Here is a 72,089-nt window from a genome sequence, read left to right as displayed (position 1 = left end):
AGGGCCACTGTCATCTATATAAGGCCTACCGGCCGCTGCTGCTGTTGCTTACGGCCATACCACCCTGAACACGCCCGATCTCGTCCGATCTCGGAAGCTAAGCAGGGTCGGGCCTGGTTAGTACTTGGATGGGAGACCGCCTGGGAATACCAGGTGCTGTAAGCTTTTTTCATTTGGCAGACTGACTGAATGAGCAATCGTCATGTTTATGAATGCAGCACTAACTAACAAAATGTCACTGCTGAAAAATGTCACTTGTAACCTTTAGCAGCCTAAGTAGAGTAAAGGAATAAACACACTCCACAGCAGGGCCACTGTCATCTATATAAGGCCTACCGGCCGCTGCTGCTGTTGCTTACGGCCATACCACCCTGAACACGCCCGATCTCGTCCGATCTCGGAAGCTAAGCAGGGTCGGGCCTGGTTAGTACTTGGATGGGAGACCGCCTGGGAATACCAGGTGCTGTAAGCTTTTTTCATTTGGCAGACTGACTGAATGAGCAATCGTCATGTTTATGAATGCAGCACTAACTAACAAAATGTCACTGCTGAAAAATGTCACTTGTAACCTTTAGCAGCCCAGCCTAAGTAGAGTAAAGGAATAAACACACTCCACAGCAGGGCCACTGTCATCTATATAAGGCCTACCGGCCGCTGCTGCTGTTGCTTACGGCCATACCACCCTGAACAAGCCCGATCTCGTCCGATCTCGGAAGCTAAGCAGGGTCGGGCCTGGTTAGTACTTGGATGGGAGACCGCCTGGGAATACCAGGTGCTGTAAGCTTTTTTCATTTGGCAGACTGACTGAATGAGCAATCGTCATGTTTATGAATGCAGCACTAACTAACAACTAAATGTCACTGCTGAAAAATGTCACTTGTAACCTTTAGCAGCCTAAGTAGAGTAAAGGAATAAACACACTCCACAGCAGGGCCACTGTCATCTATATAAGGCCTACCGGCCGCTGCTGCTGTTGCTTACGGTCATACCACCCTGAACACGCCCGATCTCGTCCGATCTCGGAAGCTAAGCAGGGTCGGGCCTGGTTAGTACTTGGATGGGAGACCGCCTGGGAATACCAGGTGCTGTAAGCTTTTTTCATTTGGCAGACTGACTGAATGAGCAATCGTCATGTTTATGAATGCAGCACTAACTAACAAAATGTCACTGCTGAAAAATGTCACTTGTAACCTTTAGCAGCCCAGCCTAAGTAGAGTAAAGGAATAAACACACTCCACAGCAGGGCCACTGTCATCTATATAATGCCTACCGGCCGCTGCTGCTGTTGCTTACGGCCATACCACCCTGAACACGCCCGATCTCGTCCGATCTCGGAAGCTAAGCAGGGTCGGGCCTGGTTAGTACTTGGATGGGAGACCGCCTGGGAATACCAGGTGCTGTAAGCTTTTTTCATTTGGCAGACTGACTGAATGAGCAATCGTCATGTTTATGAATGCAGCACTAACTAACAAAATGTCACTGCTGAAAAATGTCACTTGTAACCTTTAGCAGCCCAGCCTAAGTAGAGTAAAGGAATAAACACACTCCACAGCAGGGCCACTGTCATCTATATAAGGCCTACCGGCCGCTGCTGCTATTGCTTACGGCCATACCACCCTGAACACGCCCGATCTCGTCCGATCTCGGAAGCTAAGCAGGGTCGGGCCTGGTTAGTACTTGGATGGGAGACCGCCTGGGAATACCAGGTGCTGTAAGCTTTTTTCATTTGGCAGACTGACTGAATGAGCAATCGTCATGTTTATGAATGCAGCACTAACTAACAAAATGTCACTGCTGAAAAATGTCACTTGTAACCTTTAGCAGCCCAGCCTAAGTAGAGTAAAGGAATAAACACACTCCACAGCAGGGCCACTGTCATCTATATAAGGCCTACCGGCCGCTGCTGCTGTTGCTTACGGCCATACCACCCTGAACACGCCCGATCTCGTCCGATCTCGGAAGCTAAGCAGGGTCGGGCCTGGTTAGTACTTGGATGGGAGACCGCCTGGGAATACCAGGTGCTGTAAGCTTTTTTCATTTGGCAGACTGACTGAATGAGCAATCGTCATGTTTATGAATGCAGCACTAACTAACAAAATGTCACTGCTGAAAAATGTCACTTGTAACCTTTAGCAGCCTAAGTAGAGTAAAGGAATAAACACACTCCACAGCAGGGCCACTGTCATCTATATAAGGCCTACCGGCCGCTGCTGCTGTTGCTTACGGCCATACCACCCTGAACACGCCTGATCTCGTCCGATCTCGGAAGCTAAGCAGGGTCGGGCCTGGTTAGTACTTGGATGGGAGACCGCCTGGGAATACCAGGTGCTGTAAGCTTTTTTCATTTGGCAGACTGACTGAATGAGCAATCGTCATGTTTATGAATGCAGCACTAACTAACAACAAAATGTCACTGCTGAAAAATGTCACTTGTAACCTTTAGCAGCCTAAGTAGAGTAAAGGAATAAACACACTCCACAGCAGGGCCACTGTCATCTATATAAGGCCTACCGGCCGCTGCTGCTGTTGCTTACGGCCATACCACCCTGAACACGCCCGATCTCGTCCGATCTCGGAAGCTAAGCAGGGTCGGGCCTGGTTAGTACTTGGATGGGAGACCGCCTGGGAATACCAGGTGCTGTAAGCTTTTTTCATTTGGCAGACTGACTGAATGAGCAATCGTCATGTTTATGAATGCAGCACTAACTAACAAAATGTCACTGCTGAAAAATGTCACTTGTAACCTTTAGCAGCCCAGCCTAAGTAGAGTAAAGGAATAAACACACTCCACAGCAGGGCCACTGTCATCTATATAAGGCCTACCGGCCGCTGCTGCTGTTGCTTACGGCCATACCACCCTGAACACGCCCGATCTCGTCCGATCTCGGAAGCTAAGCAGGGTCGGGCCTGGTTAGTACTTGGATGGGAGACCGCCTGGGAATACCAGGTGCTGTAAGCTTTTTTCATTTGGCAGACTGACTGAATGAGCAATCGTCATGTTTATGAATGCAGCACTAACTAACAACTAAATGTCACTGCTGAAAAATGTCACTTGTAACCTTTAGCAGCCTAAGTAGAGTAAAGGAATAAACACACTCCACAGCAGGGCCACTGTCATCTATATAAGGCCTACCGGCCGCTGCTGCTGCTGCTTACGGCCATACCACCCTGAACACGCCCGATCTCGTCCGATCTCGGAAGCTAAGCAGGGTCGGGCCTGGTTAGTACTTGGATGGGAGACCGCCTGGGAATACCAGGTGCTGTAAGCTTTTTTCATTTGGCAGACTGACTGAATGAGCAATCGTCATGTTTATGAATGCAGCACTAACTAACAAAATGTCACTGCTGAAAAATGTCACTTGTAACCTTTAGCAGCCCAGCCTAAGTAGAGTAAAGGAATAAACACACTCCACAGCAGGGCCACTGTCATCTATATAAGGCCTACCGGCCGCTGCTGCTGTTGCTTACGGCCATACCACCCTGAACACGCCCGATCTCGTCCGATCTCGGAAGCTAAGCAGGGTCGGGCCTGGTTAGTACTTGGATGGGAGACCGCCTGGGAATACCAGGTGCTGTAAGCTTTTTTCATTTGGCAGACTGACTGAATGAGCAATCGTCATGTTTATGAATGCAGCACTAACTAACAACTAAATGTCACTGCTGAAAAATGTCACTTGTAACCTTTAGCAGCCTAAGTAGAGTAAAGGAATAAACACACTCCACAGCAGGGCCACTGTCATCTATATAAGGCCTACCGGCCGCTGCTGCTGCTGCTTACGGCCATACCACCCTGAACACGCCCGATCTCGTCCGATCTCGGAAGCTAAGCAGGGTCGGGCCTGGTTAGTACTTGGATGGGAGACCGCCTGGGAATACCAGGTGCTGTAAGCTTTTTTCATTTGGCAGACTGACTGAATGAGCAATCGTCATGTTTATGAATGCAGCACTAACTAACAAAATGTCACTGCTGAAAAATGTCACTTGTAACCTTTAGCAGCCCAGCCTAAGTAGAGTAAAGGAATAAACACACTCCACAGCAGGGCCACTGTCATCTATATAATGCCTACCGGCCGCTGCTGCTGTTGCTTACGGCCATACCACCCTGAACACGCCCGATCTCGTCCGATCTCGGAAGCTAAGCAGGGTCGGGCCTGGTTAGTACTTGGATGGGAGACCGCCTGGGAATACCAGGTGCTGTAAGCTTTTTTCATTTGGCAGACTGACTGAATGAGCAATCGTCATGTTTATGAATGCAGCACTAACTAACAAAATGTCACTGCTGAAAAATGTCACTTGTAACCTTTAGCAGCCCAGCCTAAGTAGAGTAAAGGAATAAACACACTCCACAGCAGGGCCACTGTCATCTATATAACGCCTACCGGCCGCTGCTGCTGTTGCTTACGGCCATACCACCCTGAACACGCCCGATCTCGTCCGATCTCGGAAGCTAAGCAGGGTCGGGCCTGGTTAGTACTTGGATGGGAGACCGCCTGGGAATACCAGGTGCTGTAAGCTTTTTTCATTTGGCAGACTGACTGAATGAGCAATCGTCATGTTTATGAATGCAGCACTAACTAACAACTAAATGTCACTGCTGAAAAATGTCACTTGTAACCTTTAGCAGCCTAAGTAGAGTAAAGGAATAAACACACTCCACAGCAGGGCCACTGTCATCTATATAAGGCCTACCGGCCGCTGCTGCTGCTGCTTACGGCCATACCACCCTGAACACGCCCGATCTCGTCCGATCTCGGAAGCTAAGCAGGGTCGGGCCTGGTTAGTACTTGGATGGGAGACCGCCTGGGAATACCAGGTGCTGTAAGCTTTTTTCATTTGGCAGACTGACTGAATGAGCAATCGTCATGTTTATGAATGCAGCACTAACTAACAAAATGTCACTGCTGAAAAATGTCACTTGTAACCTTTAGCAGCCCAGCCTAAGTAGAGTAAAGGAATAAACACACTCCACAGCAGGGCCACTGTCATCTATATAAGGCCTACCGGCCGCTGCTGCTGTTGCTTACGGCCATACCACCCTGAACACGCCCGATCTCGTCCGATCTCGGAAGCTAAGCAGGGTCGGGCCTGGTTAGTACTTGGATGGGAGACCGCCTGGGAATACCAGGTGCTGTAAGCTTTTTTCATTTGGCAGACTGACTGAATGAGCAATCGTCATGTTTATGAATGCAGCACTAACTAAAAACTAAATGTCACTGCTGAAAAATGTCACTTGTAACCTTTAGCAGCCTAAGTAGAGTAAAGGAATAAACACACTCCACAGCAGGGCCACTGTCATCTATATAAGGCCTACCGGCCGCTGCTGCTGCTGCTTACGGCCATACCACCCTGAACACGCCCGATCTCGTCCGATCTCGGAAGCTAAGCAGGGTCGGGCCTGGTTAGTACTTGGATGGGAGACCGCCTGGGAATACCAGGTGCTGTAAGCTTTTTTCATTTGGCAGACTGACTGAATGAGCAATCGTCATGTTTATGAATGCAGCACTAACTAACAAAATGTCACTGCTGAAAAATGTCACTTGTAACCTTTAGCAGCCCAGCCTAAGTAGAGTAAAGGAATAAACACACTCCACAGCAGGGCCACTGTCATCTATATAATGCCTACCGGCCGCTGCTGCTGTTGCTTACGGCCATACCACCCTGAACACGCCCGATCTCGTCCGATCTCGGAAGCTAAGCAGGGTCGGGCCTGGTTAGTACTTGGATGGGAGACCGCCTGGGAATACCAGGTGCTGTAAGCTTTTTTCATTTGGCAGACTGACTGAATGAGCAATCGTCATGTTTATGAATGCAGCACTAACTAACAAAATGTCACTGCTGAAAAATGTCACTTGTAACCTTTAGCAGCCCAGCCTAAGTAGAGTAAAGGAATAAACACACTCCACAGCAGGGCCACTGTCATCTATATAAGGCCTACCGGCCGCTGCTGCTGTTGCTTACGGCCATACCACCCTGAACACGCCCGATCTCGTCCGATCTCGGAAGCTAAGCAGGGTCGGGCCTGGTTAGTACTTGGATGGGAGACCGCCTGGGAATACCAGGTGCTGTAAGCTTTTTTCATTTGGCAGACTGACTGAATGAGCAATCGTCATGTTTATGAATGCAGCACTAACTAACAACTAAATGTCACTGCTGAAAAATGTCACTTGTAACCTTTAGCAGCCTAAATAGAGTAAAGGAATAAACACACTCCACAGCAGGGCCACTGTCATCTATATAAGGCCTACCGGCCGCTGCTGCTGTTGCTTACGGCCATACCACCCTGAACACGCCCGATCTCGTCCGATCTCGGAAGCTAAGCAGGGTCGGGCCTGGTTAGTACTTGGATGGGAGACCGCCTGGGAATACCAGGTGCTGTAAGCTTTTTTCATTTGGCAGACTGACTGAATGAGCAATCGTCATGTTTATGAATGCAGCACTAACTAACAAAATGTCACTGCTGAAAAATGTCACTTGTAACCTTTAGCAGCCCAGCCTAAGTAGAGTAAAGGAATAAACACACTCCACAGCAGGGCCACTGTCATCTATATAAGGCCTACCGGCCGCTGCTGCTGTTGCTTACGGCCATACCACCCTGAACACGCCCGATCTCGTCCGATCTCGGAAGCTAAGCAGGGTCGGGCCTGGTTAGTACTTGGATGGGAGACCGCCTGGGAATACCAGGTGCTGTAAGCTTTTTTCATTTGGCAGACTGACTGAATGAGCAATCGTCATGTTTATGAATGCAGCACTAACTAACAACTAAATGTCACTGCTGAAAAATGTCACTTGTAACCTTTAGCAGCCTAAGTAGAGTAAAGGAATAAACACACTCCACAGCAGGGCCACTGTCATCTATATAAGGCCTACCGGCCGCTGCTGCTGCTGCTTACGGCCATACCACCCTGAACACGCCCGATCTCGTCCGATCTCGGAAGCTAAGCAGGGTCGGGCCTGGTTAGTACTTGGATGGGAGACCGCCTGGGAATACCAGGTGCTGTAAGCTTTTTTCATTTGGCAGACTGACTGAATGAGCAATCGTCATGTTTATGAATGCAGCACTAACTAACAAAATGTCACTGCTGAAAAATGTCACTTGTAACCTTTAGCAGCCCAGCCTAAGTAGAGTAAAGGAATAAACACACTCCACAGCAGGGCCACTGTCATCTATATAACGCCTACCGGCCGCTGCTGCTGTTGCTTACGGCCATACCACCCTGAACACGCCCGATCTCGTCCGATCTCGGAAGCTAAGCAGGGTCGGGCCTGGTTAGTACTTGGATGGGAGACCGCCTGGGAATACCAGGTGCTGTAAGCTTTTTTCATTTGGCAGACTGACTGAATGAGCAATCGTCATGTTTATGAATGCAGCACTAACTAACAAAATGTCACTGCTGAAAAATGTCACTTGTAACCTTTAGCAGCCCAGCCTAAGTAGAGTAAAGGAATAAACACACTCCACAGCAGGGCCACTGTCATCTATATAAGGGCTACCGGCCACTGCTGCTGTTGCTTACGGCCATACCACCCTGAACACGCCCGATCTCGTCCGATCTCGGAAGCTAAGCAGGGTCGGGCCTGGTTAGTACTTGGATGGGAGACCGCCTGGGAATACCAGGTGCTGTAAGCTTTTTTCATTTGGCAGACTGACTGAATGAGCAATCGTCATGTTTATGAATGCAGCACTAACTAACAACTAAATGTCACTGCTGAAAAATGTCACTTGTAACCTTTAGCAGCCTAAATAGAGTAAAGGAATAAACACACTCCACAGCAGGGCCACTGTCATCTATATAAGGCCTACCGGCCGCTGCTGCTGTTGCTTACGGCCATACCACCCTGAACACGCCCGATCTCGTCCGATCTCGGAAGCTAAGCAGGGTCGGGCCTGGTTAATACTTGGATGGGAGACCGCCTGGGAATACCAGGTGCTGTAAGCTTTTTTTCATTTGGCAGACTGACTGAATGAGCAATCGTCATGTTTATGAATGCAGCACTAACTAACAACTAAATGTCACTGCTGAAAAATGTCACTTGTAACCTTTAGCAGCCTAAATAGAGTAAAGGAATAAACACACTCCACAGCAGGGCCACTGTCATCTATATAAGGCCTACCGGCCGCTGCTGCTGTTGCTTACGGCCATACCACCCTGAACACGCCCGATCTCGTCCGATCTCGGAAGCTAAGCAGGGTCGGGCCTGGTTAGTACTTGGATGGGAGACCGCCTGGGAATACCAGGTGCTGTAAGCTTTTTTCATTTGGCAGACTGACTGAATGAGCAATCGTCATGTTTATGAATGCAGCACTAACTAACAAAATGTCACTGCTGAAAAATGTCACTTGTAACCTTTAGCAGCCCAGCCTAAGTAGAGTAAAGGAATAAACACACTCCACAGCAGGGCCACTGTCATCTATATAAGGCCTACCGGCCGCTGCTGCTGTTGCTTACGGCCATACCACCCTGAACACGCCCGATCTCGTCCGATCTCGGAAGCTAAGCAGGGTCGGGCCTGGTTAGTACTTGGATGGGAGACCGCCTGGGAATACCAGGTGCTGTAAGCTTTTTTCATTTGGCAGACTGACTGAATGAGCAATCGTCATGTTTATGAATGCAGCACTAACTAACAAAATGTCACTGCTGAAAAATGTCACTTGTAACCTTTAGCAGCCCAGCCTAAGTAGAGTAAAGGAATAAACACACTCCACAGCAGGGCCACTGTCATCTATATAACGCCTACCGGCCGCTGCTGCTGTTGCTTACGGCCATACCACCCTGAACACGCCCGATCTCGTCCGATCTCGGAAGCTAAGCAGGGTCGGGCCTGGTTAGTACTTGGATGGGAGACCGCCTGGGAATACCAGGTGCTGTAAGCTTTTTTCATTTGGCAGACTGACTGAATGAGCAATCGTCATGTTTATGAATGCAGCACTAACTAACAAAATGTCACTGCTGAAAAATGTCACTTGTAACCTTTAGCAGCCCAGCCTAAGTAGAGTAAAGGAATAAACACACTCCACAGCAGGGCCACTGTCATCTATATAAGGCCTACCGGCCGCTGCTGCTGTTGCTTACGGCCATACCACCCTGAACACGCCCGATCTCGTCCGATCTCGGAAGCTAAGCAGGGTCGGGCCTGGTTAGTACTTGGATGGGAGACCGCCTGGGAATACCAGGTGCTGTAAGCTTTTTTCATTTGGCAGACTGACTGAATGAGCAATCGTCATGTTTATGAATGCAGCACTAACTAACAACTAAATGTCACTGCTGAAAAATGTCACTTGTAACCTTTAGCAGCCTAAATAGAGTAAAGGAATAAACACACTCCACAGCAGGGCCACTGTCATCTATATAAGGCCTACCGGCCGCTGCTGCTGTTGCTTACGGCCATACCACCCTGAACACGCCCGATCTCGTCCGATCTCGGAAGCTAAGCAGGGTCGGGACTGGTTAGTACTTGGATGGGAGACCGCCTGGGAATACCAGGTGCTGTAAGCTTTTTTCATTTGGCAGACTGACTGAATGAGCAATCGTCATGTTTATGAATGCAGCACTAACTAACAAAATGTCACTGCTGAAAAATGTCACTTGTAACCTTTAGCAGCCCAGCCTAAGTAGAGTAAAGGAATAAACACACTCCACAGCAGGGCCACTGTCATCTATATAAGGCCTACCGGCCGCTGCTGCTGTTGCTTACGGCCATACCACCCTGAACACGCCCGATCTCGTCCGATCTCGGAAGCTAAGCAGGGTCGGGCCTGGTTAGTACTTGGATGGGAGACCGCCTGGGAATACCAGGTGCTGTAAGCTTTTTTCATTTGGCAGACTGACTGAATGAGCAATCGTCATGTTTATGAATGCAGCACTAACTAACAACTAAATGTCACTGCTGAAAAATGTCACTTGTAACCTTTAGCAGCCTAAGTAGAGTAAAGGAATAAACACACTCCACAGCAGGGCCACTGTCATCTATATAAGGCCTACCGGCCGCTGCTGCTGTTGCTTACGGCCATACCACCCTGAACACGCCCGATCTCGTCCGATCTCGGAAGCTAAGCAGGGTCGGGCCTGGTTAGTACTTGGATGGGAGACCGCCTGGGAATACCAGGTGCTGTAAGCTTTTTTCATTTGGCAGACTGACTGAATGAGCAATCGTCATGTTTATGAATGCAGCACTAACTAACAAAATGTCACTGCTGAAAAATGTCACTTGTAACCTTTAGCAGCCCAGCCTAAGTAGAGTAAAGGAATAAACACACTCCACAGCAGGGCCACTGTCATCTATATAACGCCTACCGGCCGCTGCTGCTGTTGCTTACGGCCATACCACCCTGAACACGCCCGATCTCGTCCGATCTCGGAAGCTAAGCAGGGTCGGGCCTGGTTAGTACTTGGATGGGAGACCGCCTGGGAATACCAGGTGCTGTAAGCTTTTTTCATTTGGCAGACTGACTGAATGAGCAATCGTCATGTTTATGAATGCAGCACTAACTAACAAAATGTCACTGCTGAAAAATGTCACTTGTAACCTTTAGCAGCCCAGCCTAAGTAGAGTAAAGGAATAAACACACTCCACAGCAGGGCCACTGTCATCTATATAAGGCCTACCGGCCGCTGCTGCTGTTGCTTACGGCCATACCACCCTGAACACGCCCGATCTCGTCCGATCTCGGAAGCTAAGCAGGGTCGGGCCTGGTTAGTACTTGGATGGGAGACCGCCTGGGAATACCAGGTGCTGTAAGCTTTTTTCATTTGGCAGACTGACTGAATGAGCAATCGTCATGTTTATGAATGCAGCACTAACTAACAAAATGTCACTGCTGAAAAATGTCACTTGTAACCTTTAGCAGCCCAGCCTAAGTAGAGTAAAGGAATAAACACACTCCACAGCAGGGCCACTGTCATCTATATAAGGCCTACCGGCCGCTGCTGCTGTTGCTTACGGCCATACCACCCTGAACACGCCCGATCTCGTCCGATCTCGGAAGCTAAGCAGGGTCGGGCCTGGTTAGTACTTGGATGGGAGACCGCCTGGGAATACCAGGTGCTGTAAGCTTTTTTCATTTGGCAGACTGACTGAATGAGCAATCGTCATGTTTATGAATGCAGCACTAACTAACAACTAAATGTCACTGCTGAAAAATGTCACTTGTAACCTTTAGCAGCCTAAGTAGAGTAAAGGAATAAACACACTCCACAGCAGGGCCACTGTCATCTATATAAGGCCTACCGGCCGCTGCTGCTGCTGCTGCTGCTTACGGCCATACCACCCTGAACACGCCCGATCTCGTCCGATCTCGGAAGCTAAGCAGGGTCGGGCCTGGTTAGTACTTGGATGGGAGACCGCCTGGGAATACCAGGTGCTGTAAGCTTTTTTCATTTGGCAGACTGACTGAATGAGCAATCGTCATGTTTATGAATGCAGCACTAACTAACAAAATGTCACTGCTGAAAAATGTCACTTGTAACCTTTAGCAGCCCAGCCTAAGTAGAGTAAAGGAATAAACACACTCCACAGCAGGGCCACTGTCATCTATATAAGGCCTACCGGCCGCTGCTGCTGTTGCTTACGGCCATACCACCCTGAACACGCCCGATCTCGTCCGATCTCGGAAGCTAAGCAGGGTCGGGCCTGGTTAGTACTTGGATGGGAGACCGCCTGGGAATACCAGGTGCTGTAAGCTTTTTTCATTTGGCAGACTGACTGAATGAGCAATCGTCATGTTTATGAATGCAGCACTAACTAACAAAATGTCACTGCTGAAAAATGTCACTTGTAACCTTTAGCAGCCCAGCCTAAGTAGAGTAAAGGAATAAACACACTCCACAGCAGGGCCACTGTCATCTATATAATGCCTACCGGCCGCTGCTGCTGTTGCTTACGGCCATACCACCCTGAACACGCCCGATCTCGTCCGATCTCGGAAGCTAAGCAGGGTCGGGCCTGGTTAGTACTTGGATGGGAGACCGCCTGGGAATACCAGGTGCTGTAAGCTTTTTTCATTTGGCAGACTGACTGAATGAGCAATCGTCATGTTTATGAATGCAGCACTAACTAACAAAATGTTACTGCTGAAAAATGTCACTTGTAACCTTTAGCAGCCCAGCCTAAGTAGAGTAAAGGAATAAACACACTCCACAGCAGGGCCACTGTCATCTATATAAGGCCTACCGGCCGCTGCTGCTGTTGCTTACGGCCATACCACCCTGAACACGCCCGATCTCGTCCGATCTCGGAAGCTAAGCAGGGTCGGGCCTGGTTAGTACTTGGATGGGAGACCGCCTGGGAATACCAGGTGCTGTAAGCTTTTTTCATTTGGCAGACTGACTGAATGAGCAATCGTCATGTTTATGAATGCAGCACTAACTAACAAAATGTCACTGCTGAAAAATGTCACTTGTAACCTTTAGCAGCCCAGCCTAAGTAGAGTAAAGGAATAAACACACTCCACAGCAGGGCCACTGTCATCTATATAAGGCCTACCGGCCGCTGCTGCTGTTGCTTACGGCCATACCACCCTGAACACGCCCGATCTCGTCCGATCTCGGAAGCTAAGCAGGGTCGGGCCTGGTTAGTACTTGGATGGGAGACCGCCTGGGAATACCAGGTGCTGTAAGCTTTTTTCATTTGGCAGACTGACTGAATGAGCAATCGTCATGTTTATGAATGCAGCACTAACTAACAACTAAATGTCACTGCTGAAAAATGTCACTTGTAACCTTTAGCAGCCTAAGTAGAGTAAAGGAATAAACACACTCCACAGCAGGGCCACTGTCATCTATATAAGGCCTACCGGCCGCTGCTGCTGCTGCTTACGGCCATACCACCCTGAACACGCCCGATCTCGTCCGATCTCGGAAGCTAAGCAGGGTCGGGCCTGGTTAGTACTTGGATGGGAGACCGCCTGGGAATACCAGGTGCTGTAAGCTTTTTTCATTTGGCAGACTGACTGAATGAGCAATCGTCATGTTTATGAATGCAGCACTAACTAACAAAATGTCACTGCTGAAAAATGTCACTTGTAACCTTTAGCAGCCCAGCCTAAGTAGAGTAAAGGAATAAACACACTCCACAGCAGGGCCACTGTCATCTATATAATGCCTACCGGCCGCTGCTGCTGTTGCTTACGGCCATACCACCCTGAACACGCCCGATCTCGTCCGATCTCGGAAGCTAAGCAGGGTCGGGCCTGGTTAGTACTTGGATGGGAGACCGCCTGGGAATACCAGGTGCTGTAAGCTTTTTTCATTTGGCAGACTGACTGAATGAGCAATCGTCATGTTTATGAATGCAGCACTAACTAACAAAATGTCACTGCTGAAAAATGTCACTTGTAACCTTTAGCAGCCCAGCCTAAGTAGAGTAAAGGAATAAACACACTCCACAGCAGGGCCACTGTCATCTATATAAGGCCTACCGGCCGCTGCTGTTGTTGCTTACGGCCATACCACCCTGAACACGCCCGATCTCGTCCGATCTCGGAAGCTAAGCAGGGTCGGGCCTGGTTAGTACTTGGATGGGAGACCGCCTGGGAATACCAGGTGCTGTAAGCTTTTTTCATTTGGCAGACTGACTGAATGAGCAATCGTCATGTTTATGAATGCAGCACTAACTAACAACTAAATGTCACTGCTGAAAAATGTCACTTGTAACCTTTAGCAGCCTAAATAGAGTAAAGGAATAAACACACTCCACAGCAGGGCCACTGTCATCTATATAAGGCCTACCGGCCGCTGCTGCTGTTGCTTACGGCCATACCACCCTGAACACGCCCGATCTCGTCCGATCTCGGAAGCTAAGCAGGGTCGGGCCTGGTTAGTACTTGGATGGGAGACCGCCTGGGAATACCAGGTGCTGTAAGCTTTTTTCATTTGGCAGACTGACTGAATGAGCAATCGTCATGTTTATGAATGCAGCACTAACTAACAAAATGTCACTGCTGAAAAATGTCACTTGTAACCTTTAGCAGCCCAGCCTAAGTAGAGTAAAGGAATAAACACACTCCACAGCAGGGCCACTGTCATCTATATAAGGCCTACCGGCCGCTGCTGCTGTTGCTTACGGCCATACCACCCTGAACACGCCCGATCTCGTCCGATCTCGGAAGCTAAGCAGGGTCGGGCCTGGTTAGTACTTGGATGGGAGACCGCCTGGGAATACCAGGTGCTGTAAGCTTTTTTCATTTGGCAGACTGACTGAATGAGCAATCGTCATGTTTATGAATGCAGCACTAACTAACAACTAAATGTCACTGCTGAAAAATGTCACTTGTAACCTTTAGCAGCCTAAATAGAGTAAAGGAATAAACACACTCCACAGCAGGGCCACTGTCATCTATATAAGGCCTACCGGCCGCTGCTGCTGTTGCTTACGGCCATACCACCCTGAACACGCCCGATCTCGTCCGATCTCGGAAGCTAAGCAGGGTCGGGCCTGGTTAGTACTTGGATGGGAGACCGCCTGGGAATACCAGGTGCTGTAAGCTTTTTTCATTTGGCAGACTGACTGAATGAGCAATCGTCATGTTTATGAATGCAGCACTAACTAACAAAATGTCACTGCTGAAAAATGTCACTTGTAACCTTTAGCAGCCCAGCCTAAGTAGAGTAAAGGAATAAACACACTCCACAGCAGGGCCACTGTCATCTATATAAGGCCTACCGGCCGCTGCTGCTGTTGCTTACGGCCATACCACCCTGAACACGCCCGATCTCGTCCGATCTCGGAAGCTAAGCAGGGTCGGGCCTGGTTAGTACTTGGATGGGAGACCGCCTGGGAATACCAGGTGCTGTAAGCTTTTTTCATTTGGCAGACTGACTGAATGAGCAATCGTCATGTTTATGAATGCAGCACTAACTAACAACTAAATGTCACTGCTGAAAAATGTCACTTGTAACCTTTAGCAGCCTAAGTAGAGTAAAGGAATAAACACACTCCACAGCAGGGCCACTGTCATCTATATAAGGCCTACCGGCCGCTGCTGCTGTTGCTTACGGCCATACCACCCTGAACACGCCCGATCTCGTCCGATCTCGGAAGCTAAGCAGGGTCGGGCCTGGTTAGTACTTGGATGGGAGACCGCCTGGGAATACCAGGTGCTGTAAGCTTTTTTCATTTGGCAGACTGACTGAATGAGCAATCGTCATGTTTATGAATGCAGCACTAACTAACAAAATGTCACTGCTGAAAAATGTCACTTGTAACCTTTAGCAGCCCAGCCTAAGTAGAATAAAGGAATAAACACACTCCACAGCAGGGCCACTGTCATCTATATAACGCCTACCGGCCGCTGCTGCTGTTGCTTACGGCCATACCACCCTGAACACGCCCGATCTCGTCCGATCTCGGAAGCTAAGCAGGGTCGGGCCTGGTTAGTACTTGGATGGGAGACCGCCTGGGAATACCAGGTGCTGTAAGCTTTTTTCATTTGGCAGACTGACTGAATGAGCAATCGTCATGTTTATGAATGCAGCACTAACTAACAACTAAATGTCACTGCTGAAAAATGTCACTTGTAACCTTTAGCAGCCTAAGTAGAGTAAAGGAATAAACACACTCCACAGCAGGGCCACTGTCATCTATATAAGGCCTACCGGCCGCTGCTGCTGCTGCTGCTGCTTACGGCCATACCACCCTGAACACGCCCGATCTCGTCCGATCTCGGAAGCTAAGCAGGGTCGGGCCTGGTTAGTACTTGGATGGGAGACCGCCTGGGAATACCAGGTGCTGTAAGCTTTTTTCATTTGGCAGACTGACTGAATGAGCAATCGTCATGTTTATGAATGCAGCACTAACTAACAAAATGTCACTGCTGAAAAATGTCACTTGTAACCTTTAGCAGCCCAGCCTAAGTAGAGTAAAGGAATAAACACACTCCACAGCAGGGCCACTGTCATCTATATAATGCCTACCGGCCGCTGCTGCTGTTGCTTACGGCCATACCACCCTGAACACGCCCGATCTCGTCCGATCTCGGAAGCTAAGCAGGGTCGGGCCTGGTTAGTACTTGGATGGGAGACCGCCTGGGAATACCAGGTGCTGTAAGCTTTTTTCATTTGGCAGACTGACTGAATGAGCAATCGTCATGTTTATGAATGCAGCACTAACTAACAAAATGTCACTGCTGAAAAATGTCACTTGTAACCTTTAGCAGCCCAGCCTAAGTAGAGTAAAGGAATAAACACACTCCACAGCAGGGCCACTGTCATCTATATAAGGCCTACCGGCCGCTGCTGCTGTTGCTTACGGCCATACCACCCTGAACACGCCCGATCTCGTCCGATCTCGGAAGCTAAGCAGGGTCGGGCCTGGTTAGTACTTGGATGGGAGACCGCCTGGGAATACCAGGTGCTGTAAGCTTTTTTCATTTGGCAGACTGACTGAATGAGCAATCGTCATGTTTATGAATGCAGCACTAACTAACAACTAAATGTCACTGCTGAAAAATGTCACTTGTAACCTTTAGCAGCCTAAATAGAGTAAAGGAATAAACACACTCCACAGCAGGGCCACTGTCATCTATATAAGGCCTACCGGCCGCTGCTGCTGTTGCTTACGGCCATACCACCCTGAACACGCCCGATCTCGTCCGATCTCGGAAGCTAAGCAGGGTCGGGCCTGGTTAGTACTTGGATGGGAGACCGCCTGGGAATACCAGGTGCTGTAAGCTTTTTTCATTTGGCAGACTGACTGAATGAGCAATCGTCATGTTTATGAATGCAGCACTAACTAACAAAATGTCACTGCTGAAAAATGTCACTTGTAACCTTTAGCAGCCCAGCCTAAGTAGAGTAAAGGAATAAACACACTCCACAGCAGGGCCACTGTCATCTATATAAGGCCTACCGGCCGCTGCTGCTGTTGCTTACGGCCATACCACCCTGAACACGCCCGATCTCGTCCGATCTCGGAAGCTAAGCAGGGTCGGGCCTGGTTAGTACTTGGATGGGAGACCGCCTGGGAATACCAGGTGCTGTAAGCTTTTTTCATTTGGCAGACTGACTGAATGAGCAATCGTCATGTTTATGAATGCAGCACTAACTAACAACTAAATGTCACTGCTGAAAAATGTCACTTGTAACCTTTAGCAGCCTAAGTAGAGTAAAGGAATAAACACACTCCACAGCAGGGCCACTGTCATCTATATAAGGCCTACCGGCCGCTGCTGCTGTTGCTTACGGCCATACCACCCTGAACACGCCCGATCTCGTCCGATCTCGGAAGCTAAGCAGGGTCGGGCCTGGTTAGTACTTGGATGGGAGACCGCCTGGGAATACCAGGTGCTGTAAGCTTTTTTCATTTGGCAGACTGACTGAATGAGCAATCGTCATGTTTATGAATGCAGCACTAACTAACAAAATGTCACTGCTGAAAAATGTCACTTGTAACCTTTAGCAGCCCAGCCTAAGTAGAGTAAAGGAATAAACACACTCCACAGCAGGGCCACTGTCATCTATATAACGCCTACCGGCCGCTGCTGCTGTTGCTTACGGCCATACCACCCTGAACACGCCCGATCTCGTCCGATCTCGGAAGCTAAGCAGGGTCGGGCCTGGTTAGTACTTGGATGGGAGACCGCCTGGGAATACCAGGTGCTGTAAGCTTTTTTCATTTGGCAGACTGACTGAATGAGCAATCGTCATGTTTATGAATGCAGCACTAACTAACAAAATGTCACTGCTGAAAAATGTCACTTGTAACCTTTAGCAGCCCAGCCTAAGTAGAGTAAAGGAATAAACACACTCCACAGCAGGGCCACTGTCATCTATATAAGGCCTACCGGCCGCTGCTGCTGTTGCTTACGGCCATACCACCCTGAACACGCCCGATCTCGTCCGATCTCGGAAGCTAAGCAGGGTCGGGCCTGGTTAGTACTTGGATGGGAGACCGCCTGGGAATACCAGGTGCTGTAAGCTTTTTTCATTTGGCAGACTGACTGAATGAGCAATCGTCATGTTTATGAATGCAGCACTAACTAACAACTAAATGTCACTGCTGAAAAATGTCACTTGTAACCTTTAGCAGCCTAAATAGAGTAAAGGAATAAACACACTCCACAGCAGGGCCACTGTCATCTATATAAGGCCTACCGGCCGCTGCTGCTGTTGCTTACGGCCATACCACCCTGAACACGCCCGATCTCGTCCGATCTCGGAAGCTAAGCAGGGTCGGGACTGGTTAGTACTTGGATGGGAGACCGCCTGGGAATACCAGGTGCTGTAAGCTTTTTTCATTTGGCAGACTGACTGAATGAGCAATCGTCATGTTTATGAATGCAGCACTAACTAACAAAATGTCACTGCTGAAAAATGTCACTTGTAACCTTTAGCAGCCCAGCCTAAGTAGAGTAAAGGAATAAACACACTCCACAGCAGGGCCACTGTCATCTATATAAGGCCTACCGGCCGCTGCTGCTGTTGCTTACGGCCATACCACCCTGAACACGCCCGATCTCGTCCGATCTCGGAAGCTAAGCAGGGTCGGGCCTGGTTAGTACTTGGATGGGAGACCGCCTGGGAATACCAGGTGCTGTAAGCTTTTTTCATTTGGCAGACTGACTGAATGAGCAATCGTCATGTTTATGAATGCAGCACTAACTAACAACTAAATGTCACTGCTGAAAAATGTCACTTGTAACCTTTAGCAGCCTAAGTAGAGTAAAGGAATAAACACACTCCACAGCAGGGCCACTGTCATCTATATAAGGCCTACCGGCCGCTGCTGCTGTTGCTTACGGCCATACCACCCTGAACACGCCCGATCTCGTCCGATCTCGGAAGCTAAGCAGGGTCGGGCCTGGTTAGTACTTGGATGGGAGACCGCCTGGGAATACCAGGTGCTGTAAGCTTTTTTCATTTGGCAGACTGACTGAATGAGCAATCGTCATGTTTATGAATGCAGCACTAACTAACAAAATGTCACTGCTGAAAAATGTCACTTGTAACCTTTAGCAGCCCAGCCTAAGTAGAGTAAAGGAATAAACACACTCCACAGCAGGGCCACTGTCATCTATATAACGCCTACCGGCCGCTGCTGCTGTTGCTTACGGCCATACCACCCTGAACACGCCCGATCTCGTCCGATCTCGGAAGCTAAGCAGGGTTGGGCCTGGTTAGTACTTGGATGGGAGACCGCCTGGGAATACCAGGTGCTGTAAGCTTTTTTCATTTGGCAGACTGACTGAATGAGCAATCGTCATGTTTATGAATGCAGCACTAACTAACAAAATGTCACTGCTGAAAAATGTCACTTGTAACCTTTAGCAGCCCAGCCTAAGTAGAGTAAAGGAATAAACACACTCCACAGCAGGGCCACTGTCATCTATATAAGGCCTACCGGCCGCTGCTGCTGTTGCTTACGGCCATACCACCCTGAACACGCCCGATCTCGTCCGATCTCGGAAGCTAAGCAGGGTCGGGCCTGGTTAGTACTTGGATGGGAGACCGCCTGGGAATACCAGGTGCTGTAAGCTTTTTTCATTTGGCAGACTGACTGAATGAGCAATCGTCATGTTTATGAATGCAGCACTAACTAACAAAATGTCACTGCTGAAAAATGTCACTTGTAACCTTTAGCAGCCCAGCCTAAGTAGAGTAAAGGAATAAACACACTCCACAGCAGGGCCACTGTCATCTATATAACGCCTACCGGCCGCTGCTGCTGTTGCTTACGGCCATACCACCCTGAACACGCCCGATCTCATCCGATCTCGGAAGCTAAGCAGGGTCGGGCCTGGTTAGTACTTGGATGGGAGACCGCCTGGGAATACCAGGTGCTGTAAGCTTTTTTCATTTGGCAGACTGACTGAATGAGCAATCGTCATGTTTATGAATGCAGCACTAACTAACAAAATGTCACTGCTGAAAAATGTCACTTGTAACCTTTAGCAGCCCAGCCTAAGTAGAGTAAAGGAATAAACACACTCCACAGCAGGGCCACTGTCATCTATATAAGGCCTACCGGCCGCTGCTGCTGTTGCTTACGGCCATACCACCCTGAACACGCCCGATCTCGTCCGATCTCGGAAGCTAAGCAGGGTCGGGCCTGGTTAGTACTTGGATGGGAGACCGCCTGGGAATACCAGGTGCTGTAAGCTTTTTTCATTTGGCAGACTGACTGAATGAGCAATCGTCATGTTTATGAATGCAGCACTAACTAACAAAATGTCACTGCTGAAAAATGTCACGTGTAACCTTTAGCAGCCCAGCCTAAGTAGAGTAAAGGAATAAACACACTCCACAGCAGGGCCACTGTCATCTATATAAGGCCTACCGGCCGCTGCTGCTGTTGCTTACGGCCATACCACCCTGAACACGCCCGATCTCGTCCGATCTCGGAAGCTAAGCAGGGTCGGGCCTGGTTAGTACTTGGATGGGAGACCGCCTGGGAATACCAGGTGCTGTAAGCTTTTTTCATTTGGCAGACTGACTGAATGAGCAATCGTCATGTTTATGAATGCAGCACTAACTAACAAAATGTCACTGCTGAAAAATGTCACTTGTAACCTTTAGCAGCCCAGCCTAAGTAGAGTAAAGGAATAAACACACTCCACAGCAGGGCCACTGTCATCTATATAAGGCCTACCGGCCGCTGCTGCTGTTGCTTACGGCCATACCACCCTGAACATGCCTGATCTCGTCCGATCTCGGAAGCTAAGCAGGGTCGGGCCTGGTTAGTACTTGGATGGGAGACCGCCTGGGAATACCAGGTGCTGTAAGCTTTTTTCATTTGGCAGACTGACTGAATGAGCAATCGTCATGTTTATGAATGCAGCACTAACTAACAACAAAATGTCACTGCTGAAAAATGTCACTTGTAACCTTTAGCAGCCTAAGTAGAGTAAAGGAATAAACACACTCCACAGCAGGGCCACTGTCATCTATATAAGGCCTACCGGCCGCTGCTGCTGTTGCTTACGGCCATACCACCCTGAACACGCCCGATCTCGTCCGATCTCGGAAGCTAAGCAGGGTCGGGCCTGGTTAGTACTTGGATGGGAGACCGCCTGGGAATACCAGGTGCTGTAAGCTTTTTTCATTTGGCAGACTGACTGAATGAGCAATCGTCATGTTTATGAATGCAGCACTAACTAACAAAATGTCACTGCTGAAAAATGTCACTTGTAACCTTTAGCAGCCCAGCCTAAGTAGAGTAAAGGAATAAACACACTCCACAGCAGGGCCACTGTCATCTATATAACGCCTACCGGCCGCTGCTGCTGTTGCTTACGGCCATACCACCCTGAACACGCCCGATCTCGTCCGATCTCGGAAGCTAAGCAGGGTCGGGCCTGGTTAGTACTTGGATGGGAGACCGCCTGGGAATACCAGGTGCTGTAAGCTTTTTTCATTTGGCAGACTGACTGAATGAGCAATCGTCATGTTTATGAATGCAGCACTAACTAACAAAATGTCACTGCTGAAAAATGTCACTTGTAACCTTTAGCAGCCCAGCCTAAGTAGAGTAAAGGAATAAACACACTCCACAGCAGGGCCACTGTCATCTATATAAGGCCTACCGGCCGCTGCTGCTGTTGCTTACGGCCATACCACCCTGAACACGCCCGATCTCGTCCGATCTCGGAAGCTAAGCAGGGTCGGGCCTGGTTAGTACTTGGATGGGAGACCGCCTGGGAATACCAGGTGCTGTAAGCTTTTTTCATTTGGCAGACTGACTGAATGAGCAATCGTCATGTTTATGAATGCAGCACTAACTAACAAAATGTCACTGCTGAAAAATGTCACTTGTAACCTTTAGCAGCCCAGCCTAAGTAGAGTAAAGGAATAAACACACTCCACAGCAGGGCCACTGTCATCTATATAACGCCTACCGGCCGCTGCTGCTGTTGCTTACGGCCATACCACCCTGAACACGCCCGATCTCGTACGATCTCGGAAGCTAAGCAGGGTCGGGCCTGGTTAGTACTTGGATGGGAGACCGCCTGGGAATACCAGGTGCTGTAAGCTTTTTTCATTTGGCAGACTGACTGAATGAGCAATCGTCATGTTTATGAATGCAGCACTAACTAACAAAATGTCACTGCTGAAAAATGTCACTTGTAACCTTTAGCAGCCCAGCCTAAGTAGAGTAAAGGAATAAACACACTCCACAGCAGGGCCACTGTCATCTATATAAGGCCTACCGGCCGCTGCTGCTGTTGCTTACGGCCATACCACCCTGAACACGCCCGATCTCGTCCGATCTCGGAAGCTAAGCAGGGTCGGGCCTGGTTAGTACTTGGATGGGAGACCGCCTGGGAATACCAGGTGCTGTAAGCTTTTTTCATTTGGCAGACTGACTGAATGAGCAATCGTCATGTTTATGAATGCAGCACTAACTAACAAAATGTCACTGCTGAAAAATGTCACTTGTAACCTTTAGCAGCCCAGCCTAAGTAGAGTAAAGGAATAAACACACTCCACAGCAGGGCCACTGTCATCTATATAAGGCCTACCGGCCGCTGCTGCTGTTGCTTACGGCCATACCACCCTGAACACGCCCGATCTCGTCCGATCTCGGAAGCTAAGCAGGGTCGGGCCTGGTTAGTACTTGGATGGGAGACCGCCTGGGAATACCAGGTGCTGTAAGCTTTTTTCATTTGGCAGACTGACTGAATGAGCAATCGTCATGTTTATGAATGCAGCACTAACTAACAAAATGTCACTGCTGAAAAATGTCACTTGTAACCTTTAGCAGCCCAGCCTAAGTAGAGTAAAGGAATAAACACACTCCACAGCAGGGCCACTGTCATCTATATAAGGCCTACCGGCCGCTGCTGCTGTTGCTTACGGCCATACCACCCTGAACATGCCTGATCTCGTCCGATCTCGGAAGCTAAGCAGGGTCGGGCCTGGTTAGTACTTGGATGGGAGACCGCCTGGGAATACCAGGTGCTGTAAGCTTTTTTCATTTGGCAGACTGACTGAATGAGCAATCGTCATGTTTATGAATGCAGCACTAACTAACAACAAAATGTCACTGCTGAAAAATGTCACTTGTAACCTTTAGCAGCCTAAGTAGAGTAAAGGAATAAACACACTCCACAGCAGGGCCACTGTCATCTATATAAGGCCTACCGGCCGCTGCTGCTGTTGCTTACGGCCATACCACCCTGAACACGCCCGATCTCGTCCGATCTCGGAAGCTAAGCAGGGTCGGGCCTGGTTAGTACTTGGATGGGAGACCGCCTGGGAATACCAGGTGCTGTAAGCTTTTTTCATTTGGCAGACTGACTGAATGAGCAATCGTCATGTTTATGAATGCAGCACTAACTAACAAAATGTCACTGCTGAAAAATGTCACTTGTAACCTTTAGCAGCCCAGCCTAAGTAGAGTAAAGGAATAAACACACTCCACAGCAGGGCCACTGTCATCTATATAAGGCCTACCGGCCGCTGCTGCTGTTGCTTACGGCCATACCACCCTGAACACGCCCGATCTCGTCCGATCTCGGAAGCTAAGCAGGGTCGGGCCTGGTTAGTACTTGGATGGGAGACCGCCTGGGAATACCAGGTGCTGTAAGCTTTTTTCATTTGGCAGACTGACTGAATGAGCAATCGTCATGTTTATGAATGCAGCACTAACTAACAACTAAATGTCAATGCTGAAAAATGTCACTTGTAACCTTTAGCAGCCTAAGTAGAGTAAAGGAATAAACACACTCCACAGCAGGGCCACTGTCATCTATATAAGGCCTACCGGCCGCTGCTGCTGCTGCTTACGGCCATACCACCCTGAACACGCCCGATCTCGTCCGATCTCGGAAGCTAAGCAGGGTCGGGCCTGGTTAGTACTTGGATGGGAGACCGCCTGGGAATACCAGGTGCTGTAAGCTTTTTTCATTTGGCAGACTGACTGAATGAGCAATCGTCATGTTTATGAATGCAGCACTAACTAACAAAATGTCACTGCTGAAAAATGTCACTTGTAACCTTTAGCAGCCCAGCCTAAGTAGAGTAAAGGAATAAACACACTCCACAGCAGGGCCACTGTCATCTATATAATGCCTACCGGCCGCTGCTGCTGTTGCTTACGGCCATACCACCCTGAACACGCCCGATCTCGTCCGATCTCGGAAGCTAAGCAGGGTCGGGCCTGGTTAGTACTTGGATGGGAGACCGCCTGGGAATACCAGGTGCTGTAAGCTTTTTTCATTTGGCAGACTGACTGAATGAGCAATCGTCATGTTTATGAATGCAGCACTAACTAACAAAATGTCACTGCTGAAAAATGTCACTTGTAACCTTTAGCAGCCCAGCCTAAGTAGAGTAAAGGAATAAACACACTCCACAGCAGGGCCACTGTCATCTATATAAGGCCTACCGGCCGCTGCTGCTGTTGCTTACGGCCATACCACCCTGAACACGCCCGATCTCGTCCGATCTCGGAAGCTAAGCAGGGTCGGGCCTGGTTAGTACTTGGATGGGAGACCGCCTGGGAATACCAGGTGCTGTAAGCTTTTTTCATTTGGCAGACTGACTGAATGAGCAATCGTCATGTTTATGAATGCAGCACTAACTAACAACTAAATGTCACTGCTGAAAAATGTCACTTGTAACCTTTAGCAGCCTAAATAGAGTAAAGGAATAAACACACTCCACAGCAGGGCCACTGTCATCTATATAAGGCCTACCGGCCGCTGCTGCTGTTGCTTACGGCCATACCACCCTGAACACGCCCGATCTCGTCCGATCTCGGAAGCTAAGCAGGGTCGGGCCTGGTTAGTACTTGGATGGGAGACCGCCTGGGAATACCAGGTGCTGTAAGCTTTTTTCATTTGGCAGACTGACTGAATGAGCAATCGTCATGTTTATGAATGCAGCACTAACTAACAAAATGTCACTGCTGAAAAATGTCACTTGTAACCTTTAGCAGCCCAGCCTAAGTAGAGTAAAGGAATAAACACACTCCACAGCAGGGCCACTGTCATCTATATAAGGCCTACCGGCCGCTGCTGCTGTTGCTTACGGCCATACCACCCTGAACACGCCCGATCTCGTCCGATCTCGGAAGCTAAGCAGGGTCGGGCCTGGTTAGTACTTGGATGGGAGACCGCCTGGGAATACCAGGTGCTGTAAGCTTTTTTCATTTGGCAGACTGACTGAATGAGCAATCGTCATGTTTATGAATGCAGCACTAACTAACAACTAAATGTCACTGCTGAAAAATGTCACTTGTAACCTTTAGCAGCCTAAGTAGAGTAAAGGAATAAACACACTCCACAGCAGGGCCACTGTCATCTATATAAGGCCTACCGGCCGCTGCTGCTGTTGCTTACGGCCATACCACCCTGAACACGCCCGATCTCGTCCGATCTCGGAAGCTAAGCAGGGTCGGGCCTGGTTAGTTCTTGGATGGGAGACCGCCTGGGAATACCAGGTGCTGTAAGCTTTTTTCATTTGGCAGACTGACTGAATGAGCAATCGTCATGTTTATGAATGCAGCACTAACTAACAAAATGTCACTGCTGAAAAATGTCACTTGTAACCTTTAGCAGCCCAGCCTAAGTAGAGTAAAGGAATAAACACACTCCACAGCAGGGCCACTGTCATCTATATAACGCCTACCGGCCGCTGCTGCTGTTGCTTACGGCCATACCACCCTGAACACGCCCGATCTCGTCCGATCTCGGAAGCTAAGCAGGGTCGGGCCTGGTTAGTACTTGGATGGGAGACCGCCTGGGAATACCAGGTGCTGTAAGCTTTTTTCATTTGGCAGACTGACTGAATGAGCAATCGTCATGTTTATGAATGCAGCACTAACTAACAAAATGTCACTGCTGAAAAATGTCACTTGTAACCTTTAGCAGCCCAGCCTAAGTAGAGTAAAGGAATAAACACACTCCACAGCAGGGCCACTGTCATCTATATAAGGCCTACCGGCCGCTGCTCCTGTTGCTTACGGCCATACCACCCTGAACACGCCCGATCTCGTCCGATCTCGGAAGCTAAGCAGGGTCGGGCCTGGTTAGTACTTGGATGGGAGACCGCCTGGGAATACCAGGTGCTGTAAGCTTTTTTCATTTGGCAGACTGACTGAATGAGCAATCGTCATGTTTATGAATGCAGCACTAACTAACAAAATGTCACTGCTGAAAAATGTCACTTGTAACCTTTAGCAGCCCAGCCTAAGTAGAGTAAAGGAATAAACACACTCCACAGCAGGGCCACTGTCATCTATATAAGGCCTACCGGCCGCTGCTGCTGTTGCTTACGGCCATACCACCCTGAACACGCCCGATCTCGTCCGATCTCGGAAGCTAAGCAGGGTCGGGCCTGGTTAGTACTTGGATGGGAGACCGCCTGGGAATACCAGGTGCTGTAAGCTTTTTTCATTTGGCAGACTGACTGAATGAGCAATCGTCATGTTTATGAATGCAGCACTAACTAACAACTAAATGTCACTGCTGAAAAATGTCACTTGTAACCTTTAGCAGCCTAAGTAGAGTAAAGGAATAAACACACTCCACAGCAGGGCCACTGTCATCTATATAAGGCCTACCGGCCGCTGCTGCTGTTGCTTACGGCCATACCACCCTGAACACGCCCGATCTCGTCCGATCTCGGAAGCTAAGCAGGGTCGGGCCTGGTTAGTTCTTGGATGGGAGACCGCCTGGGAATACCAGGTGCTGTAAGCTTTTTTCATTTGGCAGACTGACTGAATGAGCAATCGTCATGTTTATGAATGCAGCACTAACTAACAAAATGTCACTGCTGAAAAATGTCACTTGTAACCTTTAGCAGCCCAGCCTAAGTAGAGTAAAGGAATAAACACACTCCACAGCAGGGCCACTGTCATCTATATAACGCCTACCGGCCGCTGCTGCTGTTGCTTACGGCCATACCACCCTGAACACGCCCGATCTCGTCCGATCTCGGAAGCTAAGCAGGGTCGGGCCTGGTTAGTACTTGGATGGGAGACCGCCTGGGAATACCAGGTGCTGTAAGCTTTTTTCATTTGGCAGACTGACTGAATGACCAATCGTCATGTTTATGAATGCAGCACTAACTAACAAAATGTCACTGCTGAAAAATGTCACTTGTAACCTTTAGCAGCCCAGCCTAAGTAGAGTAAAGGAATAAACACACTCCACAGCAGGGCCACTGTCATCTATATAAGGCCTACCGGCCGCTGCTCCTGTTGCTTACGGCCATACCACCCTGAACACGCCCGATCTCGTCCGATCTCGGAAGCTAAGCAGGGTCGGGCCTGGTTAGTACTTGGATGGGAGACCGCCTGGGAATACCAGGTGCTGTAAGCTTTTTTCATTTGGCAGACTGACTGAATGAGCAATCGTCATGTTTATGAATGCAGCACTAACTAACAAAATGTCACTGCTGAAAAATGTCACTTGTAACCTTTAGCAGCCCAGCCTAAGTAGAGTAAAGGAATAAACACACTCCACAGCAGGGCCACTGTCATCTATATAAGGCCTACCGGCCGCTGCTGCTGTTGCTTACGGCCATACCACCCTGAACACGCCCGATCTCGTCCGATCTCGGAAGCTAAGCAGGGTCGGGCCTGGTTAGTACTTGGATGGGAGACCGCCTGGGAATACCAGGTGCTGTAAGCTTTTTTCATTTGGCAGACTGACTGAATGAGCAATCGTCATGTTTATGAATGCAGCACTAACTAACAAAATGTCACTGCTGAAAAATGTCACTTGTAACCTTTAGCAGACCAGCCTAAGTAGAGTAAAGGAATAAACACACTCCACAGCAGGGCCACTGTCATCTATATAACGCCTACCGGCCGCTGCTGCTGTTGCTTACGGCCATACCACCCTGAACACGCCCGATCTCGTCCGATCTCGGAAGCTAAGCAGGGTCCGGCCTGGTTAGTACTTGGATGGGAGACCGCCTGGGAATACCAGGTGCTGTAAGCTTTTTTCATTTGGCAGACTGACTGAATGAGCAATCGTCATGTTTATGAATGCAGCACTAACTAACAAAATGTCACTGCTGAAAAATGTCACTTGTAACCTTTAGCAGCCCAGCCTAAGTAGAGTAAAGGAATAAACACACTCCACAGCAGGGCCACTGTCATCTATATAAGGCCTACCGGCCGCTGCTGCTGTTGCTTACGGCCATACCACCCTGAACACGCCCGATCTCGTCCGATCTCGGAAGCTAAGCAGGGTCGGGCCTGGTTAGTACTTGGATGGGAGACCGCCTGGGAATACCAGGTGCTGTAAGCTTTTTTCATTTGGCAGACTGACTGAATGACCAATCGTCATGTTTATGAATGCAGCACTAACTAACAAAATGTCACTGCTGAAAAATGTCACTTGTAACCTTTAGCAGCCCAGCCTAAGTAGAGTAAAGGAATAAACACACTCCACAGCAGGGCCACTGTCATCTATATAAGGCCTACCGGCCGCAGCTGCTGTTGCTTACGGCCATACCACCCTGAACACGCCCGATCTCGTCCGATCTCGGAAGCTAAGCAGGGTCGGGCCTGGTTAGTACTTGGATGGGAGACCGCCTGGGAATACCAGGTGCTGTAAGCTTTTTTCATTTGGCAGACTGACTGAATGAGCAATCGTCATGTTTATGAATGCAGCACTAACTAACAACTAAATGTCACTGCTGAAAAATGTCACTTGTAACCTTTAGCAGCCTAAATAGAGTAAAGGAATAAACACACTCCACAGCAGGGCCACTGTCATCTATATAAGGCCTACCGGCCGCTGCTGCTGTTGCTTACGGCCATACCACCCTGAACACGCCCGATCTCGTCCGATCTCGGAAGCTAAGCAGGGTCGGGCCTGGTTAGTACTTGGATGGGAGACCGCCTGGGAATACCAGGTGCTGTAAGCTTTTTTTCATTTGGCAGACTGACTGAATGAGCAATCGTCATGTTTATGAATGCAGCACTAACTAACAACTAAATGTCACTGCTGAAAATGTCACTTGTAACCTTTAGCAGCCTAAGTAGAGTAAAGGAATAAACACACTCCACAGCAGGGCCACTGTCATCTATATAAGGCCTACCGGCCGCTGCTGCTGTTGCTTACGGCCATACCACCCTGAACACGCCCGATCTCGTCCGATCTCGGAAGCTAAGCAGGGTCGGACCTGGTTAGTACTTGGATGGGAGACCGCCTGGGAATACCAGGTGCTGTAAGCTTTTTTCATTTGGCAGACTGACTGAATGAGCAATCGTCATGTTTATGAATGCAGCACTAACTAACAACTAAATGTCACTGCTGAAAAATGTCACTTGTAACCTTTAGCAGCCTAAATAGAGTAAAGGAATAAACACACTCCACAGCAGGGCCACTGTCATCTATATAAGGCCTACCGGCCGCTGCTGCTGTTGCTTACGGCCATACCACCCTGAACACGCCCGATCTCGTCCGATCTCGGAAGCTAAGCAGGGTCGGGCCTGGTTAGTACTTGGATGGGAGACCGCCTGGGAATACCAGGTGCTGTAAGCTTTTTTCATTTGGCAGACTGACTGAATGAGCAATCGTCATGTTTATGAATGCAGCACTAACTAACAAAATGTCACTGCTGAAAAATGTCACTTGTAACCTTTAGCAGCCCAGCCTAAGTAGAGTAAAGGAATAAACACACTCCACAGCAGGGCCACTGTCATCTATATAAGGCCTACCGGCCGCTGCTGCTGTTGCTTACGGCCATACCACCCTGAACACGCCCGATCTCGTCCGATCTCGGAAGCTAAGCAGGGTCGGGCCTGGTTAGTACTTGGATGGGAGACCGCCTGGGAATACCAGGTGCTGTAAGCTTTTTTCATTTGGCAGACTGACTGAATGAGCAATCGTCATGTTTATGAATGCAGCACTAACTAACAACTAAATGTCACTGCTGAAAAATGTCACTTGTAACCTTTAGCAGCCTAAGTAGAGTAAAGGAATAAACACACTCCACAGCAGGGCCACTGTCATCTATATAATGCCTACCGGCCGCTGCTGCTGTTGCTTACGGCCATACCACCCTGAACACGCCCGATCTCGTCTGATCTCGGAAGCTAAGCAGGGTCGGGCCTGGTTAGTACTTGGATGGGAGACCGCCTGGGAATACCAGGTGCTGTAAGCTTTTTTCATTTGGCAGACTGACTGAATGAGCAATCGTCATGTTTATGAATGCAGCACTAACTAACAACTAAATGTCACTGCTGAAAAATGTCACTTGTAACCTTTAGCAGCCTAAGTAGAGTAAAGGAATAAACACACTCCACAGCAGGGCCACTGTCATCTATATAAGGCCTACCGGCCGCTGCTGCTGTTGCTTACGGCCATACCACCCTGAACACGCCCGATCTCGTCCGATCTCGGAAGCTAAGCAGGGTCGGGCCTGGTTAGTACTTGGATGGGAGACCGCCTGGGAATACCAGGTGCTGTAAGCTTTTTTCATTTGGCAGACTGACTGAATGAGCAATCGTCATGTTTATGAATGCAGCACTAACTAACAAAATGTCACTGCTGAAAAATGTCACTTGTAACCTTTAGCAGCCCAGCCTAAGTAGAGTAAAGGAACAAACACACTCCACAGCAGGGCCACTGTCATCTATATAAGGCCTACCGGCCGCTGCTGCTGCTGCTTACGGCCATACCACCCTGAACACGCCCGATCTCGTCCGATCTCGGAAGCTAAGCAGGGTCGGGCCTGGTTAGTACTTGGATGGGAGACCGCCTGGGAATACCAGGTGCTGTAAGCTTTTTTCATTTGGCAGACTGACTGAATGAGCAATCGTCATGTTTATGAATGCAGCACTAACTAACAAAATGTCACTGCTGAAAAATGTCACTTGTAACCTTTAGCAGCCCAGCCTAAGTAGAGTAAAGGAATAAACACACTCCACAGCAGGGCCACTGTCATCTATATAAGGCCTACCGGCCGCTGCTGCTGTTGCTTACGGCCATACCACCCTGAACACGCCCGATCTCGTCCGATCTCGGAAGCTAAGCAGGGTCGGGCCTGGTTAGTACTTGGATGGGAGACCGCCTGGGAATACCTGGTGCTGTAAGCTTTTTTCATTTGGCAGACTGACTGAATGAGCAATCGTCATGTTTATGAATGCAGCACTAACTAACAACTAAATGTCACTGCTGAAAAATGTCACTTGTAACCTTTAGCAGCCTAAGTAGAGTAAAGGAATAAACACACTCCACAGCAGGGCCACTGTCATCTATATAAGGCCTACCGGCCGCTGCTGCTGTTGCTTACGGCCATACCACCCTGAACACGCCCGATCTCGTCCGATCTCGGAAGCTAAGCAGGGTCGGGCCTGGTTAGTACTTGGATGGGAGACCGCCTGGGAATACCAGGTGCTGTAAGCTTTTTTCATTTGGCAGACTGACTGAATGAGCAATCGTCATGTTTATGAATGCAGCACTAACTAACAAAATGTCACTGCTGAAAAATGTCACTTGTAACCTTTAGCAGCCCAGCCTAAGTAGAGTAAAGGAATAAACACACTCCACAGCAGGGCCACTGTCATCTATATAATGCCTACCGGCCGCTGCTGCTGTTGCTTACGGCCATACCACCCTGAACACGCCCGATCTCGTCTGATCTCGGAAGCTAAGCAGGGTCGGGCCTGGTTAGTACTTGGATGGGAGACCGCCTGGGAATACCAGGTGCTGTAAGCTTTTTTCATTTGGCAGACTGACTGAATGAGCAATCGTCATGTTTATGAATGCAGCACTAACTAACAAAATGTCACTGCTGAAAAATGTCACTTGTAACCTTTAGCAGCCCAGCCTAAGTAGAGTAAAGGAATAAACACACTCCACAGCAGGGCCACTGTCATCTATATAAGGCCTACCGGCCGCTGCTGCTGTTGCTTACGGCCATACCACCCTGAACACGCCCGATCTCGTCCGATCTCGGAAGCTAAGCAGGGTCGGGCCTGGTTAGTACTTGGATGGGAGACCGCCTGGGAATACCTGGTGCTGTAAGCTTTTTTCATTTGGCAGACTGACTGAATGAGCAATCGTCATGTTTATGAATGCAGCACTAACTAACAACTAAATGTCACTGCTGAAAAATGTCACTTGTAACCTTTAGCAGCCTAAGTAGAGTAAAGGAATAAACACACTCCACAGCAGGGCCACTGTCATCTATATAAGGCCTACCGGCCGCTGCTGCTGTTGCTTACGGCCATACCACCCTGAACACGCCCGATCTCGTCCGATCTCGGAAGCTAAGCAGGGTCGGGCCTGGTTAGTACTTGGATGGGAGACCGCCTGGGAATACCAGGTGCTGTAAGCTTTTTTCATTTGGCAGACTGACTGAATGAGCAATCGTCATGTTTATGAATGCAGCACTAACTAACAAAATGTCACTGCTGAAAAATGTCACTTGTAACCTTTAGCAGCCCAGCCTAAGTAGAGTAAAGGAATAAACACACTCCACAGCAGGGCCACTGTCATCTATATAATGCCTACCGGCCGCTGCTGCTGTTGCTTACGGCCATACCACCCTGAACACGCCCGATCTCGTCTGATCTCGGAAGCTAAGCAGGGTCGGGCCTGGTTAGTACTTGGATGGGAGACCGCCTGGGAATACCAGGTGCTGTAAGCTTTTTTCATTTGGCAGACTGACTGAATGAGCAATCGTCATGTTTATGAATGCAGCACTAACTAACAACTAAATGTCACTGCTGAAAAATGTCACTTGTAACCTTTAGCAGCCTAAGTAGAGTAAAGGAATAAACACACTCCACAGCAGGGCCACTGTCATCTATATAAGGCCTACCGGCCGCTGCTGCTGTTGCTTACGGCCATACCACCCTGAACACGCCCGATCTCGTCCGATCTCGGAAGCTAAGCAGGGTCGGGCCTGGTTAGTACTTGGATGGGAGACCGCCTGGGAATACCAGGTGCTGTAAGCTTTTTTCATTTGGCAGACTGACTGAATGAGCAATCGTCATGTTTATGAATGCAGCACTAACTAACAAAATGTCACTGCTGAAAAATGTCACTTGTAACCTTTAGCAGCCCAGCCTAAGTAGAGTAAAGGAACAAACACACTCCACAGCAGGGCCACTGTCATCTATATAAGGCCTACCGGCCGCTGCTGCTGCTGCTTACGGCCATACCACCCTGAACACGCCCGATCTCGTCCGATCTCGGAAGCTAAGCAGGGTCGGGCCTGGTTAGTACTTGGATGGGAGACCGCCTGGGAATACCAGGTGCTGTAAGCTTTTTTCATTTGGCAGACTGACTGAATGAGCAATCGTCATGTTTATGAATGCAGCACTAACTAACAAAATGTCACTGCTGAAAAATGTCACTTGTAACCTTTAGCAGCCCAGCCTAAGTAGAGTAAAGGAATAAACACACTCCACAGCAGGGCCACTGTCATCTATATAAGGCCTACCGGCCGCTGCTGCTGTTGCTTACGGCCATACCACCCTGAACACGCCCGATCTCGTCCGATCTCGGAAGCTAAGCAGGGTCGGGCCTGGTTAGTACTTGGATGGGAGACCGCCTGGGAATACCTGGTGCTGTAACCTTTTTTCATTTGGCAGACTGACTGAATGAGCAATCGTCATGTTTATGAATGCAGCACTAACTAACAACTAAATGTCACTGCTGAAAAATGTCACTTGTAACCTTTAGCAGCCTAAATAGAGTAAAGGAATAAACACACTCCACAGCAGGGCCACTGTCATCTATATAAGGCCTACCGGCCGCTGCTGCTGTTGCTTACGGCCATACCACCCTGAACACGCCCGATCTCGTCCGATCTCGGAAGCTAAGCAGGGTCGGGCCTGGTTAGTACTTGGATGGGAGACCGCCTGGGAATACCAGGTGCTGTAAGCTTTTTTCATTTGGCAGACTGACTGAATGAGCAATCGTCATGTTTATGAATGCAGCACTAACTAACAACTAAATGTCACTGCTGAAAAATGTCACTTGTAACCTTTAGCAGCCTAAATAGAGTAAAGGAATAAACACACTCCACAGCAGGGCCACTGTCATCTATATAAGGCCTACCGGCCGCTGCTGCTGTTGCTTACGGCCATACCACCCTGAACACGCCCGATCTCGTCCGATCTCGGAAGCTAAGCAGGGTCGGGCCTGGTTAGTACTTGGATGGGAGACCGCCTGGGAATACCAGGTGCTGTAAGCTTTTTTCATTTGGCAGACTGACTGAATGAGCAATCGTCATGTTTATGAATGCAGCACTAACTAACAAAATGTCACTGCTGAAAAATGTCACTTGTAACCTTTAGCAGCCCAGCCTAAGTAGAGTAAAGGAATAAACACACTCCACAGCAGGGCCACTGTCATCTATATAAGGCCTACCGGCCGCTGCTGCTGTTGCTTACGGCCATACCACCCTGAACACGCCCGATCTCGTCCGATCTCGGAAGCTAAGCAGGGTCGGGCCTGGTTAGTACTTGGATGGGAGACCGCCTGGGAATACCAGGTGCTGTAAGCTTTTTTCATTTGGCAGACTGACTGAATGAGCAATCGTCATGTTTATGAATGCAGCACTAACTAACAAAATGTCACTGCTGAAAAATGTCACTTGTAACCTTTAGCAGCCCAGCCTAAGTAGAGTAAAGGAATAAACACACTCCACAGCAGGGCCACTGTCATCTATATAAGGCCTACCGGCCGCTGCTCCTGTTGCTTACGGCCATACCACCCTGAACACGCCCGATCTCGTCCGATCTCGGAAGCTAAGCAGGGTCGGGCCTGGTTAGTACTTGGATGGGAGACCGCCTGGGAATACCAGGTGCTGTAACCTTTTTTCATTTGGCAGACTGACTGAATGAGCAATCGTCATGTTTATGAATGCAGCACTAACTAACAACTAAATGTCACTGCTGAAAAATGTCACTTGTAACCTTTAGCAGCCTAAATAGAGTAAAGGAATAAACACACTCCACAGCAGGGCCACTGTCATCTATATAAGGCCTACCGGCCGCTGCTGCTGTTGCTTACGGCCATACCACCCTGAACACGCCCGATCTCGTCCGATCTCGGAAGCTAAGCAGGGTCGGGCCTGGTTAGTACTTGGATGGGAGACCGCCTGGGAATACCAGGTGCTGTAAGCTTTTTTCATTTGGCAGACTGACTGAATGAGCAATCGTCATGTTTATGAATGCAGCACTAACTAACAACTAAATGTCACTGCTGAAAAATGTCACTTGTAACCTTTAGCAGCCTAAATAGAGTAAAGGAATAAACACACTCCACAGCAGGGCCACTGTCATCTATATAAGGCCTACCGGCCGCTGCTGCTGTTGCTTACGGCCATACCACCCTGAACACGCCCGATCTCGTCCGATCTCGGAAGCTAAGCAGGGTCGGGCCTGGTTAGTACTTGGATGGGAGACCGCCTGGGAATACCAGGTGCTGTAAGCTTTTTTCATTTGGCAGACTGACTGAATGAGCAATCGTCATGTTTATGAATGCAGCACTAACTAACAAAATGTCACTGCTGAAAAATGTCACTTGTAACCTTTAGCAGCCCAGCCTAAGTAGAGTAAAGGAATAAACACACTCCACAGCAGGGCCACTGTCATCTATATAAGGCCTACCGGCCGCTGCTGCTGTTGCTTACGGCCATACCACCCTGAACACGCCCGATCTCGTCCGATCTCGGAAGCTAAGCAGGGTCGGGCCTGGTTAGTACTTGGATGGGAGACCGCCTGGGAATACCAGGTGCTGTAAGCTTTTTTCATTTGGCAGACTGACTGAATGAGCAATCGTCATGTTTATGAATGCAGCACTAACTAACAAAATGTCACTGCTGAAAAATGTCACTTGTAACCTTTAGCAGCCCAGCCTAAGTAGAGTAAAGGAATAAACACACTCCACAGCAGGGCCACTGTCATCTATATAAGGCCTACCGGCCGCTGCTCCTGTTGCTTACGGCCATACCACCCTGAACACGCCCGATCTCGTCCGATCTCGGAAGCTAAGCAGGGTCGGGCCTGGTTAGTACTTGGATGGGAGACCGCCTGGGAATACCAGGTGCTGTAAGCTTTTTTCATTTGGCAGACTGACTGAATGAGCAATCGTCATGTTTATGAATGCAGCACTAACTAAAAACTAAATGTCACTGCTGAAAAATGTCACTTGTAACCTTTAGCAGCCTAAATAGAGTAAAGGAATAAACACACTCCACAGCAGGGCCACTGTCATCTATATAAGGCCTACCGGCCGCTGCTGCTGTTGCTTACGGCCATACCACCCTGAACACGCCCGATCTCGTCCGATCTCGGAAGCTAAGCAGGGTCGGGCCTGGTTAGTACTTGGATGGGAGACCGCCTGGGAATACCAGGTGCTGTAAGCTTTTTTCATTTGGCAGACTGACTGAATGAGCAATCGTCATGTTTATGAATGCAGCACTAACTAACAACTAAATGTCACTGCTGAAAAATGTCACTTGTAACCTTTAGCAGCCTAAGTAGAGTAAAGGAATAAACACACTCCACAGCAGGGCCACTGTCATCTATATAAGGCCTACCGGCCGCTGCTGCTGTTGCTTACGGCCATACCACCCTGAACACGCCCGATCTCGTCCGATCTCGGAAGCTAAGCAGGGTCGGGCCTGGTTAGTACTTGGATGGGAGACCGCCTGGGAATACCAGGTGCTGTAAGCTTTTTTCATTTGGCAGACTGACTGAATGAGCAATCGTCATGTTTATGAATGCAGCACTAACTAACAAAATGTCACTGCTGAAAAATGTCACTTCTAACCTTTAGCAGCCCAGCCTAAGTAGAGTAAAGGAATAAACACACTCCACAGCAGGGCCACTGTCATCTATATAACGCCTACCGGCCGCTGCTGCTGTTGCTTACGGCCATACCACCCTGAACACGCCCGATCTCGTCCGATCTTGGAAGCTAAGCAGGGTCGGGCCTGGTTAGTACTTGGATGGGAGACCGCCTGGGAATACCAGGTGCTGTAAGCCTTTTTCATTTGGCAGACTGACTGAATGAGCAATCGTCATGTTTATGAATGCAGCACTAACTAACAAAATGTCACTGCTGAAAAATGTCACTTGTAACCTTTAGCAGCCCAGCCTAAGTAGAGTAAAGGAATAAACACACTCCACAGCAGGGCCACTGTCATCTATATAAGGCCTACCGGCCGCTGCTGCTGTTGCTTACGGCCATACCACCCTGAACACGCCCGATCTCGTCCGATCTCGGAAGCTAAGCAGGGTCGGGCCTGGTTAGTACTTGGATGGGAGACCGCCTGGGAATACCAGGTGCTGTAAGCTTTTTTCATTTGGCAGACTGACTGAATGAGCAATCGTCATGTTTATGAATGCAGCACTAACTAACAACTAAATGTCACTGCTGAAAAATGTCACTTGTAACCTTTAGCAGCCTAAATAGAGTAAAGGAATAAACACACTCCACAGCAGGGCCACTGTCATCTATATAAGGCCTACCGGCCGCTGCTGCTGTTGCTTACGGCCATACCACCCTGAACACGCCCGATCTCGTCCGATCTCGGAAGCTAAGCAGGGTCGGGCCTGGTTAGTACTTGGATGGGAGACCGCCTGGGAATACCAGGTGCTGTAAGCTTTTTTCATTTGGCAGACTGACTGAATGAGCAATCGTCATGTTTATGAATGCAGCACTAACTAACAAAATGTCACTGCTGAAAAATGTCACTTGTAACCTTTAGCAGCCCAGCCTAAGTAGAGTAAAGGAATAAACACACTCCACAGCAGGGCCACTGTCATCTATATAAGGCCTACCGGCCGCTGCTGCTGTTGCTTACGGCCATACCACCCTGAACACGCCCGATCTCGTCCGATCTCGGAAGCTAAGCAGGGTCGGGCCTGGTTAGTACTTGGATGGGAGACCGCCTGGGAATACCAGGTGCTGTAAGCTTTTTTCATTTGGCAGACTGACTGAATGAGCAATCGTCATGTTTATGAATGCAGCACTAACTAACAACAAAATGTCACTGCTGAAAAATGTCACTTGTAACCTTTAGCAGCCTAAGTAGAGTAAAGGAATAAACACACTCCACAGCAGGGCCACTGTCATCTATATAAGGCCTACCGGCCGCTGCTGCTGTTGCTTACGGCCATACCACCCTGAACACGCCCGATCTCGTCCGATCTCGGAAGCTAAGCAGGGTCGGGCCTGGTTAGTACTTGGATGGGAGACCGCCTGGGAATACCAGGTGCTGTAAGCTTTTTTCATTTGGCAGACTGACTGAATGAGCAATCGTCATGTTTATGAATGCAGCACTAACTAACAAAATGTCACTGCTGAAAAATGTCACTTGTAACCTTTAGCAGCCCAGCCTAAGTAGAGTAAAGGAATAAACACACTCCACAGCAGGGCCACTGTCATCTATATAAGGCCTACCGGCCGCTGCTGCTGTTGCTTACGGCCATACCACCCTGAACACGCCCGATCTCGTCCGATCTCGGAAGCTAAGCAGGGTCGGGCCTGGTTAGTACTTGGATGGGAGACCGCCTGGGAATACCAGGTGCTGTAAGCTTTTTTCATTTGGCAGACTGACTGAATGAGCAATCGTCATGTTTATGAATGCAGCACTAACTAACAAAATGTCACTGCTGAAAAATGTCACTTGTAACCTTTAGCAGCCCAGCCTAAGTAGAGTAAAGGAATAAACACACTCCACAGCAGGGCCACTGTCATCTATATAAGGCCTACCGGCCGCAGCTGCTGTTGCTTACGGCCATACCACCCTGAACACGCCCGATCTCGTCCGATCTCGGAAGCTAAGCAGGGTCGGGCCTGGTTAGTACTTGGATGGGAGACCGCCTGGGAATACCAGGTGCTGTAAGCTTTTTTCATTTGGCAGACTGACTGAATGAGCAATCGTCATGTTTATGAATGCAGCACTAACTAACAACTAAATGTCACTGCTGAAAAATGTCACTTGTAACCTTTAGCAGCCTAAATAGAGTAAAGGAATAAACACACTCCACAGCAGGGCCACTGTCATCTATATAAGGCCTACCGGCCGCTGCTGCTGTTGCTTACGGCCATACCACCCTGAACACGCCCGATCTCGTCCGATCTCGGAAGCTAAGCAGGGTCGGGCCTGGTTAGTACTTGGATGGGAGACCGCCTGGGAATACCAGGTGCTGTAAGCTTTTTTCATTTGGCAGACTGACTGAATGAGCAATCGTCATGTTTATGAATGCAGCACTAACTAACAAAATGTCACTGCTGAAAAATGTCACTTGTAACCTTTAGCAGCCCAGCCTAAGTAGAGTAAAGGAATAAACACACTCCACAGCAGGGCCACTGTCATCTATATAAGGCCTACCGGCCGCTGCTCCTGTTGCTTACGGCCATACCACCCTGAACACGCCCGATCTCGTCCGATCTCGGAAGCTAAGCAGGGTCGGGCCTGGTTAGTACTTGGATGGGAGACCGCCTGGGAATACCAGGTGCTGTAAGCTTTTTTCATTTGGCAGACTGACTGAATGAGCAATCGTCATGTTTATGAATGCAGCACTAACTAAAAACTAAATGTCACTGCTGAAAAATGTCACTTGTAACCTTTAGCAGCCTAAATAGAGTAAAGGAATAAACACACTCCACAGCAGGGCCACTGTCATCTATATAAGGCCTACCGGCCGCTGCTGCTGTTGCTTACGGCCATACCACCCTGAACACGCCCGATCTCGTCCGATCTCGGAAGCTAAGCAGGGTCGGGCCTGGTTAGTACTTGGATGGGAGACCGCCTGGGAATACCAGGTGCTGTAAGCTTTTTTCATTTGGCAGACTGACTGAATGAGCAATCGTCATGTTTATGAATGCAGCACTAACTAACAACTAAATGTCACTGCTGAAAAATGTCACTTGTAACCTTTAGCAGCCTAAGTAGAGTAAAGGAATAAACACACTCCACAGCAGGGCCACTGTCATCTATATAAGGCCTACCGGCCGCTGCTGCTGTTGCTTACGGCCATACCACCCTGAACACGCCCGATCTCGTCCGATCTCGGAAGCTAAGCAGGGTCGGGCCTGGTTAGTACTTGGATGGGAGACCGCCTGGGAATACCAGGTGCTGTAAGCTTTTTTCATTTGGCAGACTGACTGAATGAGCAATCGTCATGTTTATGAATGCAGCACTAACTAACAAAATGTCACTGCTGAAAAATGTCACTTCTAACCTTTAGCAGCCCAGCCTAAGTAGAGTAAAGGAATAAACACACTCCACAGCAGGGCCACTGTCATCTATATAACGCCTACCGGCCGCTGCTGCTGTTGCTTACGGCCATACCACCCTGAACACGCCCGATCTCGTCCGATCTTGGAAGCTAAGCAGGGTCGGGCCTGGTTAGTACTTGGATGGGAGACCGCCTGGGAATACCAGGTGCTGTAAGCTTTTTTCATTTGGCAGACTGACTGAATGAGCAATCGTCATGTTTATGAATGCAGCACTAACTAACAAAATGTCACTGCTGAAAAATGTCACTTGTAACCTTTAGCAGCCCAGCCTAAGTAGAGTAAAGGAATAAACACACTCCACAGCAGGGCCACTGTCATCTATATAAGGCCTACCGGCCGCTGCTGCTGTTGCTTACGGCCATACCACCCTGAACACGCCCGATCTCGTCCGATCTCGGAAGCTAAGCAGGGTCGGGCCTGGTTAGTACTTGGATGGGAGACCGCCTGGGAATACCAGGTGCTGTAAGCTTTTTTCATTTGGCAGACTGACTGAATGAGCAATCGTCATGTTTATGAATGCAGCACTAACTAACAACTAAATGTCACTGCTGAAAAATGTCACTTGTAACCTTTAGCAGCCTAAATAGAGTAAAGGAATAAACACACTCCACAGCAGGGCCACTGTCATCTATATAAGGCCTACCGGCCGCTGCTGCTGTTGCTTACGGCCATACCACCCTGAACACGCCCGATCTCGTCCGATCTCGGAAGCTAAGCAGGGTCGGGCCTGGTTAGTACTTGGATGGGAGACCGCCTGGGAATACCAGGTGCTGTAAGCTTTTTTCATTTGGCAGACTGACTGAATGAGCAATCGTCATGTTTATGAATGCAGCACTAACTAACAAAATGTCACTGCTGAAAAATGTCACTTGTAACCTTTAGCAGCCCAGCCTAAGTAGAGTAAAGGAATAAACACACTCCACAGCAGGGCCACTGTCATCTATATAAGGCCTACCGGCCGCTGCTGCTGTTGCTTACGGCCATACCACCCTGAACACGCCCGATCTCGTCCGATCTCGGAAGCTAAGCAGGGTCGGGCCTGGTTAGTACTTGGATGGGAGACCGCCTGGGAATACCAGGTGCTGTAAGCTTTTTTTCATTTGGCAGACTGACTGAATGAGCAATCGTCATGTTTATGAATGCAGCACTAACTAACAACAAAATGTCACTGCTGAAAAATGTCACTTGTAACCTTTAGCAGCCTAAGTAGAGTAAAGGAATAAACACACTCCACAGCAGGGCCACTGTCATCTATATAAGGCCTACCGGCCGCTGCTGCTGTTGCTTACGGCCATACCACCCTGAACACGCCCGATCTCGTCCGATCTCGGAAGCTAAGCAGGGTCGGGCCTGGTTAGTACTTGGATGGGAGACCGCCTGGGAATACCAGGTGCTGTAAGCTTTTTTCATTTGGCAGACTGACTGAATGAGCAATCGTCATGTTTATGAATGCAGCACTAACTAACAACTAAATGTCACTGCTGAAAAATGTCACTTGTAACCTTTAGCAGCCTAAATAGAGTAAAGGAATAAACACACTCCACAGCAGGGCCACTGTCATCTATATAAGGCCTACCGGCCGCTGCTGCTGTTGCTTACGGCCATACCACCCTGAACACGCCCGATCTCGTCCGATCTCGGAAGCTAAGCAGGGTCGGGCCTGGTTAGTACTTGGATGGGAGACCGCCTGGGAATACCAGGTGCTGTAAGCTTTTTTCATTTGGCAGACTGACTGAATGAGCAATCGTCATGTTTATGAATGCAGCACTAACTAACAAAATGTCACTGCTGAAAAATGTCACTTGTAACCTTTAGCAGCCCAGCCTAAGTAGAGTAAAGGAATAAACACACTCCACAGCAGGGCCACTGTCATCTATATAAGGCCTACCGGCCGCTGCTGCTGTTGCTTACGGCCATACCACCCTGAACACGCCCGATCTCGTCCGATCTCGGAAGCTAAGCAGGGTCGGGCCTGGTTAGTACTTGGATGGGAGACCGCCTGGGAATACCAGGTGCTGTAAGCTTTTTTCATTTGGCAGACTGACTGAATGAGCAATCGTCATGTTTATGAATGCAGCACTAACTAACAACAAAATGTCACTGCTGAAAAATGTCACTTGTAACCTTTAGCAGCCTAAGTAGAGTAAAGGAATAAACACACTCCACAGCAGGGCCACTGTCATCTATATAAGGCCTACCGGCCGCTGCTGCTGTTGCTTACGGCCATACCACCCTGAACACGCCCGATCTCGTCCGATCTCGGAAGCTAAGCAGGGTCGGGCCTGGTTAGTACTTGGATGGGAGACCGCCTGGGAATACCAGGTGCTGTAAGCTTTTTTCATTTGGCAGACTGACTGAATGAGCAATCGTCATGTTTATGAATGCAGCACTAACTAACAAAATGTCACTGCTGAAAAATGTCACTTGTAACCTTTAGCAGCCCAGCCTAAGTAGAGTAAAGGAATAAACACACTCCACAGCAGGGCCACTGTCATCTATATAAGGCCTACCGGCCGCTGCTGCTGTTGCTTACGGCCATACCACCCTGAACACGCCCGATCTCGTCCGATCTCGGAAGCTAAGCAGGGTCGGGCCTGGTTAGTACTTGGATGGGAGACCGCCTGGGAATACCAGGTGCTGTAAGCTTTTTTCATTTGGCAGACTGACTGAATGAGCAATCGTCATGTTTATGAATGCAGCACTAACTAACAAAATGTCACTGCTGAAAAATGTCACTTGTAACCTTTAGCAGCCCAGCCTAAGTAGAGTAAAGGAATAAACACACTCCACAGCAGGGCCACTGTCATCTATATAAGGCCTACCGGCCGCAGCTGCTGTTGCTTACGGCCATACCACCCTGAACACGCCCGATCTCGTCCGATCTCGGAAGCTAAGCAGGGTCGGGCCTGGTTAGTACTTGGATGGGAGACCGCCTGGGAATACCAGGTGCTGTAAGCTTTTTTCATTTGGCAGACTGACTGAATGAGCAATCGTCATGTTTATGAATGCAGCACTAACTAACAACTAAATGTCACTGCTGAAAAATGTCACTTGTAACCTTTAGCAGCCTAAATAGAGTAAAGGAATAAACACACTCCACAGCAGGGCCACTGTCATCTATATAAGGCCTACCGGCCGCTGCTGCTGTTGCTTACGGCCATACCACCCTGAACACGCCCGATCTCGTCCGATCTCGGAAGCTAAGCAGGGTCGGGCCTGGTTAGTACTTGGATGGGAGACCGCCTGGGAATACCAGGTGCTGTAAGCTTTTTTCATTTGGCAGACTGACTGAATGAGCAATCGTCATGTTTATGAATGCAGCACTAACTAACAAAATGTCACTGCTGAAAAATGTCACTTGTAACCTTTAGCAGCCCAGCCTAAGTAGAGTAAAGGAATAAACACACTCCACAGCAGGGCCACTGTCATCTATATAAGGCCTACCGGCCGCTGCTGCTGTTGCTTACGGCCATACCACCCTGAACACGCCCGATCTCGTCCGATCTCGGAAGCTAAGCAGGGTCGGGCCTGGTTAGTACTTGGATGGGAGACCGCCTGGGAATACCAGGTGCTGTAAGCTTTTTTCATTTGGCAGACTGACTGAATGAGCAATCGTCATGTTTATGAATGCAGCACTAACTAACAACTAAATGTCACTGCTGAAAAATGTCACTTGTAACCTTTAGCAGCCTAAGTAGAGTAAAGGAATAAACACACTCCACAGCAGGGCCACTGTCATCTATATAAGGCCTACCGGCCGCTGCTGCTGTTGCTTACGGCCATACCACCCTGAACACGCCCGATCTCGTCCGATCTCGGAAGCTAAGCAGGGTCGGGCCTGGTTAGTACTTGGATGGGAGACCGCCTGGGAATACCAGGTGCTGTAAGCTTTTTTCATTTGGCAGACTGACTGAATGAGCAATCGTCATGTTTATGAATGCAGCACTAACTAACAAAATGTCACTGCTGAAAAATGTCACTTGTAACCTTTAGCAGCCCAGCCTAAGTAGAGTAAAGGAATAAACACACTCCACAGCAGGGCCACTGTCATCTATATAATGCCTACCGGCCGCTGCTGCTGTTGCTTACGGCCATACCACCCTGAACACGCCCGATCTCGTCTGATCTCGGAAGCTAAGCAGGGTCGGGCCTGGTTAGTACTTGGATGGGAGACCGCCTGGGAATACCAGGTGCTGTAAGCTTTTTTCATTTGGCAGACTGACTGAATGAGCAATCGTCATGTTTATGAATGCAGCACTAACTAACAACTAAATGTCACTGCTGAAAAATGTCACTTGTAACCTTTAGCAGCCTAAGTAGAGTAAAGGAATAAACACACTCCACAGCAGGGCCACTGTCATCTATATAAGGCCTACCGGCCGCTGCTGCTGTTGCTTACGGCCATACCACCCTGAACACGCCCGATCTCGTCCGATCTCGGAAGCTAAGCAGGGTCGGGCCTGGTTAGTACTTGGATGGGAGACCGCCTGGGAATACCAGGTGCTGTAAGCTTTTTTCATTTGGCAGACTGACTGAATGAGCAATCGTCATGTTTATGAATGCAGCACTAACTAACAAAATGTCACTGCTGAAAAATGTCACTTGTAACCTTTAGCAGCCCAGCCTAAGTAGAGTAAAGGAATAAACACACTCCACAGCAGGGCCACTGTCATCTATATAAGGCCTACCGGCCGCTGCTGCTGCTGCTTACGGCCATACCACCCTGAACACGCCCGATCTCGTCCGATCTCGGAAGCTAAGCAGGGTCGGGCCTGGTTAGTACTTGGATGGGAGACCGCCTGGGAATACCAGGTGCTGTAAGCTTTTTTCATTTGGCAGACTGACTGAATGAGCAATCGTCATGTTTATGAATGCAGCACTAACTAACAAAATGTCACTGCTGAAAAATGTCACTTGTAACCTTTAGCAGCCCAGCCTAAGTAGAGTAAAGGAATAAACACACTCCACAGCAGGGCCACTGTCATCTATATAAGGCCTACCGGCCGCAGCTGCTGTTGCTTACGGCCATACCACCCTGAACACGCCCGATCTCGTCCGATCTCGGAAGCTAAGCAGGGTCGGGCCTGGTTAGTACTTGGATGGGAGACCGCCTGGGAATACCAGGTGCTGTAAGCTTTTTTCATTTGGCAGACTGACTGAATGAGCAATCGTCATGTTTATGAATGCAGCACTAACTAACAACTAAATGTCACTGCTGAAAAATGTCACTTGTAACCTTTAGCAGCCTAAATAGAGTAAAGGAATAAACACACTCCACAGCAGGGCCACTGTCATCTATATAAGGCCTACCGGCCGCTGCTGCTGTTGCTTACGGCCATACCACCCTGAACACGCCCGATCTCGTCCGATCTCGGAAGCTAAGCAGGGTCGGGCCTGGTTAGTACTTGGATGGGAGACCGCCTGGGAATACCAGGTGCTGTAAGCTTTTTTCATTTGGCAGACTGACTGAATGAGCAATCGTCATGTTTATGAATGCAGCACTAACTAACAAAATGTCACTGCTGAAAAATGTCACTTGTAACCTTTAGCAGCCCAGCCTAAGTAGAGTAAAGGAATAAACACACTCCACAGCAGGGCCACTGTCATCTATATAAGGCCTACCGGCCGCTGCTGCTGTTGCTTACGGCCATACCACCCTGAACACGCCCGATCTCGTCCGATCTCGGAAGCTAAGCAGGGTCGGGCCTGGTTAGTACTTGGATGGGAGACCGCCTGGGAATACCAGGTGCTGTAAGCTTTTTTCATTTGGCAGACTGACTGAATGAGCAATCGTCATGTTTATGAATGCAGCACTAACTAACAACTAAATGTCACTGCTGAAAAATGTCACTTGTAACCTTTAGCAGCCTAAGTAGAGTAAAGGAATAAACACACTCCACAGCAGGGCCACTGTCATCTATATAAGGCCTACCGGCCGCTGCTGCTGTTGCTTACGGCCATACCACCCTGAACACGCCCGATCTCGTCCGATCTCGGAAGCTAAGCAGGGTCGGGCCTGGTTAGTACTTGGATGGGAGACCGCCTGGGAATACCAGGTGCTGTAAGCTTTTTTCATTTGGCAGACTGACTGAATGAGCAATCGTCATGTTTATGAATGCAGCACTAACTAACAAAATGTCACTGCTGAAAAATGTCACTTGTAACCTTTAGCAGCCCAGCCTAAGTAGAGTAAAGGAATAAACACACTCCACAGCAGGGCCACTGTCATCTATATAATGCCTACCGGCCGCTGCTGCTGTTGCTTACGGCCATACCACCCTGAACACGCCCGATCTCGTCTGATCTCGGAAGCTAAGCAGGGTCGGGCCTGGTTAGTACTTGGATGGGAGACCGCCTGGGAATACCAGGTGCTGTAAGCTTTTTTCATTTGGCAGACTGACTGAATGAGCAATCGTCATGTTTATGAATGCAGCACTAACTAACAACTAAATGTCACTGCTGAAAAATGTCACTTGTAACCTTTAGCAGCCTAAGTAGAGTAAAGGAATAAACACACTCCACAGCAGGGCCACTGTCATCTATATAAGGCCTACCGGCCGCTGCTGCTGTTGCTTACGGCCATACCACCCTGAACACGCCCGATCTCGTCCGATCTCGGAAGCTAAGCAGGGTCGGGCCTGGTTAGTACTTGGATGGGAGACCGCCTGGGAATACCAGGTGCTGTAAGCTTTTTTCATTTGGCAGACTGACTGAATGAGCAATCGTCATGTTTATGAATGCAGCACTAACTAACAAAATGTCACTGCTGAAAAATGTCACTTGTAACCTTTAGCAGCCCAGCCTAAGTAGAGTAAAGGAATAAACACACTCCACAGCAGGGCCACTGTCATCTATATAAGGCCTACCGGCCGCTGCTGCTGCTGCTTACGGCCATACCACCCTGAACACGCCCGATCTCGTCCGATCTCGGAAGCTAAGCAGGGTCGGGCCTGGTTAGTACTTGGATGGGAGACCGCCTGGGAATACCAGGTGCTGTAAGCTTTTTTCATTTGGCAGACTGACTGAATGAGCAATCGTCATGTTTATGAATGCAGCACTAACTAACAAAATGTCACTGCTGAAAAATGTCACTTGTAACCTTTAGCAGCCCAGCCTAAGTAGAGTAAAGGAATAAACACACTCCACAGCAGGGCCACTGTCATCTATATAAGGCCTACCGGCCGCTGCTGCTGTTGCTTACGGTCATACCACCCTGAACACGCCCGATCTCGTCCGATCTCGGAAGCTAAGCAGGGTCGGGCCTGGTTAGTACTTGGATGGGAGACCGCCTGGGAATACCTGGTGCTGTAAGCTTTTTTCATTTGGCAGACTGACTGAATGAGCAATCGTCATGTTTATGAATGCAGCACTAACTAACAACTAAATGTCACTGCTGAAAAATGTCACTTGTAACCTTTAGCAGCCTAAATAGAGTAAAGGAATAAACACACTCCACAGCAGGGCCACTGTCATCTATATAAGGCCTACCGGCCGCTGCTGCTGTTGCTTACGGCCATACCACCCTGAACACGCCCGATCTCGTCCGATCTCGGAAGCTAAGCAGGGTCGGGCCTGGTTAGTACTTGGATGGGAGACCGCCTGGGAATACCAGGTGCTGTAAGCTTTTTTCATTTGGCAGACTGACTGAATGAGCAATCGTCATGTTTATGAATGCAGCACTAACTAACAAAATGTCACTGCTGAAAAATGTCACTTGTAACCTTTAGCAGCCCAGCCTAAGTAGAGTAAAGGAATAAACACACTCCACAGCAGGGCCACTGTCATCTATATAAGGCCTACCGGCCGCTGCTGCTGTTGCTTACGGCCATACCACCCTGAACACGCCCGATCTCGTCCGATCTCGGAAGCTAAGCAGGGTCGGGCCTGGTTAGTACTTGGATGGGAGACCGCCTGGGAATACCAGGTGCTGTAAGCTTTTTTCATTTGGCAGACTGACTGAATGAGCAATCGTCATGTTTATGAATGCAGCACTAACTAACAACTAAATGTCACTGCTGAAAAATGTCACTTGTAACCTTTAGCAGCCTAAGTAGAGTAAAGGAATAAACACACTCCACAGCAGGGCCACTGTCATCTATATAAGGCCTACCGGCCGCTGCTGCTGTTGCTTACGGCCATACCACCCTGAACACGCCCGATCTCGTCCGATCTCGGAAGTTAAGCAGGGTCGGGCCTGGTTAGTACTTGGATGGGAGACCGCCTGGGAATACCAGGTGCTGTAAGCTTTTTTCATTTGGCAGACTGACTGAATGAGCAATCGTCATGTTTATGAATGCAGCACTAACTAACAAAATGTCACTGCTGAAAAATGTCACTTGTAACCTTTAGCAGCCCAGCCTAAGTAGAGTAAAGGAATAAACACACTCCACAGCAGGGCCACTGTCATCTATATAAAGCCTACCGGCCGCTGCTCCTGTTGCTTACGGCCATACCACCCTGAACACGCCCGATCTCGTCCGATCTCGGAAGCTAAGCAGGGTCGGGCCTGGTTAGTACTTGGATGGGAGACCGCCTGGGAATACCAGGTGCTGTAAGCTTTTTTCATTTGGCAGACTGACTGAATGAGCAATCGTCATGTTTATGAATGCAGCACTAACTAAAAACTAAATGTCACTGCTGAAAAATGTCACTTGTAACCTTTAGCAGCCTAAATAGAGTAAAGGAATAAACACACTCCACAGCAGGGCCACTGTCATCTATATAAGGCCTACCGGCCGCTGCTGCTGTTGCTTACGGCCATACCACCCTGAACACGCCCGATCTCGTCCGATCTCGGAAGCTAAGCAGGGTCGGGCCTGGTTAGTACTTGGATGGGAGACCGCCTGGGAATACCAGGTGCTGTAAGCTTTTTTCATTTGGCAGACTGACTGAATGAGCAATCGTCATGTTTATGAATGCAGCACTAACTAACAACTAAATGTCACTGCTGAAAAATGTCACTTGTAACCTTTAGCAGCCTAATAGTGGAGCGGCTAAATGCTTTTTTCTGGCAGAATCTTTCAGTTGATGATAAAAGCGTGAAAATTGGCATGAGCAGTCTCCATGGGTCACTTGACAAGAATATTGTCTGAGCCATTTGTAATTTCAAGATGGCGGCCATTTTTCAAGATGGCCGATACCTTAGTGGGCAGTTAAGTGATATGATGGTTTATTTGGTGATACAAGCATGAAAATTGGCATGAGCAGTCTCTGTGGGTCACTTGACAATAAGCCACCCACAGCTACTTGAAATTTCAAGATGGTGGCCATTTTTCAAGATGGCCGACACTTTAGTGGAGCATTTAAGTTATATAATGGTTCATTTGGTGATACAAGTATGAAAATTGGCATGAGCAGTCTCTGTGGGTCATTTGACAATAAGTCACCCACAGCTACTTGAAATTTCAAAATGGCGGCCATTTTTCAAGATGGCCACCACCTTAGTGGAGCAGTAAGCTTAAGAAATCATTTAGTTGGTGATACAAGCATGAAAATTGCCATGAGCCGTCTCAAAAGGTCATTTGACAAGAAACCGCCCACAGCCACTTGAAATTTCAAGATGTCTGCCGTGCGCCATGTGGATCCTTAAATGATACCTTTTCTCATAGAAATGTATTGGGTTCCTCAAAAAGCTCTGTCAAGAGAGGTTGTTTGACTGTGTTTTGTCTGACTCCTCGCCCACAAGCTGTCCAGTTTGGTAAAACCTGTCAGGAGTTGCCTCCCACCGGCATAGCTCTCAGTGTTCACTGAGGTAGGCTTGCACAAGCTCCCTTACCACGACAAGGTAACAGTCACAAGGGAGGATAATATATATATATTTTTTTTTAAACTAACAGCCATTACATGTGTCAAATAGATACTAAGGGGTGGGGAAACAAAAAATAAGATGAATAAATTAACACAGTTGTGGTGCTGATAAGCACAGTTGTGGTGCTGAACGGACAGTGCTCCAAAATTATGAGCAATGGCTAACACTGAAAGGCAATAGCCACGGAACCATGACAAACTATACTAAGGAACTAAACTGAAAATGTGCTTCACTGTTAGATATGGCAGTGGAAGGTAGTGGAAGCAATGTTACAAAGTAACAACTGAAAATTACACAGTAATAGACTAGATACAAAGTAAAACATGATGCGCCGATGTGGCGAGGGGAAGCCGAGCCATAGGCCTACCCTTGAAAACACAGAGGACAACGGGGAATAACTCTGGCAAAATAAACATGCAAATATAGGTTCTAGCAGGGGCAATTACATAGGCATGTGAAACTGGGTCCATATCTGAAGCACTTACACCTTCCAGTACATGCCTTGGTGCACCCACAATTGGTCAACTCCCAACAACTCTCCGCAATAGGTGGAAGTGGAGTCCAGAAGACTTTCCACTTCTCGTCCTGTTCCACCCATCCCCAGTCAGATGGGCTCGGCATTTGTGGAGGTCGCTTCAATGCTTGTCCCCACACGTATCCAGCCTCATAAGAAGCACGTTTGGCATGCTCTTTGAGTGCTGCTTGAGTTGGCAGGATCAAGTCATATCGTCTTTGCTTTCTGGCAAAGAGATCAAGCCTGGCCTCGTTCACAGTTGTGACATCACTGGACCGGTCATACATTAGATCTTCTTAGTCTCTTGACATGGATATCTTTGGTATCTTCAGTGTCTTCAGCAGATGTAGATGCTCTCTTTTGGGCCCTTTCCAGCTCTGTGTTGTTGAACAGCTTGAATGATATGTTGCTCTGTTTCTTGTCAATGTGCTTTCTATGCCATCACCTTCATCTAGTCGGGTTGGACTAAGTAAGATAGGCAGAGCATTGATCTTATGAAATAATGGAACATTTCTTGCAATGGTATCATGACCAGTACGATCGTGCTCTCTGTTGAATAAACTTGGCTGAATGAGTTTTTCCTTGGTGACCTGCTGACAAATGAAACATCTGTCCCAGTTAGTTTTCACAACTGTTATGATGGCTTCTGCCATGTCTGCAGCATAGGCAGAGGCAGAGGGTTTATCCTTTTACCACCTTTTACCAAGCACTTTGATGTATGGGATACAACTAAGTTTGTGCCTTAACCCAACACTTAGTCCGATCGTTCATCCAATGCCATTTAAATCCCATGTGATCTGTACACCATCCGGTTAATTAAAACCCCATTAACCTTGGCTAGGCTCTCCCGCGCTGGCACAACCTGTCAATTCAGGTGCGGCTATCTAACTGTTTTGGGGTAAATTAGACAGCATTTGGGATACTAACTTTCAATTAGCTGACATTGAACCCCACTCTGAGGTTTAACAGCAGTGATATATCACCAGTGTGCCCTGGTAGTGCAGATATTCACTCTTATCTAATCTTTCTATGATCAACAAATCAACACAACTGTTTTAGCATAATAATAATAATAATAATAATCGTCCTTAATGAAAAAAAAAAACGTACATTTCTATGAGAAAATGTCTTTTGAGGATCCAGGGGGTGACCATCTTGAAAATAGAAATTTCAAGTGGCTGGGAGTGTTTTCTTGTCAAGCAACCCTTAGAGACTGCTCATGCCAAATGTAATGCTTGTATCACCAAATAAACCATTATATAACTTAATTGCTCCCCTAAAGTGTTGGCCATCTTGAAAAATGGCCGCCATCTTGAAAATTGAAGTAGCTGTGGGTGGCCTATTGTCAAGTGACCCAGAGAGACTGCTCATGCCAATGTTCATGCTTGTATCACCAAATAAACCATTATATAACTTAATTGCTCCACTAAAGTGTTTGCCATCTTGAAAAATGGCCGCCATCTTGAAATTTCAAATAGCTGTGGGTGGCCTATTGTCAAGTGACCCACAGAGACTGCTCATACCAATTTTCATGCTTGTATCACCAAATAAACCAACATATCACTTAACTGCCCACTAAGGTGTCGGCCATCTTGAAAAATGGCCGCCATCTTGAAATTACAAATGGCTCAGACAATATTCTTGTCAAGTGACCCATGGAGACTGCTCACGCCAATTTTCACGCTTTTATCATAAATTGAAAGATCGTAGCACTTAGCTGCTCCGCTATAAGTAGAGTAAAGGAATAAACACACTCCACAGCAGGGCCACTGTCATCTATATAAGGCCTACCGGCCGCTGCTGCTGTTGCTTACGGCCATACCACCCTGAACACGCCCGATCTCGTCCGATCTCGGAAGCTAAGCAGGGTCGGGCCTGGTTAGTACTTGGATGGGAGACCGCCTGGGAATACCAGGTGCTGTAAGCTTTTTTCATTTGGCAGACTGACTGAATGAGCAATCGTCATGTTTATGAATGCAGCACTAACTAACAAAATGTCACTGCTGAAAAATGTCACTTGTAACCTTTAGCAGCCCAGCCTAAGTAGAGTAAAGGAATAAACACACTCCACAGCAGGGCCACTGTCATCTATATAAGGCCTACCGGCCGCTGCTGCTGTTGCTTACGGCCATACCACCCTGAACACGCCCGATCTCGTCCGATCTCGGAAGCTAAGCAGGGTCGGGCCTGGTTAGTACTTGGATGGGAGACCGCCTGGGAATACCAGGTGCTGTAAGCTTTTTTCATTTGGCAGACTGACTGAATGAGCAATCGTCATGTTTATGAATGCAGCACTAACTAACAAAATGTCACTGCTGAAAAATGTCACTTGTAACCTTTAGCAGCCCAGCCTAAGTAGAGTAAAGGAATAAACACACTCCACAGCAGGGCCACTGTCATCTATATAAGGCCTACCGGCCGCAGCTGCTGTTGCTTACGGCCATACCACCCTGAACACGCCCGATCTCGTCCGATCTCGGAAGCTAAGCAGGGTCGGGCCTGGTTAGTACTTGGATGGGAGACCGCCTGGGAATACCAGGTGCTGTAAGCTTTTTTCATTTGGCAGACTGACTGAATGAGCAATCGTCATGTTTATGAATGCAGCACTAACTAACAACTAAATGTCACTGCTGAAAAATGTCACTTGTAACCTTTAGCAGCCTAAATAGAGTAAAGGAATAAACACACTCCACAGCAGGGCCACTGTCATCTATATAAGGCCTACCGGCCGCTGCTGCTGTTGCTTACGGCCATACCACCCTGAACACGCCCGATCTCGTCCGATCTCGGAAGCTAAGCAGGGTCGGGCCTGGTTAGTACTTGGATGGGAGACCGCCTGGGAATACCAGGTGCTGTAAGCTTTTTTCATTTGGCAGACTGACTGAATGAGCAATCGTCATGTTTATGAATGCAGCACTAACTAACAAAATGTCACTGCTGAAAAATGTCACTTGTAACCTTTAGCAGCCCAGCCTAAGTAGAGTAAAGGAATAAACACACTCCACAGCAGGGCCACTGTCATCTATATAAGGCCTACCGGCCGCTGCTGCTGTTGCTTACGGCCATACCACCCTGAACACGCCCGATCTCGTCCGATCTCGGAAGCTAAGCAGGGTCGGGCCTGGTTAGTACTTGGATGGGAGACCGCCTGGGAATACCAGGTGCTGTAAGCTTTTTTCATTTGGCAGACTGACTGAATGAGCAATCGTCATGTTTATGAATGCAGCACTAACTAACAACTAAATGTCACTGCTGAAAAATGTCACTTGTAACCTTTAGCAGCCTAAGTAGAGTAAAGGAATAAACACACTCCACAGCAGGGCCACTGTCATCTATATAAGGCCTACCGGCCGCTGCTGCTGTTGCTTACGGCCATACCACCCTGAACACGCCCGATCTCGTCCGATCTCGGAAGCTAAACAGGGTCGGGCCTGGTTAGTACTTGGATGGGAGACCGCCTGGGAATACCAGGTGCTGTAAGCTTTTTTCATTTGGCAGACTGACTGAATGAGCAATCGTCATGTTTATGAATGCAGCACTAACTAACAAAATGTCACTGCTGAAAAATGTCACTTGTAACCTTTAGCAGCCCAGCCTAAGTAGAGTAAAGGAATAAACACACTCCACAGCAGGGCCACTGTCATCTATATAATGCCTACCGGCCGCTGCTGCTGTTGCTTACGGCCATACCACCCTGAACACGCCCGATCTCGTCTGATCTCGGAAGCTAAGCAGGGTCGGGCCTGGTTAGTACTTGGATGGGAGACCGCCTGGGAATACCAGGTGCTGTAAGCTTTTTTCATTTGGCAGACTGACTGAATGAGCAATCGTCATGTTTATGAATGCAGCACTAACTAACAACTAAATGTCACTGCTGAAAAATGTCACTTGTAACCTTTAGCAGCCTAAGTAGAGTAAAGGAATAAACACACTCCACAGCAGGGCCACTGTCATCTATATAAGGCCTACCGGCCGCTGCTGCTGTTGCTTACGGCCATACCACCCTGAACACGCCCGATCTCGTCCGATCTCGGAAGCTAAGCAGGGTCGGGCCTGGTTAGTACTTGGATGGGAGACCGCCTGGGAATACCAGGTGCTGTAAGCTTTTTTCATTTGGCAGACTGACTGAATGAGCAATCGTCATGTTTATGAATGCAGCACTAACTAACAACTAAATGTCACTGCTGAAAAATGTCACTTGTAACCTTTAGCAGCCTAAGTAGAGTAAAGGAATAAACACACTCCACAGCAGGGCCACTGTCATCTATATAAGGCCTACCGGCCGCTGCTGCTGCTGCTTACGGCCATACCACCCTGAACACGCCCGATCTCGTCCGATCTCGGAAGCTAAGCAGGGTCGGGCCTGGTTAGTACTTGGATGGGAGACCGCCTGGGAATACCAGGTGCTGTAAGCTTTTTTCATTTGGCAGACTGACTGAATGAGCAATCGTCATGTTTATGAATGCAGCACTAACTAACAAAATGTCACTGCTGAAAAATGTCACTTGTAACCTTTAGCAGCCCAGCCTAAGTAGAGTAAAGGAATAAACACACTCCACAGCAGGGCCACTGTCATCTATATAAGGCCTACCGGCCGCTGCTGCTGTTGCTTACGGCCATACCACCCTGAACACGCCCGATCTCGTCCGATCTCGGAAGCTAAGCAGGGTCGGGCCTGGTTAGTACTTGGATGGGAGACCGCCTGGGAATACCAGGTGCTGTAAGCTTTTTTCATTTGGCAGACTGACTGAATGAGCAATCGTCATGTTTATGAATGCAGCACTAACTAACAAAATGTCACTGCTGAAAAATGTCACTTGTAACCTTTAGCAGCCCAGCCTAAGTAGAGTAAAGGAATAAACACACTCCACAGCAGGGCCACTGTCATCTATATAAGGCCTACCGGCCGCTGCTGCTGTTGCTTACGGCCATACCACCCTGAACACGCCCGATCTCGTCCGATCTCGGAAGCTAAGCAGGGTCGGGCCTGGTTAGTACTTGGATGGGAGACCGCCTGGGAATACCAGGTGCTGTAAGCTTTTTTCATTTGGCAGACTGACTGAATGAGCAATCGTCATGTTTATGAATGCAGCACTAACTAACAAAATGTCACTGCTGAAAAATGTCACTTGTAACCTTTAGCAGCCCAGCCTAAGTAGAGTAAAGGAATAAACACACTCCACAGCAGGGCCACTGTCATCTATATAAGGCCTACCGGCCGCTGCTGCTGTTGCTTACGGCCATACCACCCTGAACACGCCCGATCTCGTCCGATCTCGGAAGCTAAGCAGGGTCGGGCCTGGTTAGTACTTGGATGGGAGACCGCCTGGGAATACCAGGTGCTGTAAGCTTTTTTCATTTGGCAGACTGACTGAATGAGCAATCGTCATGTTTATGAATGCAGCACTAACTAACAAAATGTCACTGCTGAAAAATGTCACTTGTAACCTTTAGCAGCCTAAGTAGAGTAAAGGAATAAACACACTCCACAGCAGGGCCACTGTCATCTATATAAGGCCTACCGGCCGCTGCTGCTGTTGCTTACGGCCATACCACCCTAAACACGCCCGATCTCGTCCGATCTCGGAAGCTAAGCAGGGTCGGGCCTGGTTAGTACTTGGATGGGAGACCGCCTGGGAATACCAGGTGCTGTAAGCTTTTTTCATTTGGCAGACTGACTGAATGAGCAATCGTCATGTTTATGAATGCAGCACTAACTAACAAAATGTCACTGCTGAAAAATGTCACTTGTAACCTTTAGCAGCCCAGCCTAAGTAGAGTAAAGGAATAAACACACTCCACAGCAGGGCCACTGTCATCTATATAAGGCCTACCGGCCGCTGCTGCTGTTGCTTACGGCCATACCACCCTGAACACGCCCGATCTCGTCCGATCTCGGAAGCTAAGCAGGGTCGGGCCTGGTTAGTACTTGGATGGGAGACCGCCTGGGAATACCAGGTGCTGTAAGCTTTTTTCATTTGGCAGACTGACTGAATGAGCAATCGTCATGTTTATGAATGCAGCACTAACTAACAACTAAATGTCACTGCTGAAAAATGTCACTTGTAACCTTTAGCAGCCCAGCCTAAGTAGAGTAAAGGAATAAACACACTCCACAGCAGGGCCACTGTCATCTATATAAGGCCTACCGGCCGCTGCTGCTGTTGCTTACGGCCATACCATCCTGAACACGCCCGATCTCGTCCGATCTCGGAAGCTAAGCAGGGTCGGGCCTGGTTAGTACTTGGATGGGAGACCGCCTGGGAATACCAGGTGCTGTAAGCTTTTTTCATTTGGCAGACTGACTGAATGAGCAATCGTCATGTTTATGAATGCAGCACTAACTAACAAAATGTCACTGCTGAAAAATGTCACTTGTAACCTTTAGCAGCCCAGCCTAAGTAGAGTAAAGGAATAAACACACTCCACAGCAGGGCCACTGTCATCTATACAAGGCCTACCGGCCGCTGCTGCTGTTGCTTACGGCCATACCACCCTGAACACGCCCGATCTCGTCCGATCTCGGAAGCTAAGCAGGGTCGGGCCTGGTTAGTACTTGGATGGGAGACCGCCTGGGAATACCAGGTGCTGTAAGCTTTTTTCATTTGGCAGACTGACTGAATGAGCAATCGTCATGTTTATGAATGCAGCACTAACTAACAAAATGTCACTGCTGAAAAATGTCACTTGTAACCTTTAGCAGCCTAAGTAGAGTAAAGGAATAAACACACTCCACAGCAGGGCCACTGTCATCTATATAAGGCCTACCGGCCGCTGCTGCTGTTGCTTACGGCCATACCACCCTAAACACGCCCGATCTCGTCCGATCTCGGAAGCTAAGCAGGGTCGGGCCTGGTTAGTACTTGGATGGGAGACCGCCTGGGAATACCAGGTGCTGTAAGCTTTTTTCATTTGGCAGACTGACTGAATGAGCAATCGTCATGTTTATGAATGCAGCACTAACTAAAAACTAAATGTCACTGCTGAAAAATGTCACTTGTAACCTTTAGCAGCCCAGCCTAAGTAGAGTAAAGGAATAAACACACTCCACAGCAGGGCCACTGTCATCTATATAAGGCCTACCGGCCGCTGCTGCTGTTGCTTACGGCCATACCACCCTGAACACGCCCGATCTCGTCCGATCTCGGAAGCTAAGCAGGGTCGGGCCTGGTTAGTACTTGGATGGGAGACCGCCTGGGAATACCAGGTGCTGTAAGCTTTTTTCATTTGGCAGACTGACTGAATGAGCAATCGTCATGTTTATGAATGCAGCACTAACTAACAACTAAATGTCACTGCTGAAAAATGTCACTTGTAACCTTTAGCAGCCCAGCCTAAGTAGAGTAAAGGAATAAACACACTCCACAGCAGGGCCACTGTCATCTATATAAGGCCTACCGGCCGCTGCTGCTGTTGCTTACGGCCATACCACCCTGAACACGCCCGATCTCGTCCGATCTCGGAAGCTAAGCAGGGTCGGGCCTGGTTAGTACTTGGATGGGAGACCGCCTGGGAATACCAGGTGCTGTAAGCTTTTTTCATTTGGCAGACTGACTGAATGAGCAATCGTCATGTTTATGAATGCAGCACTAACTAACAAAATGTCACTGCTGAAAAATGTCACTTGTAACCTTTAGCAGCCCAGCCTAAGTAGAGTAAAGGAATAAACACACTCCACAGCAGGGCCACTGTCATCTATACAAGGCCTACCGGCCGCTGCTGCTGTTGCTTACGGCCATACCACCCTGAACACGCCCGATCTCGTCCGATCTCGGAAGCTAAGCAGGGTCGGGCCTGGTTAGTACTTGGATGGGAGACCGCCTGGGAATACCAGGTGCTGTAAGCTTTTTTCATTTGGCAGACTGACTGAATGAGCAATCGTCATGTTTATGAATGCAGCACTAACTAACAACTAAATGTCACTGCTGAAAAATGTCACTTGTAACCTTTAGCAGCCCAGCCTAAGTAGAGTAAAGGAATAAACACACTCCACAGCAGGGCCACTGTCATCTATATAAGGCCTACCGGCCGCTGCTGCTGTTGCTTACGGCCATACCACCCTGAACACGCCCGATCTCGTCCGATCTCGGAAGCTAAGCAGGGTCGGGCCTGGTTAGTACTTGGATGGGAGACCGCCTGGGAATACCAGGTGCTGTAAGCTTTTTTCATTTGGCAGACTGACTGAATGAGCAATCGTCATGTTTATGAATGCAGCACTAACTAACAAAATGTCACTGCTGAAAAATGTCACTTGTAACCTTTAGCAGCCCAGCCTAAGTAGAGTAAAGGAATAAACACACTCCACAGCAGGGCCACTGTCATCTATATAAGGCCTACCGGCCGCTGCTGCTGTTGCTTACGGCCATACCACCCTGAACACGCCCGATCTCGTCCGATCTCGGAAGCTAAGCAGGGTCGGGCCTGGTTAGTACTTGGATGGGAGACCGCCTGGGAATACCAGGTGCTGTAAGCTTTTTTCATTTGGCAGACTGACTGAATGAGCAATCGTCATGTTTATGAATGCAGCACTAACTAACAACTAAATGTCACTGCTGAAAAATGTCACTTGTAACCTTTAGCAGCCTAAGTAGAGTAAAGGAATAAACACACTCCACAGCAGGGCCACTGTCATCTATATAAGGCCTACCGGCCGCTGCTGCTGTTGCTTACGGCCATACCACCCTGAACACGCCCGATCTCGTCCGATCTCGGAAGCTAAGCAGGGTCGGGCCTGGTTAGTACTTGGATGGGAGACCGCCTGGGAATACCAGGTGCTGTAAGCTTTTTTCATTTGGCAGACTGACTGAATGAGCAATCGTCATGTTTATGAATGCAGCACTAACTAACAAAATGTCACTGCTGAAAAATGTCACTTGTAACCTTTAGCAGCCCAGCCTAAGTAGAGTAAAGGAATAAACACACTCCACAGCAGGGCCACTGTCATCTATATAAGGCCTACCGGCCGCTGCTGCTGTTGCTTACGGCCATACCACCCTGAACACGCCCGATCTCGTCCGATCTCGGAAGCTAAGCAGGGTCGGGCCTGGTTAGTACTTGGATGGGAGACCGCCTGGGAATACCAGGTGCTGTAAGCTTTTTTCATTTGGCAGACTGACTGAATGAGCAATCGTCATGTTTATGAATGCAGCACTAACTAACAAAATGTCACTGCTGAAAAATGTCACTTGTAACCTTTAGCAGCCCAGCCTAAGTAGAGTAAAGGAATAAACACACTCCACAGCAGGGCCACTGTCATCTATATAAGGCCTACCGGCCGCTGCTGCTGTTGCTTATGGCCATACCACCCTGAACACCCCCGATCTCGTCCGATCTCGGAAGCTAAGCAGGGTCGGGCCTGGTTAGTACTTGGATGGGAGACCGCCTGGGAATACCAGGTGCTGTAAGCTTTTTTCATTTGGCAGACTGACTGAATGAGCAATCGTCATGTTTATGAATGCAGCACTAACTAACAACTAAATGTCACTGCTGAAAAATGTCACTTGTAACCTTTAGCAGCCTAAATAGAGTAAAGGAATAAACACACTCCACAGCAGGGCCACTGTCATCTATATAAGGCCTACCGGCCGCTGCTGCTGTTGCTTACGGCCATACCACCCTGAACACGCCCGATCTCGTCCGATCTCGGAAGCTAAGCAGGGTCGGGCCTGGTTAGTACTTGGATGGGAGACCGCCTGGGAATACCAGGTGCTGTAAGCTTTTTTCATTTGGCAGACTGACTGAATGAGCAATCGTCATGTTTATGAATGCAGCACTAACTAACAACTAAATGTCACTGCTGAAAAATGTCACTTGTAACCTTTAGCAGCCTAAATAGAGTAAAGGAATAAACACACTCCACAGCAGGGCCACTGTCATCTATATAAGGCCTACCGGCCGCTGCTGCTGTTGCTTACGGCCATACCACCCTGAACACGCCCGATCTCGTCCGATCTCGGAAGCTAAGCAGGGTCGGGCCTGGTTAGTACTTGGATGGGAGACCGCCTGGGAATACCAGGTGCTGTAAGCTTTTTTCATTTGGCAGACTGACTGAATGAGCAATCGTCATGTTTATGAATGCAGCACTAACTAACAAAATGTCACTGCTGAAAAATGTCACTTGTAACCTTTAGCAGCCCAGCCTAAGTAGAGTAAAGGAATAAACACACTCCACAGCAGGGCCACTGTCATCTATATAAGGCCTACCGGCCGCTGCTGCTGTTGCTTACGGCCATACCACCCTGAACACGCCCGATCTCGTCCGATCTCGGAAGCTAAGCAGGGTCGGGCCTGGTTAGTACTTGGATGGGAGACCGCCTGGGAATACCAGGTGCTGTAAGCTTTTTTCATTTGGCAGACTGACTGAATGAGCAATCGTCATGTTTATGAATGCAGCACTAACTAACAAAATGTCACTGCTGAAAAATGTCACTTGTAACCTTTAGCAGCCCAGCCTAAGTAGAGTAAAGGAATAAACACACTCCACAGCAGGGCCACTGTCATCTATATAAGGCCTACCGGCCGCTGCTGCTGTTGCTTACGGCCATACCACCCTGAACACGCCCGATCTCGTCCGATCTCGGAAGCTAAGCAGGGTCGGGCCTGGTTAGTACTTGGATGGGAGACCGCCTGGGAATACCAGGTGCTGTAAGCTTTTTTCATTTGGCAGACTGACTGAATGAGCAATCGTCATGTTTATGAATGCAGCACTAAATAACAACTAAATGTCACTGCTGAAAAATGTCACTTGTAACCTTTAGCAGCCTAAGTAGAGTAAAGGAATAAACACACTCCACAGCAGGGCCACTGTCATCTATATAAGGCCTACCGGCCGCTGCTGCTGTTGCTTACGGCCATACCACCCTGAACACGCCCGATCTCGTCCGATCTCGGAAGCTAAGCAGGGTCGGGCCTGGTTAGTACTTGGATGGGAGACCGCCTGGGAATACCAGGTGCTGTAAGCTTTTTTCATTTGGCAGACTGACTGAATGAGCAATCGTCATGTTTATGAATGCAGCACTAACTAACAAAATGTCACTGCTGAAAAATGTCACCTCTAACCTTTAGCAGCCCAGCCTAAGTAGAGTAAAGGAATAAACACACTCCACAGCAGGGCCACTGTCATCTATATAACGCCTACCGGCCGCTGCTGCTGTTGCTTACGGCCATACCACCCTGAACACGCCCGATCTCGTCCGATCTCGGAAGCTAAGCAGGGTCGGGCCTGGTTAGTACTTGGATGGGAGACCGCCTGGGAATACCAGGTGCTGTAAGCTTTTTTCATTTGGCAGACTGACTGAATGAGCAATCGTCATGTTTATGAATGCAGCACTAACTAACAACTAAATGTCACTGCTGAAAAATGTCACTTGTAACCTTTAGCAGCCTAAGTAGAGTAAAGGAATAAACACACTCCACAGCAGGGCCACTGTCATCTATATAAGGCCTACCGGCCGCTGCTGCTGTTGCTTACGGCCATACCACCCTGAACACGCCCGATCTCGTCCGATCGCGGAAGCTAAGCAGGGTCGGGCCTGGTTAGTACTTGGATGGGAGACCGCCTGGGAATACCAGGTGCTGTAAGCTTTTTTCATTTGGCAGACTGACTGAATGAGCAATCGTCATGTTTATGAATGCAGCACTAACTAACAAAATGTCACTGCTGAAAAATGTCACTTGTAACCTTTAGCAGCCCAGCCTAAGTAGAGTAAAGGAATAAACACACTCCACAGCAGGGCCACTGTCATCTATATAAGGCCTACCGGCCGCTGCTCCTGTTGCTTACGGCCATACCACCCTGAACACGCCCGATCTCGTCCGATCTCGGAAGCTAAGCAGGGTCGGGCCTGGTTAGTACTTGGATGGGAGACCGCCTGGGAATACCAGGTGCTGTAAGCTTTTTTCATTTGGCAGACTGACTGAATGAGCAATCGTCATGTTTATGAATGCAGCACTAACTAAAAACTAAATGTCACTGCTGAAAAATGTCACTTGTAACCTTTAGCAGCCTAAATAGAGTAAAGGAATAAACACACTCCACAGCAGGGCCACTGTCATCTATATAAGGCCTACCGGCCGCTGCTGCTGTTGCTTACGGCCATACCACCCTGAACACGCCCGATCTCGTCCGATCTCGGAAGCTAAGCAGGGTCGGGCCTGGTTAGTACTTGGATGGGAGACCGCCTGGGAATACCAGGTGCTGTAAGCTTTTTTCATTTGGCAGACTGACTGAATGAGCAATCGTCATGTTTATGAATGCAGCACTAACTAACAAAATGTCACTGCTGAAAAATGTCACTTGTAACCTTTAGCAGCCCAGCCTAAGTAGAGTAAAGGAATAAACACACTCCACAGCAGGGCCACTGTCATCTATATAAGGCCTACCGGCCGCTGCTGCTGTTGCTTACGGCCATACCACCCTGAACACGCCCGATCTCGTCCGATCTCGGAAGCTAAGCAGGGTCGGGCCTGGTTAGTACTTGGATGGGAGACCGCCTGGGAATACCAGGTGCTGTAAGCTTTTTTCATTTGGCAGACTGACTGAATGAGCAATCGTCATGTTTATGAATGCAGCACTAACTAACAAAATGTCACTGCTGAAAAATGTCACTTGTAACCTTTAGCAGCCCAGCCTAAGTAGAGTAAAGGAATAAACACACTCCACAGCAGGGCCACTGTCATCTATATAAGGCCTACCGGCCGCTGCTGCTGTTGCTTACGGCCATACCACCCTGAACACGCCCGATCTCGTCCGATCTCGGAAGCTAAGCAGGGTCGGGCCTGGTTAGTACTTGGATGGGAGACCGCCTGGGAATACCAGGTGCTGTAAGCTTTTTTCATTTGGCAGACTGACTGAATGAGCAATCGTCATGTTTATGAATGCAGCACTAACTAACAAAATGTCACTGCTGAAAAATGTCACTTGTAACCTTTAGCAGCCCAGCCTAAGTAGAGTAAAGGAATAAACACACTCCACAGCAGGGCCACTGTCATCTATATAAGGCCTACCGGCCGCCGCTGCTGTTGCTTACGGCCATACCACCCTGAACACGCCCGATCTCGTCCGATCTCGGAAGCTAAGCAGGGTCGGGCCTGGTTAGTACTTGGATGGGAGACCGCCTGGGAATACCAGGTGCTGTAAGCTTTTTTCACTTGGCAGACTGACTGAATGAGCAATCGTCATGTTTATGAATGCAGCACTAACTAACAACTAAATGTCACTGCTGAAAAATGTCACTTGTAACCTTTAGCAGCCTAAGTAGAGTAAAGGAATAAACACACTCCACAGCAGGGCCACTGTCATCTATATAAGGCCTACCGGCCGCTGCTGCTGTTGCTTACGGCCATACCACCCTGAACACGCCCGATCTCGTCCGATCTCGGAAGCTAAGCAGGGTCGGGCCTGGTTAGTACTTGGATGGGAGACCGCCTGGGAATACCAGGTGCTGTAAGCTTTTTTCATTTGGCAGACTGACTGAATGAGCAATCGTCATGTTTATGAATGCAGCACTAACTAACAAAATGTCACTGCTGAAAAATGTCACTTGTAACCTTTAGCAGCCCAGCCTAAGTAGAGTAAAGGAATAAACACACTCCACAGCAGGGCCACTGTCATCTATATAAGGCCTACCGGCCGCTGCTGCTGTTGCTTACGGCCATACCACCCTGAACACGCCCGATCTCGTCCGATCTCGGAAGCTAAGCAGGGTCGGGCCTGGTTAGTACTTGGATGGGAGACCGCCTGGGAATACAAGGTGCTGTAAGCTTTTTTCATTTGGCAGACTGACTGAATGAGCAATCGTCATGTTTATGAATGCAGCACTAACTAACAAAATGTCACTGCTGAAAAATGTCACTTGTAACCTTTAGCAGCCCAGCCTAAGTAGAGTAAAGGAATAAACACACTCCACAGCAGGGCCACTGTCATCTATATAAGGCCTACCGGCCGCTGCTGCTGTTGCTTATGGCCATACCACCCTGAACACGCCCGATCTCGTCCGATCTCGGAAGCTAAGCAGGGTCGGGCCTGGTTAGTACTTGGATGGGAGACCGCCTGGGAATACCAGGTGCTGTAAGCTTTTTTCATTTGGCAGACTGACTGAATGAGCAATCGTCATGTTTATGAATGCAGCACTAACTAACAACTAAATGTCACTGCTGAAAAATGTCACTTGTAACCTTTAGCAGCCTAAATAGAGTAAAGGAATAAACACACTCCACAGCAGGGCCACTGTCATCTATATAAGGCCTACCGGCCGCTGCTGCTGTTGCTTACGGCCATACCACCCTGAACACGCCCGATCTTGTCCGATCTCGGAAGCTAAGCAGGGTCGGGCCTGGTTAGTACTTGGATGGGAGACCGCCTGGGAATACCAGGTGCTGTAAGCTTTTTTCATTTGGCAGACTGACTGAATGAGCAATCGTCATGTTTATGAATGCAGCACTAACTAACAAAATGTCACTGCTGAAAAATGTCACTTGTAACCTTTAGCAGCCCAGCCTAAGTAGAGTAAAGGAATAAACACACTCCACAGCAGGGCCACTGTCATCTATATAAGGCCTACCGGCCGCTGCTGCTGTTGCTTACGGCCATACCACCCTGAACACGCCCGATCTCGTCCGATCTCGGAAGCTAAGCAGGGTCGGGCCTGGTTAGTACTTGGATGGGAGACCGCCTGGGAATACCAGGTGCTGTAAGCTTTTTTCATTTGGCAGACTGACTGAATGAGCAATCGTCATGTTTATGAATGCAGCACTAACTAACAAAATGTCACTGCTGAAAAATGTCACTTGTAACCTTTAGCAGCCCAGCCTAAGTAGAGTAAAGGAATAAACACACTCCACAGCAGGGCCACTGTCATCTATATAAGGCCTACCGGCCGCTGCTGCTGTTGCTTACGGCCATACCACCCTGAACACGCCCGATCTCGTCCGATCTCGGAAGCTAAGCAGGGTCGGGCCTGGTTAGTACTTGGATGGGAGACCGCCTGGGAATACCAGGTGCTGTAAGCTTTTTTCATTTGGCAGACTGACTGAATGAGCAATCGTCATGTTTATGAATGCAGCACTAACTAACAAAATGTCACTGCTGAAAAATGTCACTTGTAACCTTTAGCAGCCCAGCCTAAGTAGAGTAAAGGAATAAACACACTCCACAGCAGGGCCACTGTCATCTATATAAGGCCTACCGGCCGCTGCTGCTGTTGCTTACGGCCATACCACCCTGAACACGCCCGATCTCGTCCGATCTCGGAAGCTAAGCAGGGTCGGGCCTGGTTAGTACTTGGATGGGAGACAGCCTGGGAATACCAGGTGCTGTAAGCTTTTTTCATTTGGCAGACTGACTGAATGAGCAATCGTCATGTTTATGAATGCAGCACTAACTAACAAAATGTCACTGCTGAAAAATGTCACTTGTAACCTTTAGCAGCCCAGCCTAAGTAGAGTAAAGGAATAAACACACTCCACAGCAGGGCCACTGTCATCTATATAAGGCCTACCGGCCGCTGCTGCTGTTGCTTACGGCCATACCACCCTGAACACGCCCGATCTCGTCCGATCTCGGAAGCTAAGCAGGGTCGGGGCTGGTTAGTACTTGGATGGGAGACCGCCTGGGAATACCAGGTGCTGTAAGCTTTTTTCATTTGGCAGACTGACTGAATGAGCAATCGTCATGTTTATGAATGCAGCACTAACTAACAAAATGTCACTGCTGAAAAATGTCACTTGTAACCTTTAGCAGCCCAGCCTAAGTAGAGTAAAGGAATAAACACACTCCACAGCAGGGCCACTGTCATCTATATAAGGCCTACCGGCCGCTGCTGCTGTTGCTTACGGCCATACCACCCTGAACACGCCCGATCTCGTCCGATCTCGGAAGCTAAGCAGGGTCGGGCCTGGTTAGTACTTGGATGGGAGACCGCCTGGGAATACCAGGTGCTGTAAGCTTTTTTCATTTGGCAGACTGACTGAATGAGCAATCGTCATGTTTATGAATGCAGCACTAACTAACAACTAAATGTCACTGCTGAAAAATGTCACTTGTAACCTTTAGCAGCCTAAGTAGAGTAAAGGAATAAACACACTCCACAGCAGGGCCACTGTCATCTATATAAGGCCTACCGGCCGCTGCTGCTGTTGCTTACGGCCATACCACCCTGAACACGCCCGATCTCGTCAGATCTCGGAAGCTAAGCAGGGTCGGGCCTGGTTAGTACTTGGATGGGAGACCGCCTGGGAATACCAGGTGCTGTAAGCTTTTTTCATTTGGCAGACTGACTGAATGAGCAATCGTCATGTTTATGAATGCAGCACTAACTAACAAAATGTCACTGCTGAAAAATGTCACTTGTAACCTTTAGCAGCCCAGCCTAAGTAGAGTAAAGGAATAAACACACTCCACAGCAGGGCCACTGTCATCTATATAAGGCCTACCGGCCGCTGCTGCTGTTGCTTACGGCCATACCACCCTGAACACGCCCGATCTCGTCCGATCTCGGAAGCTAAGCAGGGTCGGGCCTGGTTAGTACTTGGATGGGAGACCGCCTGGGAATACCAGGTGCTGTAAGCTTTTTTCATTTGGCAGACTGACTGAATGAGCAATCGTCATGTTTATGAATGCAGCACTAACTAACAACTAAATGTCACTGCTGAAAAATGTCACTTGTAACCTTTAGCAGCCTAAGTAGAGTAAAGGAATAAACACACTCCACAGCAGGGCCACTGTCATCTATATAAGGCCTACCGGCCGCTGCTGCTGTTGCTTACGGCCATACCACCCTGAACACGCCCGATCTCGTCCGATCTCGGAAGCTAAGCAGGGTCGGGCCTGGTTAGTACTTGGATGGGAGACCGCCTGGGAATACCAGGTGCTGTAAGCTTTTTTCATTTGGCAGACTGACTGAATGAGCAATCGTCATGTTTATGAATGCAGCACTAACTAACAAAATGTCACTGCTGAAAAATGTCACTTGTAACCTTTAGCAGCCCAGCCTAAGTAGAGTAAAGGAATAAACACACTCCACAGCAGGGCCACTGTCATCTATATAAGGCCTACCGGCCGCTGCTGCTGTTGCTTACGGCCATACCACCCTGAACACGCCCGATCTCGTCCGATCTCGGAAGCTAAGCAGGGTCGGGCCTGGTTAGTACTTGGATGGGAGACCGCCTGGGAATACCAGGTGCTGTAAGCTTTTTTCATTTGGCAGACTGACTGAATGAGCAATCGTCATGTTTATGAATGCAGCACTAACTAACAACTAAATGTCACTGCTGAAAAATGTCACTTGTAACCTTTAGCAGCCTAAGTAGAGTAAAGGAATAAACACACTCCACAGCAGGGCCACTGTCATCTATATAAGGCCTACCGGCCGCTGCTGCTGTTGCTTACGGCCATACCACCCTGAACACGCCCGATCTCGTCCGATCTCGGAAGCTAAGCAGGATCGGGCCTGGTTAGTACTTGGATGGGAGACCGCCTGGGAATACCAGGTGCTGTAAGCTTTTTTCATTTGGCAGACTGACTGAATGAGCAATCGTCATGTTTATGAATGCAGCACTAACTAACAAAATGTCACTGCTGAAAAATGTCACTTGTAACCTTTAGCAGCCCAGCCTAAGTAGAGTAAAGGAATAAACACACTCCACAGCAGGGCCACTGTCATCTATATAAGGCCTACCGGCCGCTGCTCCTGTTGCTTACGGCCATACCACCCTGAACACGCCCGATCTCGTCCGATCTCGGAAGCTAAGCAGGGTCGGGCCTGGTTAGTACTTGGATGGGAGACCGCCTGGGAATACCAGGTGCTGTAAGCTTTTTTCATTTGGCAGACTGACTGAATGAGCAATCGTCATGTTTATGAATGCAGCACTAACTAACAACTAAATGTCACTGCTGAAAAATGTCACTTGTAACCTTTAGCAGCCTAAGTAGAGTAAAGGAATAAACACACTCCACAGCAGGGCCACTGTCATCTATATAAGGCCTACCGGCCGCTGCTGCTGTTGCTTACGGCCATACCACCCTGAACACGCCCGATCTCGTCCGATCTCGGAAGCTAAGCAGGATCGGGCCTGGTTAGTACTTGGATGGGAGACCGCCTGGGAATACCAGGTGCTGTAAGCTTTTTTCATTTGGCAGACTGACTGAATGAGCAATCGTCATGTTTATGAATGCAGCACTAACTAACAAAATGTCACTGCTGAAAAATGTCACTTGTAACCTTTAGCAGCCCAGCCTAAGTAGAGTAAAGGAATAAACACACTCCACAGCAGGGCCACTGTCATCTATATAAGGCCTACCGGCCGCTGCTCCTGTTGCTTACGGCCATACCACCCTGAACACGCCCGATCTCGTCCGATCTCGGAAGCTAAGCAGGGTCGGGCCTGGTTAGTACTTGGATGGGAGACCGCCTGGGAATACCAGGTGCTGTAAGCTTTTTTCATTTGGCAGACTGACTGAATGAGCAATCGTCATGTTTATGAATGCAGCACTAACTAAAAACTAAATGTCACTGCTGAAAAATGTCACTTGTAACCTTTAGCAGCCTAAATAGAGTAAAGGAATAAACACACTCCACAGCAGGGCCACTGTCATCTATATAAGGCCTACCGGCCGCTGCTGCTGTTGCTTACGGCCATACCACCCTGAACACGCCCGATCTCGTCCGATCTCGGAAGCTAAGCAGGGTCGGGCCTGGTTAGTACTTGGATGGGAGACCGCCTGGGAATACCAGGTGCTGTAAGCTTTTTTCATTTGGCAGACTGACTGAATGAGCAATCGTCATGTTTATGAATGCAGCACTAACTAACAAAATGTCACTGCTGAAAAATGTCACTTGTAACCTTTAGCAGCCCAGCCTAAGTAGAGTAAAGGAATAAACACACTCCACAGCAGGGCCACTGTCATCTATATAAGGCCTACCGGCCGCTGCTGCTGTTGCTTACGGCCATACCACCCTGAACACGCCCGATCTCGTCCGATCTCGGAAGCTAAGCAGGGTCGGGCCTGGTTAGTACTTGGATGGGAGACCGCCTGGGAATACCAGGTGCTGTAAGCTTTTTTCATTTGGCAGACTGACTGAATGAGCAATCGTCATGTTTATGAATGCAGCACTAACTAACAAAATGTCACTGCTGAAAAATGTCACTTGTAACCTTTAGCAGCCCAGCCTAAGTAGAGTAAAGGAATAAACACACTCCACAGCAGGGCCACTGTCATCTATATAAGGCCTACCGGCCGCTGCTGCTGTTGCTTACGGCCATACCACCCTGAACACGCCCGATCTCGTCCGATCTCGGAAGCTAAGCAGGGTCGGGCCTGGTTAGTACTTGGATGGGAGACAGCCTGGGAATACCAGGTGCTGTAAGCTTTTTTCATTTGGCAGACTGACTGAATGAGCAATCGTCATGTTTATGAATGCAGCACTAACTAACAAAATGTCACTGCTGAAAAATGTCACTTGTAACCTTTAGCAGCCCAGCCTAAGTAGAGTAAAGGAATAAACACACTCCACAGCAGGGCCACTGTCATCTATATAAGGCCTACCGGCCGCTGCTGCTGTTGCTTACGGCCATACCACCCTGAACACGCCCGATCTCGTCCGATCTCGGAAGCTAAGCAGGGTCGGGGCTGGTTAGTACTTGGATGGGAGACCGCCTGGGAATACCAGGTGCTGTAAGCTTTTTTCATTTGGCAGACTGACTGAATGAGCAATCGTCATGTTTATGAATGCAGCACTAACTAACAAAATGTCACTGCTGAAAAATGTCACTTGTAACCTTTAGCAGCCCAGCCTAAGTAGAGTAAAGGAATAAACACACTCCACAGCAGGGCCACTGTCATCTATATAAGGCCTACCGGCCGCTGCTGCTGTTGCTTACGGCCATACCACCCTGAACACGCCCGATCTCGTCCGATCTCGGAAGCTAAGCAGGGTCGGGCCTGGTTAGTACTTGGATGGGAGACCGCCTGGGAATACCAGGTGCTGTAAGCTTTTTTCATTTGGCAGACTGACTGAATGAGCAATCGTCATGTTTATGAATGCAGCACTAACTAACAACTAAATGTCACTGCTGAAAAATGTCACTTGTAACCTTTAGCAGCCTAAGTAGAGTAAAGGAATAAACACACTCCACAGCAGGGCCACTGTCATCTATATAAGGCCTACCGGCCGCTGCTGCTGTTGCTTACGGCCATACCACCCTGAACACGCCCGATCTCGTCCGATCTCGGAAGCTAAGCAGGGTCGGGCCTGGTTAGTACTTGGATGGGAGACCGCCTGGGAATACCAGGTGCTGTAAGCTTTTTTCATTTGGCAGACTGACTGAATGAGCAATCGTCATGTTTATGAATGCAGCACTAACTAACAAAATGTCACTGCTGAAAAATGTCACTTGTAACCTTTAGCAGCCCAGCCTAAGTAGAGTAAAGGAATAAACACACTCCACAGCAGGGCCACTGTCATCTATATAACGCCTACCGGCCGCTGCTGCTGTTGCTTACGGCCATACCACCCTGAACACGCCCGATCTCGTCCGATCTCGGAAGCTAAGCAGGGTCGGGCCTGGTTAGTACTTGGATGGGAGACCGCCTGGGAATACCAGGTGCTGTAAGCTTTTTTCATTTGGCAGACTGACTGAATGAGCAATCGTCATGTTTATGAATGCAGCACTAACTAACAACTAAATGTCACTGCTGAAAAATGTCACTTGTAACCTTTAGCAGCCTAAGTAGAGTAAAGGAATAAACACACTCCACAGCAGGGCCACTGTCATCTATATAAGGCCTACCGGCTGCTGCTTACCGCCATACCACCCTGAACACGCCCGATCTCGTCCGATCTCGGAAGCTAAGCAGGGTCGGGCCTGGTTAGTACTTGGATGGGAGACCGCCTGGGAATACCAGGTGCTGTAAGCTTTTTTCATTTGGCAGACTGACTGAATGAGCAATCGTCATGTTTATGAATGCAGCACTAACTAACAAAATGTCACTGCTGAAAAATGTCACTTGTAACCTTTAGCAGCCCAGCCTAAGTAGAGTAAAGGAATAAACACACTCCACAGCAGGGCCACTGTCATCTATATAAGGCCTACCGGCCGCTGCTGCTGTTGCTTACGGCCATACCACCCTGAACACGCCCGATCTCGTCCGATCTCGGAAGCTAAGCAGGGTCGGGCCTGGTTAGTACTTGGATGGGAGACCGCCTGGGAATACCAGGTGCTGTAAGCTTTTTTCATTTGGCAGACTGACTGAATGAGCAATCGTCATGTTTATGAATGCAGCACTAACTAACAAAATGTCACTGCTGAAAAATGTCACTTGTAACCTTTAGCAGCCTAAGTAGAGTAAAGGAATAAACACACTCCACAGCAGGGCCACTGTCATCTATATAAGGCCTACCGGCCGCTGCTGCTGTTGCTTACGGCCATACCACCCTGAACACGCCCGATCTCGTCCGATCTCGGAAGCTAAGCAGGGTCGGGCCTGGTTAGTACTTGGATGGGAGACCGCCTGGGAATACCAGGTGCTGTAAGCTTTTTTCATTTGGCAGACTGACTGAATGAGCAATCGTCATGTTTATGAATGCAGCACTAACTAACAAAAT

This window comes from Gymnoscopelus microlampas (assembly GCF_963454915.1).
Source record: "Gymnoscopelus microlampas genome assembly, chromosome: 19".
Lineage (NCBI taxonomy): Eukaryota > Metazoa > Chordata > Actinopteri > Myctophiformes > Myctophidae > Gymnoscopelus > Gymnoscopelus microlampas.
The sequence above is the reverse complement of the archived record's forward strand: the minus strand, read 5'-3'. Positions refer to the sequence as shown.